At 36.5% G+C, this 66,572-nt stretch overlaps 9 protein-coding genes across 11 annotated transcripts in view; 5 read left to right on the top strand and 4 right to left on the bottom strand.

Annotated features, from left to right (window-relative positions):
• Positions 1-746: 746 nt before the first annotated feature.
• On the bottom strand, positions 747-3,144 carry LOC113752591 (TOM1-like protein 6). Its single transcript, XM_027296695.1, has 5 exons — positions 2,961-3,144; positions 2,686-2,767; positions 2,529-2,614; positions 2,112-2,381; positions 747-1,826 (listed from the first exon to the last, which is right to left on the bottom strand). Exons 1-5 carry the CDS (start codon positions 3,131-3,133, stop codon positions 947-949), a joined length of 1,491 nt encoding a protein of 496 aa, XP_027152496.1. The 5' UTR covers positions 3,134-3,144; the 3' UTR covers positions 747-946.
• A 5,104-nt stretch (positions 3,145-8,248) lies between these two features.
• On the top strand, positions 8,249-14,129 carry LOC113753026 (alpha-xylosidase 1-like). Its single transcript, XM_027297102.1, has 3 exons — positions 8,249-8,527; positions 8,891-9,585; positions 12,037-14,129. The coding sequence occupies exons 1-3, from the start codon at positions 8,295-8,297 to the stop codon at positions 13,917-13,919; spliced, it is 2,811 nt and encodes a 936-aa protein (XP_027152903.1). The 5' UTR covers positions 8,249-8,294; the 3' UTR covers positions 13,920-14,129.
• A 10,428-nt stretch (positions 14,130-24,557) lies between these two features.
• LOC113751336 (ethylene-responsive transcription factor ERF118-like) lies at positions 24,558-26,897 on the top strand. Its single transcript, XM_027295309.1, has 2 exons — positions 24,558-25,094; positions 25,309-26,897. Exon 2 carries the CDS (start codon positions 25,568-25,570, stop codon positions 26,714-26,716), a length of 1,149 nt encoding a protein of 382 aa, XP_027151110.1. The 5' UTR covers positions 24,558-25,094; positions 25,309-25,567; the 3' UTR covers positions 26,717-26,897.
• Positions 26,898-31,972: 5,075 nt separating this feature from the next.
• LOC113753836 (tetraketide alpha-pyrone reductase 2-like) lies at positions 31,973-35,129 on the bottom strand. 2 transcript variants are annotated; one of them, XM_027298099.1, is made up of 7 exons: positions 34,995-35,129; positions 34,542-34,827; positions 33,845-34,017; positions 33,105-33,293; positions 32,803-32,965; positions 32,468-32,657; positions 31,973-32,293 (listed from the first exon to the last, which is right to left on the bottom strand). In XM_027298099.1, the coding sequence occupies exons 2-7, from the start codon at positions 34,645-34,647 to the stop codon at positions 32,152-32,154; spliced, it is 963 nt and encodes a 320-aa protein (XP_027153900.1). In that variant the 5' UTR covers positions 34,648-34,827; positions 34,995-35,129; the 3' UTR covers positions 31,973-32,151. The 2 variants fall into 2 exon arrangements, with proteins under 2 accessions (XP_027153900.1, XP_027153899.1); XM_027298098.1 differs by lacking the exon at positions 34,995-35,129 and having other exon boundaries at positions 34,542-34,896.
• A 6,341-nt stretch (positions 35,130-41,470) lies between these two features.
• Positions 41,471-43,338, bottom strand: LOC113753262 (3-ketoacyl-CoA synthase 6-like). The gene has a single exon (XM_027297365.1). It carries the CDS (start codon positions 43,256-43,258, stop codon positions 41,780-41,782), a length of 1,479 nt encoding a protein of 492 aa, XP_027153166.1. The 5' UTR covers positions 43,259-43,338; the 3' UTR covers positions 41,471-41,779.
• Positions 43,339-46,276: 2,938 nt separating this feature from the next.
• LOC113753261 (3-ketoacyl-CoA synthase 6-like) lies at positions 46,277-47,935 on the top strand. The gene has a single exon (XM_027297364.1). It carries the CDS (start codon positions 46,330-46,332, stop codon positions 47,818-47,820), a length of 1,491 nt encoding a protein of 496 aa, XP_027153165.1. The 5' UTR covers positions 46,277-46,329; the 3' UTR covers positions 47,821-47,935.
• A 3,894-nt stretch (positions 47,936-51,829) lies between these two features.
• On the top strand, positions 51,830-54,892 carry LOC113753263 (homocysteine S-methyltransferase 1). The gene is made up of 7 exons (XM_027297366.1): positions 51,830-52,369; positions 52,721-52,777; positions 53,128-53,333; positions 53,459-53,588; positions 53,913-54,116; positions 54,223-54,294; positions 54,426-54,892. The coding sequence occupies exons 1-7, from the start codon at positions 52,199-52,201 to the stop codon at positions 54,567-54,569; spliced, it is 984 nt and encodes a 327-aa protein (XP_027153167.1). The 5' UTR covers positions 51,830-52,198; the 3' UTR covers positions 54,570-54,892.
• Positions 54,893-55,237: 345 nt separating this feature from the next.
• On the bottom strand, positions 55,238-59,664 carry LOC113753108 (protein FLX-like 3). 2 transcript variants are annotated; one of them, XM_027297203.1, is made up of 5 exons: positions 59,519-59,664; positions 59,281-59,412; positions 56,335-56,863; positions 55,967-56,112; positions 55,238-55,813 (listed from the first exon to the last, which is right to left on the bottom strand). In XM_027297203.1, exons 3-5 carry the CDS (start codon positions 56,859-56,861, stop codon positions 55,689-55,691), a joined length of 798 nt encoding a protein of 265 aa, XP_027153004.1. In that variant the 5' UTR covers positions 56,862-56,863; positions 59,281-59,412; positions 59,519-59,664; the 3' UTR covers positions 55,238-55,688. The 2 variants fall into 2 exon arrangements, with proteins under 2 accessions (XP_027153004.1, XP_027153003.1); XM_027297202.1 differs by having other exon boundaries at positions 59,281-59,408.
• A 4,570-nt stretch (positions 59,665-64,234) lies between these two features.
• LOC113753327 (zinc finger protein CONSTANS-LIKE 16-like) overlaps positions 64,235-66,572 on the top strand; it is a 2,402-nt gene continuing 64 nt past the window's right edge. The window contains exons 1-2 of the mRNA XM_027297452.1: positions 64,235-65,469; positions 66,042-66,572. The exon at positions 66,042-66,572 is cut by the window's right edge and continues 64 nt beyond it. Coding sequence (XP_027153253.1) covers positions 64,381-65,469; positions 66,042-66,293 — 1,341 coding nt within the window. The 5' untranslated portion in view covers positions 64,235-64,380 and the 3' untranslated portion in view covers positions 66,294-66,572. The remainder of the gene's footprint in view (positions 65,470-66,041) is intronic.

Raw genomic sequence — 66,572 nt, 5'->3', positions numbered from 1 at the left:
AGATGGTATTGAACTGGGTTCCCTTTATTTAAAATTGCCGATGAAGTTCTATGACACAGAGTATGCTTTTAGTTAGAGACTTGCTAGCGATCTCCAGATGTTTGTCCCGCAATAGTTTTTTATATCAATTTCATTACACGATGGATCTTATTTTTCTCGTAATATTTGAAGGTACACTAGTTCAGAAATTTTCTAAATATTTAGGCAATGATGCCATGATTCACTTGATTTTTTTTTTTTTTTTTGGTTCAATTTGGTAAACATCGTAGGGTATCGTGATGATATCATGGAGGGGCAATCCCAAATTGGCTCGTTAAGATTAAAAGGACGTTCGTCGGCCACACACATTTGAATTTTTTTTATTTTTTTTAATATGTAACAGGTGTGGAGTTTGAAATCGATCAAATCTATAAGCCTAAGAGAGCGACGTTATACAAAAATTTTACTCCGAGAGGCCATTTTAAATCTCTTTTAATGGTCAACTTACATATAATAAGTTAATTTTATGATTCACTTGAAAGAATATATTATTATTATTGAAATTTTCTGATACGGTAATTCTCCTAAATCTTATTTTGTCATGACCCCCTTCCCTCTCTTTTTTGCAAGCGTCTCTCCTCCCTGCGGGCCCGGGCCCCCAACTACTGAAGGACCACCAGAAAATGCCTTTCGTTTTCCCCTCGTCATCAGCCCGAACTCCATGCTGGACGCCATTGGAGATTCTGTTAGGATGGCGAATTAGAAAGTATCTACTGTGGAACCTGAAGTGTGAATATCCACAAAACTATGATTACAAACGTTATGGCCATAAAGTTAGAAATATCTACTCTGAAACATGACTTCCAAAAAGGGCATATAAATGAGAAAAATGTACACTATATAGACATTCTCAAATCCAGCAAACATGGCATAACGTAGTGACTAGGCATAAATCAACAAGCTGTATTCATTTTCCTCCCCTGGCCATGCCATGGCCGTTAGTTCCAGATAGAGGAGTTGAATTGCTTGTCATCTTAAATCTCCCGTCAGCGTTTCCAAGAACATTAAGATCTTCAAACAGTCTATATGATGGAATAAAGGGCTTGTGTCCCCCAGGACCAAGCCGTGCATCTCCATTTGTAGCTGACACATTGCTTCCACTTACAGGTGTCATGCTCGTATGCTGTGAAGTTCTGGTTCCTTGTGAAGAGATGGATGATGTGGCTTGAACTGTTGAATATGCATAAGGAGATCTAGACAAAGGATTCGGGTTGCTAAAGTAACCAGGTGTGGCGGCCCATGGTGGTGGAGGGTAGCCAGTAGAGTATTGGTCAAGCGTTGGTTGAGCTTGGGGCCTAAACTGTGATTGAGGATCACGTTGGCTATAAAATTGAGAATGATACTTAGGCTGCGGCATTTGAGACTCCTGTGCTAATTGTTGCTGTTGCGGCTGCGGTTCAAACTGTCGTTGAGGCTGAGCTTGAGGTTGAGCCCAAGGAGTAATGTAACTATTGACGGACTGGGATTGGTTATAAGCACGAGACACAGAAGAGTTGTCATCTCCGGAGCTCAGTGCAGTCCCCTCGTGTAGGTTTTGCTTTAAGGAAGTAGATGCCTGAGGCGGGGGGGGTGACATACTAGTTGACAGCGTAATGCTCAAGAGGTCTATCACATCTTGCTCTTTTGTAGTTCTAGCTGGTGCTGGTGGATCAGCAAGAACTAAAGCATCGCTCATGCCCAGGGTGGAAGATGCTTCCTGAGCTCTCATATCGCTGTTACTTAGAGTGCCACCATCACTGCCTCGCATGGTTGAAGCCGGAGTAGCAGATATGTTTATTTTTGAGTGCCTGCAAACACAAGCAAAATTTTAGAAGAAAACATGAATCAAAGTGGAGAGAGCCTTTTGGATGCAGACCAAACATCCAGAACCCCAAACAGCAAGGATACCATCATGTATCCACAAGTCCCAAGGTTTCTTCAAACATTTAGTAAATGAATCCAAGAACTTCAAAACCTAAACACATATTACTGGCATTACAAAAAAATCCAACGGAACAATGAGACTGCCAATCTGTCATGTGAAGTTGATGACAAGTATAGCACATGAAATACAAATATAAATGAAGAAATACCTTCGTGCCAGCTGTGCGAAGTCATCTTCCTCTTCATCATCTTCATCAATCTGAATCCTGGGAACTGGTGAAGGGTTACCATTAGTTGTTTCACTCCCTTTTACAGCATTATCTTGTTTGATGCTAGAATGATGTTTGTCATTCAATTGGAGGTTGTGATTTGTCAATTCAACTGGCAGAGGTAAACCAGATGCTATAGCATCATGTTTTGCTAGCACATTTTGGAGGTTATCATTTAACTCCAGGCCCTGAGCTAGAAGTTCTTCATCCCTAGCACAAACATAATACACAGATCCACCAGCAAACCACTTCAGCAAGAACACCCAGTGAAACAGCAATACATGCAGAGACCAAAATACACACGCGCACACACAGAGACACAGAGGGAGGGAGGGAGGGAGAGGGAGAGAGAGAGACCCTGTAGTAGTCAACATCTGCATCAATTTCTTCTGGTTGGAACGACATTGCTCAACAAGATCAAGTATCACTTCATCTTTTACAGCCTACAGAGAAGTAAATGTGAGAGAATTTTCTGAAAATTTCGGAACCATGAACAGAATAGAGAGTTTTCTACCGAGTGATCACTTGGATTGACAGCTTGAAGCATGTCAGCTAAGAGATCCAGAACATCGCGCATAGACCCTATGTTTGACAAACTATAACCACAAAAATAATCCAAAATCAAACTATAAGCTAACAAAAAATATAAAGTGAAACGTAACAGACATAGAACACAAGATTTAGGAAGAAAAAAGTCATAACAAAAAGAAATGGTAATGGGGCCTTTGTCCTATATGTGCAAATGAAAATCGGGTGATATTGTGTAAAAATTTCGAAGGTAATTTTAACCTTAAATTTTCCATTTCTGCAGCCATGGCTTCATCAAGCCTAGTAGAGGAATTGCTTGGCATTCCATAGCCAGGCTGTGGATGTCGTGGTGTTGGATGCGTCATAGGAGGTGTAAATATAGGAGCTGTATCTAATGATCGCTGGGGAAAGCCCACACCGGAACGCTGATACATGCAGAATCACAAATAACACATAATAATCAACGTGGCTGCAGGGTGGCTTATGCCAAGTTAGGCAATAAACAGCATTCATAGAACATTACGCAGGTAATGTGGTATTGCTGAAAAAAGGTCATTTGTCAGCTTCATTAGAGTGCCTTCAAGGCCTGCTATAGTCTACAATGTAACATCATGCTTACATTGTTCTCTCATTTTTATTTTTTTTTTATTGTTCTTTATACATGAACTATACAACTTACTCTCTCTTAATTTAATAAATTGTTATTCCATGAATCCAGTTTATCTTTAATAAATTCTATTACTTTTGAGTTGAGGGTGTATCAGAAAAAATTCTGAAGAAATATGAAAAAACTGAAGCAGCACAATTCACCATATAAAATAGCTATCACCAAAATAAAATTCAGATAATAAAATCATTCAAAGATTAATGGAATCAAGTAATAATAGCAGCTTTAAGCAAACAGTCAGCTGTAATCTGCTTGATTAAGTAAAAATCGTCAATTTCAGAATTTGTTGTAGCAAAAAGTCCATGAATTTCTATTTTAGACGTAGCATCGACTCTAAACAGCCCAATTTAAACCTACACAGGTGCAAAACTGCCCAAGTCCACTACACACTGTACGCATCTTTAACCATGATTACAATTGACCCAAATTTAACTAACGGGCTGCCTCCTACTTTTATCATCGAAACCAATTGTGACCACCCCATTTGCCAAATTTCAGGTAACGAAAATATTTCTCCCATCTAACGAAAGTATTTCTATCATTTGTAAAAGATGGAACGAGTTTGTCCATAAGACTCACTCAACTGATATGAATGCTAAGTAGTTCTGACTCTTGAAGCCTCTCTTTTTCCTTCCTGTTGTGAGGTTTGACATCTTCGTGAACTAAAAATTAAAAAGAAAAAGAAAAATCGATCTTATGGTTTCCACGGCCCCTTTCAATTGAAAATTATTTGTTCCCAACAAGAGGATGGATGCAAATTCTATATTCGAGATAGAGTAATAACTTTAACTTTTTTTTTTTTTTAAAATTTTTGTACATTGCTGGTACACACACACACACACACACACACACATTTTAGCCAGACAGTTTCCGAATCGCGCCTCAACCGACGTTGTAATAAGACATTTAAAGCTTTTCTTTGTGGAAGCACTTTTCTTGCACGTACGAAAAGATAATCAAATTTGACAACCCCTTCGCTGGCTATATGTCAACTTGGATTAGGGCTCTATATTACAAATGTCAGTCTACGACTGAGATCCATGTTGTAATCAAAAGCGTGTGTGTACATATAAAATTCAATAGTGTACGTAATTAATGACGCGCGAACTAGAAAAATAAAATAGTAGCGATGGCTGTGTTTGTTTTACTGCTTGAGGAGTCCAAATAACTAATAATAAAAAGAAAATCTAAACTGCTACATTTGTTTCCTGGTGATGAAATTGGGTTAGACTTTCAACATCTCATTGAAAGCCAAGATGCATATGACTAACCAACTCTGTCTAGGGCCACATTTCTTTCTTTCATTCTTTCTTGCTTCCTTTCCCAAACAATAATGGATAGTCCAGGACCGTTTCAATTACTACTTCTTTGGTGCTTTTCAATCGAAATAAATTCTCTTCTTTCTGGGACCATTTTGATGCACCCACCAGTTGCCTTGTTGAGCTCATCGTTCTTGCACTTCTCAAAATCACTCAAGTGACTGCCCAGTTGGAAAATGGAACATATTAAATCTGACTGATCGAACTAGGGAAAAAAAAAAAGAAGAAGAAAGAATTGCAACTGTAGTCAATAATATTATGCATCAAAGTTTTTTTTTTTTGCCTTGAAATTTTCTTATCAGGAATGAATAAATTTAAGTTGCGTAGCTCTTTGCTAAGGTTCTCTTTCACGTCTAAACTGGACCAACGTTTTTCTCTTGGTTTTGTCCTCTTCGCTAAGGTTCTCTTGCACGCCTAAGCAGGACCAACGTTTTCTCTTGGTTTTGCACGCCTAATTTAAACAGGACCAACGTTTTATCCCGGTCAAGATTAAGGACTTACAGCCGCAAAATGACAATGATGTGAACTGACCCTGAAACCATGAAAATGCGTTTGAATATTTGATGGCATGGAATTCAGGATTAGCATGAAAAAGTTGCAGAAAAACACAAAAAGAGGAAGAAAAAGTCGGGATCTTTGTTCTGGATGCTCATCTCAATGGGGTGTTTGTGAGGCTTGAGACAAAATTAATAATTGCAGTTGATGCTAGATATCGGAAGAGCCAAAAGTAAGTATTGTGAGACAGAAAGTACAAAAACTGTGGTTCAAGAAAATCTGGTGTGAATCAGAAATATGTCGGTGCTATGCTTTAGTGAAATACTTTTCATGGTATCGAAATTTGCCTGCTTATTCATAGCAAGCAGCAATATCTGATATGCGATTGTCGCATTTACTCCATGTTCACGTGATTATGTTTTTTTTTCCTTATTCTCGTACATTTTTAATTGGTGATTTTCTCTTCCTATTGCAGATTTGTCTGGTATAATCTATCTTTCTATTTTTTGGACTTCTATATCTCAAGTTTTCATGCGGTGAGTAATTAATTGGATCGAAGAAAATGTTGTACACACACATAAATATAATGTGTTAGAGCCCCTTCAATAACGTTCTTTATGTTAGGTTCACAAGTAAAGAATTTTGTTCCACATTGATTCGAAAGAGATGGAGAAAGTACACTTAATATATAAGTAAGGGTTCGAAACCTAATGATTTAACCTTTCGGATCAGAGTTGAATTCCTGACTTATATATTGGACTCTCTCGAGACGTTTCCCCCGTCACTTTATGATTTTCAATGAAATCATCATTCCCTTCTTTCAATTAGTAGAAGAAAGATTTCGAATATACAAACGAAATTATCCAAAATCTAGCAATACTAACACACGTATAACACTTTGGTTGGCTGCTTACAGAGTTCATAAGCCAGATGCTTCAAGAAACTCCAACAGTACAAAGTTCTTTATCCAAAAAGAAGAATAGTATTAATGTTTTTTCCTTTTTTTCCTTTTTGGGGTCACAAAGCTGAATAAGTAAGGCAAATATGTCTGGTATTCGTTCAAATATTTCTCCTTCCCCTTTGGAACAAAGAAACCAGAAAATGGCAAATAAGCAAACCTAAAATTGCTTTGTCGAAACTTCAGTCTGTAGCATTAGATTATTTATCATTTACCCTCTGAAAATTTCCAACGCCTGCTTCCTTACAGCCTAAAAAGATATCTCAAATTACCCTACAACAACTGACATTTGTGGCACAGCACTTTGCGCTTATAGATGTGGCTACAATATAATGGATCCAAAGGTCATCCAATCGGGGCATGGTCCATAACAGGCCCATTCATTTCATCATTGGTTTTTTTTTTTCTTAATCAACACAGGGTATCCGAATCATTCCTTATAGGGTCCGACTAATCCCCCTGCGGTCCGGGAGAGGAGGTCCCACTTCACACCGAACACGATAACAACGGGACTCGAATCCTGACCGAATCCAGGTAAGTTGCCATACCCTAACTAGGGAGAGTGAACCGTCCGAGCTGCCCCGCGGGGCATCATTGGTTTCTGGAAAGATGGAAAAATAGCAGTGAGCTTTTTAGTGAATCAATTACTTTTATTTAAAGTGAATATTGTTACGTACAATTTAAGCCTTACCACCTTATCATTTAAGCCAATCCTTCTCCCAATTATTTCAAATTCATGAGAAATAAAATGATCAAAATCTATGTTCATGATTTTCTTGAAACAAAAGGATTAATTAATATTATCAGCACTGTACACTTTTTTTTTTTTTGGGAAGCAAGCACCGTATACTTTTATTTCGAGATTTCACCAGTAGACAAGACTAGTTCCTTTTTTTTGTTTGAAGGAAGACAAGACTAGTTCCAATGTAATGGAAGTAGGAACAAAGATCCAAAATTTGAGGATGATCAATTTGGCATTTCTCACTTTTTCTTTAAGAAGTTTTTGTTTCGGCACACAAGGTAAGATAAAATAAGATACTGAAAAAGAAATAATGCACCATAAACGACAATTGGTCTTCGTCGAATTTATCACACAAAGGAATCATATTCCAGTCTCTCAATTCAAAGACTCAGAAAGAGCGATGAGACGTCGTTCTCCCTTTATTTTTTTTCTCTACCTTTATTGACTTAAATTAATCAGATGAAACCAAATTTATCACGCCTTCTCAGATTAATTTGATAATAACTAATGCTGACATGCTTAGTCAGACAGATTACATCGAACATTGCCTAGAATATTTGTTTTTTTTTTTATTTAACGAGAATATGTTATATCGGGTTGAGTTTAAAGAGAAAAAAAATTGCCTGGGGATAATTGAGATGCTGATGATGTCTGGAAGTTCATCTTCTAGGTTAGAAGCATTTTATTGATTAATAATAATCTGCAATTCCCACTCACTGGTAAGTCGGACCACTTGCAATAAAAAGGCCAAGCCATTGCGAAGAAAACAGGCCGGCCTCGGCCTTGTGGGGGTGCATCAGTAATCGATACTCGTTATCATTGCGTCGTTCGATGAAATATTAGTGAAGATTGTTAAGAGCATAAATTTTGATTTCTAGCAAAGCTATTATATCTGAAGCTAGTACCATACCATACATGCACAACTATCACACCAACTGAGAAAAAGAAAAGAAAGAAATTCAGTCTACAATTCCCAATGTTACCAAGTAGCCAAGAACTCTCCTTTAGAAAATCTACCCAACCCCAAGTTGATCGGAAAGAGCCTGAACGGCATTCGGCAGGGACATCAGAGTGACCATTCTTTGAGTATCGGTTCTAGGCACTGCCGCAACAGACAGCAACCAATTCCGTCAAAAACTTCTGCTAAGTGCTAATTCATTCAGTAGGATTAAGAAGCGGACCAAAAACTGAGAAAAAGGAGTACAAAAAAAGGAGTGGGACCTCTATAGAACATCATAGTCACATGCAATTGTGAAAAAGGTCTGATCATTGGATCACCATCAGCCTCATCCATCTCACACGAATCCTATGACTCCATGACCACATTTTTTTGGCCCTTATATAACCACAACCGCAACCAGTCTTCCATTACAGCAGTCATCAAGGCAAGTGTGCCTTTCTTCTTTGTAGAATCATGTTGTTCTCTCATTCTTCATTCTTTTGTTCCATTTTGCCTCTTTTTCTTGTGATCCTATTATCCATTGCTAGAGTTGATGTAGTCTCAACTGTTCCAACTAAAATCGGCCAAGGCTATAGTTTGATTTCTGTAGAAGAGTCCCCTGATGGAGGTATAGTAGGCCTGCTCCAAGTTAAGCAGAAAAACAATGTCTATGGACCTGATATTCCTTATCTGCAGCTCTATGTAAAGTAAGTTCTGTGCAATCGCAATTCCATAACTTTCCTTTCGTTAAAAACTTGACCTTTTTCTAAGTTCTTGCATTTCTTCATTCAGGACCTTAGCTTGTTAACGAGCTTTTTCTGGTCAAAAATTTATCTTTTCTCGCAATTCTGTTTCAAGCACCTTCTGAAAATGTCAAATAAATCTTCTTTGTCAAAATTTGATCTTTTTATTTCTTGCGGTACTTTCTCAGCACCTTATACATCATATAAAGTACATGTACTTCATCAAAATTCAACTTTTTTGTTGGTACAGTCGTCCTTCTTTTTGAGTCACACCTTAAAATTCTGGCAAAAAATTTGATCCTCTTCTGCTGTGCGATGGCTTTTCAGGCATGAAACAGATAACCGTTTGAGGGTTCACATAACTGATGCACAAAAAGAAAGATGGGAAGTTCCATACGATTTGATACCAAGAGAAAAGCCAGCAGCACTGAAGAAAGCCATAGCTTGGTCAAGAAAGAACCAGAATTCAGTCCTTATGGCATCATCAGAATATGAAAGCAATGAGCTCATATTCGCCTTTACTACTGACCCTTTTAGTTTTGCTGTCAAAAGAAAATCAGATGGTCAGACCCTTTTCAATTCTAGCTCTGATGAATCAGACCCTTATAGTCCATTGGTCTTTAAAGATCAGTATCTTGAGATTTCAACCAAACTGCCACTAGATGCTTCGTTGTATGGTTTGGGGGAGAATACGCAGCCCCGTGGAATCAAACTGTATCCTGGTGATCCTTACACCCTGTTCACCACTGATGTAGCAGCCATTAATCTCAACACTGATTTATATGGGTCCCACCCGGTGTACATGGACCTGAGGAATGTGAATAGGGAGGCTTTTGCCCATGCTGTTCTACTGTTGAATAGTAATGGGATGGATGTTTTCTACGCGGGGACTTCTCTGACATACAAGGTCATTGGGGGCGTTCTGGACTTTTACTTCTTCTCTGGTCCTACTCCTTTGGATGTTGTTGATCAGTACACTTCCTTCATTGGTCGCCCTGCTCCAATGCCCTACTGGGCTTTTGGTAAGTTTTTGACTTTTCATTTAGTAGCATTTAATGAGCTAAACATGTGAAGTTCATACAACTTATATAATGATTGAGAATTTCATCCAAATTTGATCCTAATTCTTGTTGCGTTTTTCTTTTCTCTGACAAAAGATATGTGTTTCCAAATGTTTACCACCCACTTTTACTATTATTATTGTTCAGAATTAAATGGTTTGCTTAGGTGCCTAATCATTGAACAGTTTGGTTTCACAAGTTGAAACTAGTTTTATCTCATCCTGCATTTTTTTGCCGGTGAGTGACTAATATTTTATCTTTTTACGAGATATTGTAGACTTTCTTTAGTTTTGCTACATTATACTTGATGAGTCCTTAATTCCATTAAAAAAAAAAGTAGTCAGGATGGGAAGAAGAAACGTTTTTATCCAAAGCAAATCTATAGTAACATTAGTTTTTGCAGACATGAATTAGACAGACTAAAGACATTTCACGAGGAACAGAGGAGTTACAAATATATTAGAGCCTAGTTTTTGGACAGAGATTATCAAATTTTGGAAAGTGTCGGGTACCTAAGCAGATATGGTCATTGGACTTGGGCATACTGAATTTGTTGTATATTAGGGTACGACAGTCTTTTCCTGGTGGAGATTCGGAACAACTAGAGTTCAATAACCAGAAACATGTTTGTTCAGACTTGATAATATTGATTAATTAAAGAATCACACGGGTTAATATAAGACAAGGTAGTCGACATTTTAATTACCGGTATACTAAAGTCTAAACTAATGTTTACAAAGGAAAAAGCGAACCAAGGAGAAGGTTTTCACTGAGACGTGTCTGAAAAGGATTGCCTGTCCTCAATGATTGAGATGATGATATGTAAATTGTGTCCTGTGGGGCAGTTTTTGCAATTATTTATGCATGTGCAAATTTGTTTTCCATTTTCTTTTTCTTTTTTTAACCACCTTTTTCACCAACCCTGCATTGAAGGAGCAGGTAATTCATAATTGTGCACCCTTCAATTTGCCTTCGATATCATGCCAAATCTAGGCTGAGGATGTTTGGTCCACTCCACTAGCTTGTTCTTGTACATCTTCTCCTTTGTCATTTTCATCCTCGGAAAACTTTTTTTGACTGTCTAAGGATTGCATTGATTTGCTTTCTCTGATCAGAAATTTACCCCTTGGAAAAAAAAAAGGAAGGAATCTTTAGGTACCCATCAAAGAAGAGTGCAGATTTGGGAAACTTTGCTTGTAACTCATCTTTCTAATTTTTCTCTTTCCTTGAGCTAATGGAGAGAAACAAGTGGACCATCTGAAAGCACTATTGTGAATCTGAAAGATGGTATCGTCCCTTTTGACTATTGTATTGTGTTTCCTAGATGAGGGGTTGCTAGAAACATGATTGAAATCACATTGCCAACATTAAGTTTCTTAGAGGTCCCATTTGATGATAATGCCAAGCAGAAAACCGTCGGCAATTGAATCAAGTTGAGACTTAATAGAGAATTGTATATTTGCTTGAGGTAGGATGCCATTCTATTTCAGTTACTGTAGTGTGTATGTTTCCTATGAATCTAAAGGACTTAGTTGGGGTTCATTAAGTAACCTGCTTTTTGTGTGGATCCTAAGTTTGACAGTGTTAATGTTGCAAACTACCATTTTACCTAACATCCAGTATGGCGATGTTGTTCCTCTTTTTGGCATTGATGAGATTGTGATAGGCCTCTCTATGGTCAAAACAATGTTGAAGGCATCTGAGGATCCCATTAATGTTTCTTTGACAAGTCAGCTACAATTCTCTGTTCACAACCGACTGGACTGGTTATTAACAACCAGTGTGATATGGGAAAATGTCCTTAGTTGAAGAATGGTTGACGAAATGGCAAAAAAAATTCTTAAAAACTTGCTGCTTGAAGTAAGCTTTTCTTAAATATCTTGTCGATGGCTCCAAGAATTATTAAATGCGTTGAGGGACCTCCTATTTTAGTTTCTTTTCTTTTCTTTTTTTGTTTGCTTTTTGTGTTGCAGTAAATGAATTTATTTTATTTATTTTCTTAAATATGTTGATTAATGCTTTCACCATGTTGCAAAATGTTATTTATCGTGTTGCCCAATGATGATATTAAAAACTCTACTCTAGGGATTTGCAGCCTAAACTTAAAATAGATTGTAAGGCTAGGAGGCTAAAAAGTGCCCGACAAAGTGGGAAAAAGCGTCTCCATCATGGAGAATAGAAATATGGTCACCCTCTTACCAAAGATTATTTTCTTTCTCTGTTGATTAAAGAGCACGTTGAGAATTCTAATGGGGATATGCTTGTTTGGAACTCTGCTGTTTGTGAACTTTCTATATGGTTTAGCCTCGGACGCTCTTTCTAAAAATTGGCCGTGCCTTAGTTGTCTATTACTCTTCCCTTGATTTTCAAAAGATGAAGGTTTGACGATTTGTTTAATGTCTGAAACCACAGGTTTCCATCAATGCAGATGGGGTTACCATAACCTATCAGTTGTTGAAGATGTTGTTGAGAACTACCAGAAGGCCAAAATTCCACTTGATGTGATCTGGAATGATGATGATCACATGGATGGACACAAGGATTTCACTCTCAACCCTGTAAATTATCCTCGTCCAAAGCTACTGGCGTTCTTGGAGAAAATTCATGCCAGGGGCATGAAGTACGTTGTGATCATAGATCCTGGAATTGGAGTAAACAACAGCTATGGTGTCTACCAAAGAGGTCTAGCTAAGGATGTCTTCATCAAGTACCAGGGGAAGCCTTTCCTAGGCCAAGTCTGGCCTGGAGCTGTTAACTTCCCTGACTACCTGAACCCCAAGACGGTTGATTGGTGGATTGATGAAATTCGTCGATTCCATGAACTTGTTCCCGTTGATGGCCTCTGGATTGACATGAATGAAGTTTCCAATTTCTGTAATGGTCTCTGTACAATTCCGAAGGACAAGCAATGTCCCTCTGGAACTGGACCAGGTTGGATATGCTGCCTAGACTGCAAGAACCTTACGCTGACAAATTGGGATGATCCACCTTACAAAATAAATGCTTCTGGAATAAAAGCATTACCAGGATACAAAACAATAGCCATGAGCGCAGTGCATTATAAAGGCATATTGGAGTATAATGCACACAGCTTGTATGGTTTTACAGAAACAATTGCAACTCACACTGGTCTGCAAGGGCTTGAGGGAAAGCGCCCATTTATCTTGTCCCGCTCCACATATGTCGGTTCAGGCCATTATGCTGCACATTGGACAGGGGATAACAAGGGAACTTGGGAAGATCTGAGATATTCAATTTCAACAGTGCTAAATTTCGGTTTATTTGGTGTTCCAATGGTAGGCTCAGATATATGTGGATTTTATCCAGCTCCGACAGAAGAGCTTTGCAATCGTTGGATCGAAGTAGGTGCTTTCTACCCCTTCTCAAGGGATCATGCAAACTTCGCTTCTCCTAGGCAGGAGCTTTATCAGTGGGATTCGGTAGCTAAATCAGCTAGAAATGCTCTTGGTATGAGATATAAGCTGCTTCCCCACCTTTATACACTGAGCTATGAAGCTCACATCAATGGAGCTCCAATTGCTCGACCACTGTTCTTCTCCTTTCCAACAATCACTGAACTTTATGGATTGAGCACACAATTCTTGGTAGGAAGCAGCATCATGGTTTCTCCAGTGCTAGAGCCTAATAAAACCGAGGTCAAAATTCTCTTTCCCCCGGGGACTTGGTACAGCTTGTTCGATATGACACAGGTCATTGTGTCCGAAAAACCTCACAACCGTACATTGGATGCTCCTTTGAATGTTATCAATGTGCATTTGTACCAGAATGCCATAATACCAATGCAGCAGGGTGGATTGATATCTAAAGAAGCAAGGATGACTCCTTTTTCCCTTGTCGTGGCATTTCCGGCAGGGGCAACCACAGGAGAAGCAAAAGGGAAACTGTTCCTTGATGATGATGAGCTGCCAGAGATGAAACTTGGCAATGGATACTCAACATACATTGAATTCTATGCAACAACCGGAAATGCAACAGTAAAGGTATGGTCAGATGTTCAAGAGGGCAAGTTTGCATTGGATAAAGGTTGGATCATTGAAAAAATTACACTGCTAGGAATGGATACAATTCAAGGCAAATCATTTGCAATTGAAGTGGATGGAAATCCCATTTCTGATCTCTCCAAAATTGAATTTAGTGAGACGATGCAAAATTATCCTATGAAGTTGGGAGAAGAGGGAGACAAGAGGACTAGTGTGGTGGTTGAGGTTAAAGGATTGGAATTGCCTCTTGGTAAGAAGTTCACTGTGTCCTGGCAAATGGGAATTATAAGCTGAGGAATATAATCTCCTCCATTCTTGTCATGCTGTCCACCATTTTTTTCCTTCCTTTTTAATTGTTGTGTTAGGCAAAAATTCGCTCAAATTCCTGAAGATTTTATAATTTATTTTAATAAGAAGTTGGTTGGAGAGGAGATGGCCTTTAAGTTGTGCTCATCCTTCTCCATTCAGATAAATTCAAGCGAATTAATTTGCGTGTAGATTGTCCTTCCTGTTTTTTTTTTTTTCAATCTACCTTTTTCCTCACCTTCATCTGTTTAATTTTGGATATCTTTTTTTTTTTTTGAATTAATTTTGGATATCTACTTCTTCAAATGTTTAAATTCATTAAAAGACGCAGAACAACCCCAGTAAAAACAATAAATTGGGAAGTTTCGAAGTTATGCTTGTTGCTTTCTAACCAACGGAATAAATTCTGGGAAGTTAATCATTTATCATGATGAAATTATTTCCTTTGAATTTAACACCAACCAACATTTTAATCCAACTTGCATTCTGGACTTGTGGACCTGGGCCCAAGGTGACCCATCGAACGATATTAAAGTTGGAGTAGCCCAAGTTGGCCCCAATCCATAGTTATCCTCCTTTGACCCATGGGTTCCTGGTGTCGGGTTAATTTTTGTTGAAATATGGCAGAAACTGATTATTGGGCTAGCCGGTCCTTTTTTTTTTTTTTTGCTATGTGAATTGTGATATATTTTTTGTGAATAATTATTTTAAAAGTTGGGAAATACATTTTTATACATTTAAACCTACTCATTATCTATACCACTATATATATACTATATATGAAAGGAGAACAACCGCTATGGTGTTAACTAAAGATGTGTCATATTGTGTATTTCTAAAAATACCCTTTATTCAAGTTATGTAGGTTTAAATTAACATTAAAAAAATATAATTTTGATATGTAGCATTACATGAACGAGCTTAGATCCATGCTATTTACAGTATTTTTTTTAAAAAAAAGAATCTCTAATGAGTCATTTTTGTAGTTGTTTAACACTGTCCTAGACCAGCTATTAATGAATATAAGCATGATGTGAATTAACATGAAATTCACAAATTATAAATTTTTGTTGTAAAACACAGATAAATTGTTCCAGTATCTTGTCAAACTTAATTAATACTACTGGTGGACATTTCTCCCGTCGGACAGTATATATTCTTAAAAATAATTATTTAAAACAACACTGTAATATTTATTCTGATGTGATGTATGCGAGATAAAATGACATTAAAATTGTGTATATGCTACAAATTACAAGGTGAATAATATTTGAAAATTCATTTTGTAAATTATGCTAATCGAACTAATTTGACCGTTGTAAAAAGTGAGCCCAAATATGCTCGTAGGAAATTGGTTTGTTTGGATAGCTATTTATTTGCTTGTATTATCAACATATTTTTCAATCACCTTTTTATTTCACATACATCACATAAAAAAAGTGTTACCGTAATTTTTTCAAAAAAATTATTCTAAATAATCTGACGGTTACAAGGACTAATAATAATAATGCATCAGAACAAGGAGTAATAATGCATCATTCCTAATTTTAGTAAACTTTTACTATAAATACTATACTCTTACCTGATATCTTCCCCACTCCACCTATAATAGATTCGGTCGGCAAATGTACTGTAGTGCGATGTAACACAGGGATTGTACTGAAGTGGGTTGGGCGACGGGTGAAAGACTTTACAGAGAACAGGAAACATACGACTAACAAAGTTAAAACTTAATATAAGAGGAGAGAAGGGGGGGGGGGGGGGGCCATTCACGGACCAAGAATGAAGCTAGCTAGGCCCATATTCCTGTGACAGCAAAATCCCGGAGCAGATCCCAGATTTTTCAAACGTATGTACTAATAAATGGATTCACGTTCATGAACCTCTTTTTTCTCTCCCTCTTTTTGTTTATTCTTCAGAACTGACAATTTCACATTTTCTTGCCCAAGTGCCAGCAGCCATTTGTTGGAATGCTACGTCAATGAATGAAGTAGTCATAAATTGGATGCAAGTCCAGCAGGGTATCTCCACAGTGGCAAGCGGTTGCCGGTGCCCATACGCAATTCCTATGCAAGAATATAAGTTGATGCTGAGTGAAACTCTTTTTTTTTTTTTGGAATGCTGACTGAAGTTAAGAAGAGCAAAATGGCGAAGTAAAATTATTATTGCAATATTGAAGTTTTTTTTTTTTTAAATATATAGAACTCGAGACATCTTATTCACGCTCTTTCTTTCCATGCAACTATTGCCACTGCAGAATTGCAGCTTTGTCCTGTCTAGGGAAAAGACATCTAGTTTCTGGACCTTCTGGTTCGAAAACGAAACTGCAGACTTGAAATTCGAAATCACTTGTTGAATTAAATCAGTAGAAGACGCCTTTGCCAGGCAGCTAGGGAGCTGTGCGTCAAGTCAAAAAAACCTTGTTCATTTTGATTTGATTTTAGGTGTTCTGTCCCTGAAATCTCGAAATTGATTTTTGACTAAAATAGAAAGGCATAACACATGCAACTTGATGGACTACACATTTTTCCAGGGAAAAGACATGGAATTTTTTAGATGTTCTGGAGCCCGGGCTTGACAGGATGATTTAGCTTACCTGTGATCTGGGAGTTGTACCTCGGTGCAGATTTCTGCTGAAAAATTGACCCTCACAAAGACTGCAGATATCTGCCCTTCCCTTACAAGTATTCCTCTTCCAAAGTAAATTCTTTTTCCTCCCTCAGGGCGTGTACGTGTACGTGTACGTGTACGTGTTTCTTCAACTATTCAGTTTAGAGCTATAATCGAGTCGAGCAACTCGATCAAAAACTTGATTCGGACTCTGGTTGATCGAATTCGAGTAATTCGATAAGGCGAGCAAGTCAAGTTTGAATATCCAGATGTAATGTTCGAAAATTCGTCGAGTCTTATCGAGTTTTTAAATTTTAATTCTTTAATATATTATTATTATGAAATTATCCTTATGTCCAAAAGAGTGGTTGAATTTACGAAATGTTTCAGGTCGTATGAAAATTTTTAAAAGACAATAATGTTTTTTCGCTCAAAAATTGTCAAAAAAAAAAGAAATTTTCTAACTCGACCTTGATAAAGGTCGCATTGACTCGAGCCAATGCGAGTCAAACTCGAGTTCCGTGAGCAATCATCGAACTCGAATTCGAGTTCCAAATTCCAATAATACTATTCGCACGTACTTCTTGCATGTCGAGTCGAGCTCGAGTACGGCGATACTTGAGTTCGATTCAACTCGATTACATCACTAATCCAATTTTGATGATCGAAGCTCCATATTTTACTTTTGGACTAATCTTTCTTTCTTACAAATTTTTTTTTTTGGTGGGTTCTTGAAGCTCAAGCATCTATAGTCATTTTTTGTGACAGTTTGTAAATCACCAAACCGTTTTTCTCCTAAAACAAACACACTATTTGGTCGCTAAATGACTTGAGGAGGGAAATAATAAATAGAGGAAACTATCTATAAAGCCACGGAGTTCTATAATTGTTTTGTATAGAAATCCTCTTCTCTCTCTTAGAATGAATATTCTAATTAGTAATTTAGCAGTATATATCTTGAAATGGATGAAGAATGTTATAAAAAGTTGTCTTGTTTGGATTAAATTTTCTTAAATTTTCTACTCATAAATTTTTACGTTTTTCGTGAATATATTTTTTTAATCACCTTTTATCATACATATATCAAATTACTGCATTACATTTTTTTTAATGAAAACTCTAAAATAAATAGCAATTCAAATGGATTCTTAAACGATATTTTTAAAAAATTTAACGGTCGGACTAACTTAGAATTGATACTTAAACTTGAGGGGAGGTTTTCAAGATTGTCCCCAAAAATTTTGCACAAAATGATTATCCAGGGTAAATTCAGCAGGAGAACCAAAACAAAAAAGGCTACTGCTAGTAGTGGTATTTTGCAGGAAATAAATAATAAGGGGAGGAAATTGACTGCTGGGGGTGGGTCGGAAACACATCGGCGCAGATCCAGTCTAAGGATCTTTTGACCCAAAAAACAGAAACAAGTCTTCCCGATATTTAAAGCCTTGCTGACCTCTAAGATGCCAACCGTTCACCGTTGAGAACGGTGCAACTGCGTCACTCATCTTCTTCACACTCTGCTTATATATAAATCTTGAAAATATCAACTCAGACAAAACCACAAAAAGTCACCCTCCCCTGAACTGGACTGCGTTACTAACTAGTACACTGCAGCCTGCAATTTTCCAGGCCAATGCTTGCCACCGGTTTCCCAGCAAAGCCTACCTACTCCACCAAATTTTCCCTGTCTCTTTCATCAACTTGGGACCGGCGGGAAAGGATGAAGCCCAATGGATGAATGCTTGGTGTCCAAATCACATCTTGGGAAAATAAAAATGTCCTTTAAATACGTAGTAATTCATCTATTTTTATCATTATTTAAGGAGCGAGAAGAGAACACGGGATTAATTATCGTCTCAAAAAAAAAAAAGAGAAGAGAATATGAGATTAGAATTCAAGATTTTTGATTCTTGAGATTTTAATCTTAGTCTTTAGATAAATTAACTATTTTTAGATACATTATTGTATATTAAAAGTTGTTGTTGCATTATTCTTGAAGCCCTTATTGGAAATATTTTATTTTAAAAAAGTAGTTGGCGTATTTGCAGAGGAACTTATTTGAAATAATTTATTTCGATTAGTTATCATAAAACTTTGTACAATGTAATACGTGTATGATAACGTTATAATTGAAAAAACGTGTTTACGTGACAATAAAAAAAATTAAAATAAATTTCTATTGAATACAGTACTAATTATTATGCCCGAAGTGATTCAATAGTAGGAGTCAAAGGTAGGCTAATAAAGAACATTAACTAACGTTATGACTTTCACTGCAAATAACAGTAGTAGTACTACGTTGCACATGCCACCCAATGACTTTTTTATGTGATGGGTAAAAAATACTAACCTATACAATTAAATGTGACTTGAACAAAACTAGAAAACTTTTCCATAACTCCCAATATAGACAATCCAATCATCATAAACACATATTAGTGCAAGATACAGCTAAGTTGCAATTTATCCCACATCTATTATTATCTTTTTTATTTTTTTTTCAAAAAGTATCTTAAAATTATTGAAGATTAGATCCCATATCAAGTCAATGATGATAATTAAAATATCAATAAATACTCTTGCTATTTTCTCCACATACCCCACGCCAAATAATCATTCACTTAACCAGATGATTAAACGTCAAAGCTAAACCAGACTTATTGTGTTGGATTGGGAGATCATAAATTCAGAATCTCTTACTTATAATTTTTTTTATTTTATTATTTAACTCAACTCTTCAAAAATAAAAAAAAATTATTTACTCGTATCACAAATATATTTTTCGATAATATTTTTATCTTTTTAACTATCTTTCTATTTTACATACGTTGTATTGTATTGGAAAAGAAATGTTGCAATCATTATTTCACTGTCCAAATACGCTCAATGGGCTTGTCCTCTAGCATTAAAAAAAAAATTGGCCTTCTTAGGTCATCAATATGCATCCAACAACTGGACGACACATGTTAGAAGGTCCATCCACGTGTCACAGTAGGCTTCGGGCTTTACCCTGCACTTTGGCGGGAAAAGGAGTGGCGGGTGGGATCCACGTCGGCGTCCAAGGCGGGAAATCGAAGCAACTCTTTACTCTTCTTTGGTCCACTCATCTACACTTGCGTAGCCCACTTTTCCTCCACTGCGGCCCCCAAAACTCCATTCTCGAGCATTATACATGCATAATCGTATGTATATGCAGGAGCTTTTGTATGTATATGTGACATGCATGGTGTTATATGATGATGGCAACAAGATGTCTGGGCATGTTATGTATACATGCCATGGTGGGCAGGAGCGCACGTGACCTGCAGGACAGCGACACGAGGGGTCTTCACGTGACTTGGTTATGGCAACTATCTAGTGAGAAGTTAGAAAAGAAGCTCTGCACTTTCTGATAATTTTTTAATGCTGCATGGAGAATATATATATATACATTATTTATTTTACATCTGAGCAAGAAATGGGGAAGTTTTTTGTAAGTGATATTCATTATGTGTTGTTTTTAAGTGAGTGATCAATGTCTACCTCTTTATATCTTAAAAAAAAAAGAAAAAAAGAGAGAATCTGGTTCCTGGCTCCTTTTCATTCACACTCTTGCCCCATACAGAAAGGGAATTCTAATGAAGATAGTTTTAAACTTAAACTAGTTATGGTATGTGTAGAATATACAAGGGCATTTCTTTTCTACATAAAAGGGCGTGATTTGTTATTGGGTTTAGAGTTAATTTCATAATTATAGATTTTTCATTTGCCTTTATTCTCATGTTGTCCTCCCCTTTTTCCTTGTTGCAAAAGATTTTTAAGGAGATATAGAAAAGTTTATACTCCATAGAGAAAAGGGATTAATTTTTATACACTATTAATGCAGAGATTTTTGTACGCAAGCAAGTTCAGATAAATGCCATATTATTACCGTTCAAATTTCAAATTCACTTTTTATCTATTTGTCATCTATTTATTAAATGCCACATTATTAACTTTCAAATTTTAAATTCACTTTTTTTTTTATCTATATGTCATTTACTTATACTTGATTGTGTAAAAAAATATTTACACTTACCGTGTACGTAACATTAATTCTAAAGAAAATGACGCCAAAACATGCTTCTATCGAGATTAGGTATGCTCCATATTCAAACGCTTTGAAATCTCTTTAAATTGGAACAATCTATAGCATTAACATTTAACGAAGTTAGTTCAAAATTTTCAATATAGATCCACATCACAGGTTTATTCAAAAATTTGTTTGTACAAGTTTACTTTATCTATATCAAAAAAGTTCAAATCTTGAATGATACTCTACTAGCATTAAAAGTTTTGCTGCATAAAAATAAACATATTTCTAAAAGCACGGAGTATGTGTGTGGGGCGTACCGATTGGTTGGGGTAACGGGACAGGGTTTAAGTGCCTGAGTCGGGGATGGATGGATGGATATGGACCGTGTGATGGGGAGAAAATGGGAGGTTTGTGAATATCGAAGCAAACAGCCAACAGGTCACGTGCTGCGGGGTTACTGACCGGTCAGTAGTTTTTTTTTTTCTTCTTTTTTTTTTTTTAATCAACTTTACAAAATATATCTGCAGAAAATAAAGATCTGGTCTGGTATGCAATGCAACATTAGTCAAAAAGAAAATGGTGGCAGGAGCCGCATGATGACGATGAGATGAGGCCGGCCCAACCCTGAAGGATCCAAAGTAAAAGACAAGGAGGATGCTTTAATTAAATTAGTAGTAGTCGTTTCCTTTTAGAAAGCTAGTAATTGCTGCTTGCACACTCAATAAATTTGTCAATTGCTATTTGGTTCATGAGTTAATGTGATGTTACAATTAGTGCCAGAGTTTCCCCAAAAATTCCCTTGAAATTGGTAGTTTAGACAATTTTCCATAGAGATTAGAATAAATGCATCTGTTAAGGCAAAATGTTTGTCCAATTTCACAAGCAAGTTAGTAAGGAAAAAAAATTTTTATGGTGACAAATAGATTTGCCATTTCTCAATATCAATATCTTTCATACATTAAGCTCAGAAAGAAAAACAAAAAGGGAAAAACCTACTTTAGGGGAAAAAAATGATTGTATCCTTTTACAATTGGAAAACTAGTGCGGCATTTTACAAAAGAATCAGTCTTAAACACATTTATACGGTATTAGTATATAATTGTTTTTTGGTTGACATTTCTTTTAATTTTCAATTTATTCAAAGTCACAAAACATGTCTCTTTTATGCATGGGCAAAAAAATAACAATAATAATTTGGAGACATTATGTGGAGGTAGCTAAAAACATTTTTCTCATTTAATTGTCACGTACAATCTCATTGTCCAACTCCAATTACAAATACAAAAAGCGTAAAACAGAGAAATGTGCTAGTCTCTGCATTCAATCTCCATGATTAATTTGAATGAAACATATATGTGAGATTTTCACCTCATACGGCTCCTCAAAGATTACAAATAAATCTTAGGGCATTTCACGATTATTTATCTTGGTATTTTGTAAGATAGTTATCTTATAAGTTCGTGAATTAGATCGATGGAATTCTGTTTGCTATATTTTATATTGAAAATAAAAAAGTGCTTCTGAATTCTATCTTATCTTTTTTTTTTTTGGTAGAAAAACACGTTGTAAAGATATACGAGATAGAAATATAAATTTCAAATATTGCATGCGAATATTTCGAAAATTTGTTAATGTAGATAAACGCAAACATGATAGGCATGTAATTTGGAGACCATGAATGTTCAATTCAATGATTTTCGGGATCTTAATGCCACACCATACAAGAAGATGCTTCAACACTAATTCAGGCAATCGAGACAGGATTCTACAACTACTATGCTAGGTTTTATTATTTTAATGAATTAAAATTATGAAAAAAATACCACTTAAGGTGCAAGGTTAGGTATGTGCATATTTTTTTCTTTTTTTTTTGGGTAAATAGTTAGGTACGTGCATGATGTACTAAGATGCTCGAAGTTTGACTTTGCAGGATGTTTTAGATTACTAAACTTAGAAATTTATTTACTAATATTCATATGCTACCATCTTCTTTGTCCCCTCCAAATCTTAATAGACTACTGCAAATAAATAAGTCCAGAAAACAAAAGGCATGGTCTAAGGATCAAGATCGTCCAAAAGCATCTATAGATTATGTTGGCGGGATAGAGCATGGATGGTTAGAATTGCTGCTATCAAAATTCTCATACCTTTTTGGGAGAATCTTGTTTACTTCTTTTTAGGATTCTTCTCACCTTTAATTACGTATATAAAGATACACTTTGATACTTTTGTGATTGGTAAAAAATTCAAATTTGGCAAAAGGGATAAACTCAATTCAAGATGATGCGTATTCTCATTAGAGTTTGCCATTTCATTTGTGGAATTTTTATTAATAATGAGATTACTTAAATGTATCATTACGATCTGAATTTGCACCTCTGAAGTATTCATCCCATAAAAAAAACTCTGATGTACAAGAAAATGGCCTCGAGCCTCCGAAATGGTTTGACGCTTTGAATGGTTCCATTCTTATTTGGATTGTTGTTTTATTAAAGAAAAAATTTTATATTTTTCATGAACGTATTTTTTAATCATATTTTCATCTCACATTCATCAATAGATACAAGGCAGGCACAATATATTTTTTTTATAAAAATTTCAAAGAATAGCAATTCAAATGAATTAAGAATTCAATTTAAAAAATGAAACTGTATTTCTAGCTGAAAACCTCGTATAAAATGAGACACAAGTCGGTTATATTCGCTGGTAATAAAATAAATTAAGTCATGTTATTGATACATTAAGTCGGTATATATATTTTTCTTTACGCTGAAAATAAACCCAAAGTCTTACCATGAATGGTGGTGGATTCATTGAACAAGTATTTGGTACTGGGTGGGCTGACCGGCACTTTTGGTAAATGTTATTAATGAATTTCAAAAGGATAGAAATAAAAAATAAAAAGGGAGTAAATCTAAGCCATAAAAGATAGCAATTGACGGAAAGAAAGTACCTAAGAATTTTATGTAAAGAAGAATTTCTTTTTCAAAAGAATTACTTCGACAAGGAAGCACTTCAACTTCAGTGGCATAAGCGTTATTATAATCAAACCTTAGCCCTAACATCGTCCTAGGAAAATTAGCTGTAAACCGCATTCCATGATATTACGTTGGCGGATGGCGGCATTACTCTCCTCCAGTACCAGAAAATGGTAGCAACGCCTCTCTGTACCCACACTCTCACTCGGTGCGTGTAATGCACCGTGAATCATCGACCGTTCTTCACAGGTGTAAAGGTTCTCCGATTGGTACGTGATTCCAAAACAATCAGCTCTTGGGCAAAGCTGCCGCCAGCTGAGGTAATTTTTTAACCAATAAAATTATACTCCTATGGTAACCATGACCACGAGGAGATGGACTCATGGCACATTCACGGGACCATGCCAGCTCAGCACACACTCACACAGTAAATCATCTTTAATTCACCCACCAAAAGTCCTACTACACACAATACAACGCACACTCATGACCCAACCAACACAACATTCCCCTTCACATTATGTATACCCATTCCTTTAATGCACCAATTTTGACCGCTTGGGCGGAGGAGGAGGAGGTGAAGAAGGCAAAAAAGAAAAAAAAAAAAAGAAGTAATCTACTGCTACTAGAATTAGAATACTAGTAATAAAGAGTAAAGAAGACAAAACAGTCAAACAAGGTATGCCTCTCCACCAGATACCTTTTTCTACCTTCAAAAAAAAAAAATATATGCACACACTACACATAGCAGTGAATTGTTTATGATTTTTTTGGTTAGATTTTCGATGTAAACGGAGGTTATTTATAGGAGCAAAATGTTTTTCACTTCTATTGAGATTTGCGTCTTGTCAGTTGTCAAGTCAATTGTTGCTGCTGGTCTTTTTTTTTTTTTTTGTTTCCCTCTTTTCCTTGGTAGCCAAACACACGCAGTACACACACAACATCTACCCACTTTTCGGGGAGTTTCTTCACTCCTCTATTACTCAGTAGTCTAGTAGTAGAAGGGGTCGTCTAAATCACTGTTACTATAGGAGAATTTCGATAAAACCCACTGAGCTGATCAACTTTTGCCATTATATTATAGAGGGAAGAGATAAAATAATACGAAAGAAAAGGAAACCTGGGCCATAGGTTTCTCATCCTCACTGTTTCCTTCTACACCGGGGTTTTAGTCTTTTTATTATTTCTATATATAGGGGTTTATTTCTGATCTGATTTTTCTCTCTTTTTTTGGGGCGATATTTTCTTGCTTTTTGCTTTCTCTCAAGAGCAAAGGAAGAGGAAGAGAAGAAGAGGGATTAGAGAGAAACAGAGAAGGGGTTGGGTGCTGAGATTTATGTCGGCAAGATTCCAATCGAGTTTTGAGAATATTGGGGCTTTATTGAAGAAGCTCTGCTGGATTTCAGTTTCCTCTGCTGTTCTGTTATTGGCTATCAACAATCAGAAATCCCTCTGCTCTGCGAACCGGCCGAGCTCTTCTCTTCTTTTCCCAACTGCTTCGATGCGTTTGAGGCCCAAAAGGTACTCCTTTTTCTTCTGCCTTAAACCCCAGAGGTTTTAGATATTTTATGTACATGCTTTTTTGATTTATGATTTTGGCTGTTTTAAGATTTGTGTTTGTGATATTTGTTGATTTTAGGGGCTGATCTGAAACGGGTTGGTGTTAGTTTTTGTGGTGCGTATTGATTTATTTGCGGATTTTGATTTTATTTGTTATATCTCTTCCTTCTTGCAGGACTTGTTCTGGAGTAGAGTGTTTTGGGGGATTTCACATAAAGCGATATTTATCACTTTTTTTGTTCTTCAGAGGGCCTCATACCTGATATACATCCCCTTTTCTTTTTATTTTTTTTTGGAAGAATTTAAATTATCTTGGGTAGCTGATTTTTGTTTAATATTCTGTTGCGGGGATAAAAGCACATTCTTGGGGGATTTTCTGGGTATTTGATTCAGGGATTTGGAGTTGAGTGATTGAAAGAAAAAGGAAAATAAAAATGCCAGAGCCTCGGAGACAAGTCATACTGAATCAAGAGCATCATAACAAGAGGCCAAAAATCATGGCTGAACCCACCAGACCTGTGAGGAAGATTCGGGTGTTTTGTGACGACCCGGATGCTACTGATACTGATTCATCAGATGATGAAAGGGTGATTGAGAAGAAGCCTAAGAGGTTCCTTAGGGAGATTATCCTCCCTATTGTGGAGTTGAAAAGTCAACCCGGTCAGCCTGTGGCTGTGGCTCTTGCCCCAGAAGCTGAAAATTCCTGTCAAGAGAGCAATAATGGGGAGAAAAACAACCCCAAGAAAAAGAAGGGTTTAGCTAAACCATTGAGTCAACCTCAATCAAAGCCTTCCTCTACCAAACGCAAAGGTGTCAGGCAGAGGAAATGGGGCAAATGGGCTGCAGAAATTCGCGACCCGTTCAAGGGAAAGAGGATCTGGTTGGGTACTTATAATTCTCCGGAGGAAGCTTCAAGAGCCTATGAAGCTAAACGACTTGAATTTGAAGCTAGGGCCATGGCTGATCAAAATGCGTCTGAGAAGTGTTCTAATGTCAATGACGATAATAATAATAATAACCAGTCTAGCTCAACGGCGGTTTCGCAGCCACATAATCAGAACGAAGCTCCTGCTTGTGTATCTGAGGACTCTGCTGAAAGCCTGGTATCGCATACATCTCCGGCGTCTGTCCTCGAGTTGGATTGTTTGACCTCATCTGCAACTCCGGCTATGGCTTCTGTGGATGGTGAGAAGCAAGATGAAGAAGAAAAGGTGAAAAATGTTGCTGAGGGAACCAAAGTTGTTGAGCAAAAGGTGCCTGATCTGGATTTAATGATGGACGATGAGTTGTCATTGGTTGAACTAGCTCAGGGAATGGAGCTGGATTTTGAGCTAAATTCTCTGTTCATGGGAGAGGAGGAGTTTGGACAGCCTCTTGGAGACTTTGTCATTGGTGACATTGAAGACATACCAATCTGTGGCTTTGAAGATGATCAGCCAAGTGCTTTGCCTGATTTCGACTTCGATTTCGACTTTGATGCTTGCAATGAAGCCTTTTCATGGATGGATGATGGGCCAGCCCTGATGAATGGAGCATCACCTCTCGAAAATCAACATAGCGTGCCCATAAGTTTTGCAGCATAAGTTTTGCAGTAGTAGGAATTAATTTATTAGCAGTATAGCATTTAGTTATTAGTGGAGTATTATCTATCGAAGGAGTTGATGAGGAAGTTTAATCCCAAGGGATGTGTATAAAGTTCTTTGGGAAAAAAATGGTTTTGTCCGAGCGAGTTTATTTATTTGTTTGTCTGGCCAAAAAAAAAAAGAGAGGTCTTGTTCGGGGATGAGCTTTTTTCTCAGGGTTTTGTATTTTGGGGGGGGGGGGGGGGACGAGTCCGTTGAGTTTTCCTGTGCTATTAGAGCCGTCCAAGGGGCTTTCAAGCTCTTTTTCTGCTCCGAGAGTTTTTGTAGCCGTGCGAGGAATTTGTTCAATCCCTCTCTTTCTCTGTTTAAGATGTGATTATGAACCTCTGCTTAGCAGTGAAATATTTATTAGTAGTTGGTTTGTGCTTCTTGATGGTTGGTTGGTTTTTGCATCTAACATTGGATTCGCAACATTTGCGATCAAAACTAGGTGTCTTGCCTCCCAGCGTGGAGTCTTTTCAGTAAAAATCGTTGGGGCGAGTTCATTATGGCTTTTGGGGACAGCATGGGGTCTGGTCTTTTGCCTGCTTTTTGCTGCCTGCTTATTCAGGGGAGATCTCTCCTCTTGCTGCTGGCTGAGTTTGGGATAATATTTGCTGCTACAACAACAGTAGTGCTAAAACAACTTCCAATCACAAAATTTTCAAGAAAGTGCCAATTTTAACATCTAGGGCCAATATCATCGTCCTGAAATCTCTCTAAAATCTGGTCACTATCTTTACACCATTGAGCTGAGCCAATTCATTCTACTACCTCATCAGCTCTAAAAAAAAAAAAAAAAAAAATACAGAGGAGTCTGATTTTAGGTAAAAACCTAAAAGCGTGGGCCAAATTTCTTTGATGATGAGAGGAGAGGCGTTGATGGTTGCTTCGCCAAGCAAAAGATATCTGCAACTTGCGGCCGTTAAAAGATGTTATCTGTTGGGAGAGTCGATTTTGGAGCTAGCTGTGTGCCACTTTCTACTGCCACGTACTATTTGCTCACGCTGACTCCACTCCGCTCCAGTCCAGTCCAGTCCTGCGTGCTTTTGCACTTCTGCTAGTGCTGGCTATACACTCTTTTATATATATATAAAACAAAAATCAATTTCTTTCTCTTTCCCAAACCCACTTCTAGAAATAGGTGATGATGAGAACGGGAACCGTTGTCAAAACTTAAAAACAAATCAGGCCTATCCAGGTATTTGTCAAGACTAAAGGGGTGTTTTGTTAAACAAAAAAAATGTAAATATATAAAAAACCATTTATTTCTTGTTTAGTTTGTAACCTGGATCACGCGGCCGTGTATCCTAAGCATGTTTCATGAGGTCTTGCCATTTTCTTTATCCAATCTTTTTAATTAAAAGAATAATATACGACAATTTATTTCGTGGAACTAAAAACTAATGGATTTGCAGCCATGTTATATTCCCCCAAAGATTTATCCCCGAGTTTTTTTGTCTAATCCACTAAGTCACTCACCTGCCCATATTTTTTATTCTTTTTTCTTCATCGACTCAGTCTCCCCTCTGCTTGTGGATCCAATTCTCAAATGCATATTTACAATCTTTTGTATTACGTTTTCTTTAGAAATATACAAAGTTTTTAAAAAATCCTAAATAATTTCGTCAACCACTTTCTAATTGCATAGATACATTTATCCAAAAAAAAAAAATGATGCAAGATAATTTTTTCCCCTTAAAATACCTAAAACCAGAGTCAGAAAAATGGTAAAAATTAGCATGTGCTGGTAATCATCAACAACCAATCAGAACACGACTCGTCGGTCCCCTCGAAGAACACTATCAATATGTTTAATCATGGGTTTTGGAAGATGTCTAAATCGGATGTACTGCAGGAGAAGAAATGCAACTCTTTGGCCGCCCCTTTTGATGTATATTGAGTGAGTGAGTGGTTTTTAAGTTAGTTTAATTCCGCAATCTAAGGCTGGCTGACTTTTGTCTTTATTGGTTGAGCATCATTGTCCATTCCGTTAACTTTGAAGCCCTTAAACACAGTTGTCTTAGGGTATGTTTGTTTGGACTGAAAATATTTTCCCGAAAAAGTTTTCCAGAATTTCTGGTGTTTGGAAGCAAAAGAGGTTGGAAAATGATTTCAGCTGGAAAATGTTTTCATGCCACCGGGTGGAAAATGACTTCCACAACAACTTTCCTGAAGTTAATTTCCGATAACCAGATAACCCGCCCCCAGTGCAAGAGAATCACCAGCAGCAGAATCATATTAGTCACAATATCAGTGGGTATTCCACTGGAATTCTTAACAACTTTGGTTGCACATAATTTGCCGAGCAATTTGAATTGATAAATAAAAAGTATCTGCACTCAACCTGCAAACTAAAGTATTGCTGTAGAAGTACTGAATTATGACATCAAACCCTCGTGCTATAACACATAACGACCTATCTGCTCTTCTCCCTTGAACCCATGAAAGATCAGACAACAAGAATAAAATCAACAGCTCTAGTCGGATTTGCATTCATCTCAAAAATATCCCAGACATTTTCCTTTCTCCTTTCTACTAATTAGAAGTAACTTAAGGCAAGTAAACAACGTTGCAAGAATATCAAACTGTCCTACACTATTCTAATTCAATTGCTAATATGTTTTATGTGATAATCAAGTCTAATGTGAAAGATTGCATTTGTGTCAGGTGGTGGTGGTGGGATTTGACAATTTAGTTCTTTTAGGATTACAAGTGTCTTTTTTTTCTATGAATGATCGAAAGAACCACTTTAATTTAAGTAATGAATATTAATTAAATTTTGAGACGAAAGAATTCAGTTTCTTTCAAATATCAAAATATCCAATATTTTTAGTTTGATCTAGATCTATCCTAATTCCACCCTGTATTCGAGTTGGGAAATTTAAGAATTCATGGTGTAATATGAATAAATATTTTATAAAAATGATAATATGATTATAATGGATAGAAACTAAAATTAACTTGTAATGAAATGAATGTTTTGAGAGTAGAAAAATATTTGCAATATATCAACAAACATATCAGAAAATATTTTCATTGACAAACCAAACACCGGAAAATTATGAAAAAAGGAATTCGGAAAATATTTTCACTTAATAACCAAACACTGGAAAATTATGGGGAAGGAAGTGATTTTCCAAGAAAATGATTTCGATGGAAAATATTTTCCTAGGGAAAATATTTTCAGTCCAACCAAACGACCCTTAGTGTTTGTCATTTTAGCGTCTTCAAGGCTCAAGAGAAGTACTTTTACAAGTATGGCCAAAAGATACGTCTCTTTTTTTTTTTTTTTTTGGGTTAATAGTTATCATCTACATCTACATCTACATTTACACCCACACCCACTCCTACTTCTACTTCTACTCTTACTAGAAAATTATGTTAGTAGACGCTGTGTAAATGATTTATGATTATGTAGGCATATTTTTTATATGTAATGGTGATTAAAGTTGAATTTATATAAAAATTTTGGACTAACACAAAACAATAATGTAGGTACTAAAACATCAATGTGCCAAAAAAGAATCTGCATTAAAAGTTAACTTCATTGCTGTATTGATATCTACATTTATGGTATGTTACAATTAACAATAACAATTGTGAAAGTCCTGGGTAACATTTTTGTCGGGTCTCTTCAAAGAAAGAAGGAAGTTCTTGAAGGGAAGAAAAATTAAAAGAAGAAAATGTAGATATATTTCTAAATTGTTGCAGTTAGAATTAGAATGCTAATAATGATCACTTTCAAATCCAAACTCCATACCTTTGTTTGTTTGTTTGTTTGATAATTATGGCGGATAATTGGATTTTATGGACAAAGGGCTCTGAGAAGTTTCTACCTATATGTGCTGTCACGTTTGTGAGTCCAATCCATAATATTGACGAGATTGTCTTGTTTGAAGGTAGATGAAATGTCCTTATCATAGTATAAATTAGTGACAAAATTAAAGAAGGTTCAGAAGGGTAGCAGTATAACTCTTGAATTCTCTCAGTTTTGAGTTTCACTTAATTGAGTGGCTAATGTGATAAGATGCGTTCCATCTGCGTCTAGTTGTTAGCCAGTGATGGAGAAGGTCAAAAGCCGAAACACCCTACCCTGGCTTCCTCGAACTCAAAGAGAAAATTGTAAATCCCTACTCATTTTTTTTTTATAGTTTAAGTGAAAGGTCTTAAATTATAATTCCTCCCTCCATATCATCTAAGTCATCCCCTTCCTCCTAACAAAACAATAACTTAGAAAAAAAAAAAAACAGTATCATGTCCTAAATATTAGCATATAAAAAGCTATACGAGGAAGTCTACTACCGTTAAGTCTGAGAGATTTATACTTTAGGAGTAATTAAACTTGTATTTTAATAAAATCACTAGGGTTATTTTAGTGGTCAGGAGAGAGTTCTTAAAGTTCTTCCCGTTGTTAGGTTTAGAGGTCCAATCTTGGGTCTAGCAGTTGAGGATGGGAAAGGGTGAATAATATATCTTGTTTTTGGGTATTAGTACACTAATTAATTAGCACTAATTTTCATCAATTGAGATTCTTCAACGGGCCCCCCTTGATAAGTCGGGCCGCTTAACGGCCTCACACCATTTGGACCTGCTAGCATAACCTGCAATCGATCCTCTCCAAGTAGCAATTTACAAATGTTGAACTCATTTTGCTCTTGTATGAAGATTGAAATGCCTGTTTTGAGGTTTGCATTCCATGAGCTTCAATACTGCAAAAGCCCCATTTTGGTCAAGAAAGTAATGAAGGATTGCTTATGTACCACCCTCCACGCTGCAATAATTCATTCAAGGCCATGCAAATAGTATGAAAATCTGCAGAATCTTAAAATGTGACAAGTATTAAGGATTGCTCAGTCCTCTGGAAGTTTTTTTTATCCTACTTTAATATTCAGATTGTCTTTTTTTTTCCCTACCAATTGTTGATAATCGTGGTTTCTTATTAGGCTAATTCAGCAAAAGTTGGAGGACATTTGGATATTGCAAGAATCGAAGGCCTATGCTGTTTCTTACGTCTGTACTGTTCGTGTATGGCACTCGCCTCTTTAAATTGGTTTAATAGCAGAGCATTTATTACTACCGAATTGAATTTTGCGCAAGTCTTGGAATGTCTGGTGATTTTATTTCAATCAAGATATTATTTGTTTGAATGAAGATTACTTTAGCATGGGAATTTAACAAGCAATGCCGTGATTGAAGTTTGAGTCGTGCACAATATTTTGATCAAGAGCCTGGCTTCGCAGGCCAGCATTATTTGGCATACTGATATATTTGCATGGTTAAAATATGTTTTAGCAGGACAATATGATTCAAGAACAGTCGGTAAATCAGTATATGTACTCCTAGCGGAGTAGGATCTTTGAATTGAGAGGGCGTTTCAGAAGATTTGGTTGATCTTAGAGGAAGCCCTTCTCTTGGAAGCTTCTGATGCAGTCCTCAAACATTTGATCAAGGGATTTCAGCGGTGGGAGCCCAAGCTGTATGATTTTATTGCTGTCCATGCTGTGTGGATTATCATCTCCTTTTGTGTTGCTACACCTAAACATGGAAAACAAAACACTCAAGACTATATAAGAAGAAGGTGAAGTTCAGAGACACTACGGCACCAATAGAAAAAATCTGGTTGATTCAGAGAGTAAAGTCAAAACAAATAACAAATGCCAGTTCCATAGAGGAAAAACAGGACAGAAAAGTGTAAAATGTTTCTCTTGCCTGTTTATGTAGTTGTAGGCTGGATACTTGTTCCTTAGCGTCTCAATGATCTCGGACCAGTGAGCTACTGAGCTTGAACATACCAGTCTGCCTGATGCTTTGCCTTCCTCCATTGCTAATATATGTGCTGCAATGACATCATCTATATGCACAAACCCTACTGTTGTATTCGGGTATTCTTTAATCAGACCTAATCAATGGTATCAATAATTGAACTCAGTCATTTATAGATTAGCGAACATAGCTGATAATGTAAGCCACCATTTAACTCAAAATCAGATAGAACACAGCATTCTCATGTCATTATATAACAGATTAGCTACTCAAGTGTTGACCTTTTACAATGGCCAATATCATTTGCAGCGTACTGGTTGGTTGGGGTGCGAGCAAAGGACCTACTACGAAAGAGGGGCTGACCACCACTAGATCAATTCCACTTTCTTCTGCAAACTTCCAAGCCTCTTGCTCTGCTATAGTCTTTGCATAGGCATACCACAGCTGAAAGAAGATTCCACCAATACAGTTAGTATTTAAGAACCAAAAAAAATTTTGGGTGCAAAATATATGTCAACTGCTTAGGCTTTAAGATTGTGATTCAGCATGAAAAGTTATAAGTTGCACTTAGAAACATTGATACATTGTAGCGTTTGCAGTATTCTGTATCGCTCCAGTGAGATTCATTAAGTGGAGAAATTTGCTGAGCATCATCTCGATATCTTATTGCAGAACACGAAGATGTTAGGACCACCCTTCTACAGCTCCTTGCTTTCTTGCAAGAGCTTAACACATTCAAGGTGCCCTTTATACATGGATCAATTAAATTTGCCTGCAACAGAGAAGAAGAGGTCAATTCTACTGTTTTAAACAACTCAGCCATACACAATTCTCATGGTTGGTGACCAGGTCGTAGAATTTAGTCTGCTTATTACATATTTTTACTTAGTCTGCTTATTACATATTTTCTTCTTCTTTCAACTGATTTTAATCAACCAAAATGCTAAATTTCACCTGATTGATTTCTTCATCTTTTGCTGAGAAAGAAAATTTCTGTCAAATCTTAACTTCATTTCCAGGGATGAAAAATGAGCTTTCTAATATTCCAAATCCAAAGTGAATTTTCTTTTTGCACCAAAGTGCGCCTATTTTAATGTCCAAAGAGTGTTCATCATTCAGTGGAATCAAGAATTGCACCTTCACTATTCCAAGTAAAGGAATTGCAGATGGTTCTAGACAAGATTACTTTTCGTAACAGAAAGAAATGTTGTTGATAGAGGAAAGCATGGAACTAATCAACACCAATGGTCAAGTATAACTTGCAATTGCTGGGACTTGCCATGATGCCATCATCCAGAGTTACTGGTTTCTCTAATCCCTTACCTTAACATTTTCATCATATGGCACAAGCACTGGAGACGCTGTGTGGAAGACTCCATCAACCCCCTCAATTCCCTCGTCAAAGCTTCCTTCCACGAGCAAGTCAGCTTTGAGAACCTTGAGCCTCTCCTTAGCTCCATTTAGCTCCCAAAGGTATGCTACCTTCTCCACATTTTCTGTCAAAGAAAATTAGCCTTGTTACTGTCCAGAAATTTCTTGAACCGCACCTAGAAATTATGCCAATAATTTCTATAAAGCCTACTCCCAGCCAGCCCTTTCTTCTCCCCTCTTATTGACTCTATCTGATTGCTTCCACGCCGCACCCCCTCCTCCCCAAAAAACAAAAAATAAGGAAACTCTGATGATCACTCGAGAGAAAGTTAAAAACTTTCTTGCTCTCGACTATGCCAATGAACAGATTTACTAACTTTTGTTTGTTTGATGAGCATGGAATGAACCAAAATATTCAAGTAACTTGTGTATGTGGAGATTGCAGCTACATTCCTCAGGATTTTATCTGCTAATATTGTCACCCGATAGTTTCTTCTTCAAGAGAGCAGATTTGTGGAATGGAAATCAGAAAGTTCACAATTCAATCTGATAAAAATCTGACCAAGACATGGAATGATCAAGAATAATTAAGCTTGATTACTGTTTCATAAATTAAGCAGCAACTTTGGCTGCAGAACAAGAAAAGTACCTGGATCTCTTACAGTGGTCCTCACAGTATAACCCTTCTCCAAGAGAGACTTTATAAGATAAGCAGCTATGAACCCTGTGCCCCCTGTCACACAGTATTCTGGCATCTTTCCTAGTCTTTCCTCTTATGCTGCAGGAACTCTATCTCTATCTTCCCATAAGATTCAATAACCCCAAGGCTCGGTAGATATATATTGAGCTGCCAGGGATCTTGGGGTGATTAATTTCAGAATTGGTCGACAAGAAAAGCCCACGGCTACTATTTCATTCAATTTCCCATGAATAATCTGTTATTGCAGCAGAAACAGGCAGGGAAGGTCATTCTGAACAATTAACGGTCAAGATTGGCCCCAAAAAAAAAAGCTGTAAGGCTCAGATTCATGTGAAGTTCTTAAAAATTTGTTTTAATATTACTTTTCATTGAAAGCAAACTACATCGTGAAGAGTATATCACCTGACAACCATTTGTGCCCCAAATTCGAAAGTTAGTGACAATCTTGATCTGTATTAGGTGATCTGCATGGCTCGTATGAAGAGTATATCACGTCCAAGGCGTTTTGGTATTGATTGTTGTTTTGGTGACTAGATTTTAAGCAGACCAGAACACCCAACTGCTGATTTTTTCATACTTCTAGTACTTCTTCCACTAAGCATACGAGTATAGGATGCTCCCAACAACAGTGCCATGCATAAAAAAAGAAAATAAAATGTACACTAACATAACAAAATTATTATACAACAAATTAACAATAAATATTATTTTATTTTATCACAAGAAAATATTAAATTATTCATGTCATAATGCACGCGCACGCAAGCGCACGTGCATGCACCCGCACACAAATATATATAATTATAAATGAGAGACAGGCGATGCTAGAGATGAGCAGAATATCCTCCTTCACCCCATTTAAAGTGGGGATAGTTTTCTTTGTCTGACCCATCCCCTAACTTCGATTTTCTCGTCCCGTTAAGCTCCCACGGGACAAGTGCTCGTCCCTTTTTTTTTTTCTTTCTGATATTTTCTTACGAAAATAAGAATTTTTTGGCAAATAAACCTAACTCCCCACAGTAACTCCAAAAGCCCTACCAATTGGACTGGGTCTTGGGGATTGGAAAATTAAAAATGGTTTGGTCTTTACTAATTTAATTTATTAGATTAAACATTTATTGTGTTTTAGAATTACATTCAACGTGGGTTTCATGGTCCGACAACTAGCCCAAGAACGGACAAAACTGAAGAAGACATTTTGGTTTATATGGTAATGAGACAGCAGGCCATTGTAGCCCAAAAATTTGTCACAAAAATTCAAGCGTCATGTCATATTCATGAATTTTATATGGATCGGGCTTCGGAGTTCTATTTAATGATTGCAGATGTGGTACTACTAAAATTGGACCAGCCCTTTACAAGGATGACCTGGTCAAAAGCTATATAGTAATTACCATGTCGAAGAAAATTAGGGAGTTGTTAACAATTTTTGCATAATTTACATAGACATATATTTCTTGAAGCTTACTGAAACTTGATATGGATAAATATACATGCTTATGAGTTTTCATTTCCAATAGTATCTAGTCTTAATATGGTAAACTGGTTTCAAGAATGTTGCAATCTCAAACCAAATAAAAAACAGTAGTACTAATTTTTCTTAACTAACTGCATCATATTCAATCCCTAAAGGCCTAAACTGCTTAAAGTTACAAAATTATATGATACTACTGTATTTTGATAACACCTATCCTAAAGCTGCAATTGAATTGAGAAATTTGACGAAATAATTACAATTCTCTCAATTTTCTCTAATTATTTAAATTACTCACGAGGTATTTAGATTTGTGAGTTACCAATTATTTTAGTTTTTAAAATATATTTAAATAATTAATAAACTACAAACTCAAATATCTCTTAGGCAATCCAAACAATTAGGGTAATTTGGATGGATTTTAAATCTTTTATCAAATCCTTCAATCCAAGCAAAGCATAAGATAGTCATCCAACTTGTTTCCCAGACAACTTGTTTGCGCTGGAATGCTACGTCCCTAAAGGATTACCATTTCTATCAACTTAATCTTAGACTAGTTTTATGCAAGGTTGAGCTGCGAGAAAAATAAAATAAAAAGGTTGAGTTGTGAAAATTCCTTAAGATAGAATTATCCAATGAATGAGAAGTCGCATGAAACCGTTGACTCTTTTTGGAAAGACATTTTATTAGTCAAGAAAGTGGCAATCAATCCTTATCTAAGTCTGCTTTAGACTTAATGACACCTCATGCCAAAGTAGCTAGGGAGCAGAGAATTACTACGTCAAATTGATGGTGCTGAATACCAGCTACCAGTTCTCATTAATGACACTAACGAAGGTTTCATTTGGTCGGGTTGAGAGTATAACCAAATGATTTGTAGTTCAGATTATATGCATTGATATAATAGGTTTGGTGTGAAATAAATGTGCTAATAAGTGTGCACATTAGACACCAGTTAGAAAAATAGGATTGTCATGGAATAGGACTACTAGTATAGCTTCTTGCCCATTGATGGAACAGGACTAGTAGAGGAATGTTCCTCCGGCCCCCACGTCAACAAACTAAAGGAAAACAAAATATATGAACCAAATGCAATCTTAAAGAAAATTTGTAACTGGGGCTCTGATAGCTTGAAGATCTGCGAGCTTGAAGATTTGCCTTTTGTGCTTATGAGCAAAACCGTGATTACTAGTATTTGTCCACTTATACTTTGTTTTTTTTTTTTTCCTTTAAAAAAGATCAATTTTATCTCTTTCAATGAGATTAAAAAAAAATAAATCTGTTACCCTGTTGGTTCAAAACAAAAAAAAGAGAGATTAAAAGTTTGACGTATGATCAACTTATTACGTATTTACTTATTTGCACACTTGATTTGGACCCGGAGAGAACCAGCCAAACATGTCTATTTGGTTTGTTTCCTTGTCAGATTTAAAAACTTAGGGACACAAATACGTACGGATGGAAAGGCCACTAAAGACTCAGAACCGTGTTGAATTGTCAATTATGCGGAAGATTCAAGCAGCAGACATGAAGTGACAATTTAAATTAAGTACCCCGCTTGGAGTTCCACCGACGACTACGGACGATGGTTATATTATATGTCATTGATTTTAAGCAAAGCTACAGATAGTTAAAGACATGGCCACGGCAGTTTTTCTTGGAGAACACAAAAACAGCCGTAGAAATAACTCCACTTAATTTTGTGGAATCGTCAAAATTGCCGTCTGTATTCCACAGTCTCAATTTTGAATCTTAATTTTGAGGACTATCTCCAACTTGCACCTTTAAACTTGTATTACATTTTCACTTTACACTTTAAACTTCAATTTTGAATATGTTGCACTCTAAACTTTTAATTTTGCATACTTTACACCCTAAACTCTCAAGTTTATTGTATTTAAGTCCAATTAATGACAATATTAACAAAATTAAGGGCATACAAGACCCTACAAATTAATAATAATTTATTGAAAGAGGTCAACAAGAGTCAAAGTATCAAAGTTAGAACAAAACAATACAAGTACATTTTTATAAATTTGCATCATCTATTATCTTGTTAATCTTGCTAATAATATTAGTGATTCAAACTGTACAAATCAATAACAATGTACTGAAAACGGTTAAGAGATCCTAGGTAGAATAAAACAATACATTATTATTAATTTGCACCATCATTTATCTCATCAATTTTGGTAATGTTGTCCTTAATTAGATTTAAGTGAGATAAACTTGAAAGTTTGGGGTGTAAGGTGTCCAAAATTGGGAATGTAAAGGTGCAAAATGAGAGTTTAGAGTGCAAAATGCAAAAATTATATAAATATGGAGGTGCAATGTAAGATTAGTCCTAATTTTTAGATTGAACATAGTTGTTCTCTTGAATAGCCCTGATTGTGCCTTAGATTTACTGCTTTTATCATAGTGAATAGAGTATGTTTTTTTTTTTTTTATAAAATCATTGTGATTAGAATGTGTACATTTTTTTAAAAAAAAATTATCGCTTTTTATCTTTAGAGTTAGTGTACTAAACATGACGAATTAAAGGCTGCAGGTAAGTTTTGCAGTTCTTGGTCAAGTGCTCCAAATTATGGTACAGCTGAGCGGGCATGTAACACAAAGACACAGAATAAGACCAGGCCTTCAGTTCATAGTAACACGAACCGAAATTTTGGACTGACAAAAATGGGAATAGGGCTATAATTACACGTAACGCATAATTCGACAAGGGCACCAGCTTTTTTTTATTTTTATTTTTATATTTTTATTGTTTTTTATTATTAAATGCAACCCTTGTTCGTGGGGTCAAAACAACAAGCTACAAAATTAGGAGTGAGCATGGGTCGGGTACCCGCTCCATGCCCGACTCATGCTCCATTTGGCTGATCCATTTGACCTGCATCTTACAGATCAATCATTTTCTGACTCTTATCTGTCCCACGTATCAACGAGCACTCGATAACCGAATAACCGTTGAGATAGGGTCAGGTGAATAGGTACCCGCCCCCTCCCATATATCATTTAATTTTTTTAAAAAAATGATTTATACTAATCTAATATTGTATATTATATATTCATCTAAGATTTAATAAATATTTTTTCTAAAAAAAATCGCCCACCAAGAAACAAACATGTGAAGAGAATACAAGAAAATGAGAAAAAAAAAAGAATTTGAAATCAATGAAATTTTGAAATAAGTAGTATATTTTTAAAATATATATTCCATATTAATTAATTTTTTTTCTAAAAAACATAAGATCATGACTTTTACAAATGAAACTTATAAACAAACTGTAGTCTCCCATATTTATAATGCAATTTGTTCAATGAAATTGTTTATTTAGCTATCAAAATATTATTTTGTAATATGTGTATAAAAATGAAAAATAAAAAAAATACATATGCAGGGCGGATCGGGAACTCGCGAATTTTTAGTTATGTGATCCTAATCCGTTCCATATTTAATCGGGTACCTGACACTTTTTTGATTCAATCAAATAATACGTTTCGGATATGGCAAATTTTCGGGGTAACGAATATTTTTGCCCACCCTTACCTGGGGGTGGCAATCGGGTCACTGACGGGTTGGCAAGTTGGCTTGAATCCCGGGTACAACAGATCCTGATAGGTCAGGATACCTGACCTGAACCCAAAATTTTTGGGAATGACCTGATATGACTCGAAACATAACTTACGAATTTACCATTGTAATTTCTAACAGACTAATTCCGCACAAGACTAATTACATGTTTAAACAACAAAAATTTCGATAAAATAATTCCAAACCAGATCTGAAATAAAAATTCAGTAAAAGTGTTTTATCCCAAATTAGATTTGAAATAAATTAATACACTATAAAATTAAAAAAATAATGTAATACATCATTTGTCCAGACATAACAATTTCAACTTCATACTAGTTAAACAAATTCATTTAGGATTAAGTGGTTAATACCTTTGAGGAAAAGAATAACTTAGTTTAGTTAAATAATATTTTTTATCTTATTAAATTATTTTTAATATCAACAGACACTCGATAATCAGATACCTGCTGAGATAGGGTCGAATCAATGGGTACCCGTCCTACCCCTTTTATCATTTAATTTTTTTAAGAAATGATTTATATTAATCTAATTTTGTATATTACATATTCATCTAAGATTTAATAAACATTTTTTCTAAAAAAATTGTCCATCAAGAAACAAACATGCGAAGAGAATACAAGAAAATGAGAAAAGAATAAAATGAATTCAAAATCAATGAAAATTTGAAATAAGTAGTACATTTTTGAAGTATATATTCCACATTAATTAAATTTTTTTCTAGAAAACATAAGATCATGACCTTTACAAATGAAACTTATAAACAAACTATAGTCTCCCATATTTGTAATGCAATTTGTTCAATGAAATTGTTTATATAGTTATAAAAATATTATTTTGTAGTACATGTATAAAAATAAAAAATAAAAAAAATATGTGGGTCGAGTCGGGAATTCATAAGTTTTTAATTATGTGATCCTAATCCGTTCCGCATTTAATTGGGTACTCGACACTCTTTTGATTTAATCAAATAATACGGATTGAATATCCTAATTTTCGGATATGGTGAATTTTCAGGGTAGCGGATATTTTTACCTACCTCTATGTAAGGGTGGCAATCGGGTAGATGTCGAGTTGGCGAGTTGGTTTGAAACCCAGGTTCAACAGAAACTTGCTAACCTGAACCTGACACGCCAACTGGTGACGGGTCAGGATACTCTATCTAAATTCAAAATTTTCGGGTTTACGGGTCACACGAATGACCTAATATGACTCGAAACATAACTCTAATTTACGAATTTACCATTGTAATTTCTAACAGACTAATTTCGCACAAGAATAATTACATAATTAAACAATAAGAATCTCGATAAAATAATTCTAAACCAGATTTGAAATAAAAAAATATGGTAAAAATGTTTTATCCCAAACTAGATTTGAAATAAATTAAAACACTATAAAAGTAGAAAATAATGTAATACATCATTTGTTCAAACATAACAATTTCAACTTCATACTAGTTAAACAAATTAATTTAGGGTTAAGTGGTTAATGCCTTTGGGAAAAAAGAATAACTTAGGGTCAACTCATGGGCGATCTGAATTTGACCTGTTTTCTTTTCGAGTTCATCGAGTTCGACTCGATTTTGATCAAAATCCGTGAAATTTCAACCCAAACTCATTTATTTTGTATTAACTTTATATCGTGTTTTCAAGTCATATCAGAAATTGCCACCCCTACCCCTACCTACAATTTGAACAAACTCATAATTTGTGAAATTTTGACGGGCAACCATCACCGCCGCATGCAATGAATGAGCACAACTGTGTCGTTTTCTTTGTGTACTGCCTTTAAATCAATGAAAGCGTATAATTCAACCACTCCACGGTCATGCAATAATTCCCATTAACAACGCCCTCACTTACAGACGAAATCATACAAGACTTGTACGTGCATGACAGGGCAACATATAAAGAGGCATGTTCGCGTCAACAAAGACATTATTATTCTTAAGAACGTGCCAATCTATCGATAAACTATGATCTAAAATACTTGCACCTTTACTAAAATATACAAATTCCAATGCATATGATACAAGCATGTGAATGACTAAGAGTCTAAGACCATAGTCTATGCAAACATGATCTATAGAAGAAACTTCCAAGAAAGCAATCATACTTAAAGCTTAACCACTTCAGGAATGTAAAAGGGATATCTGTCGATGCAGTCTTCCCATGGTCCTTTTGTTGGAGCTTTTATGGCCCTGTTACACTTCCAAACTGCACTATTGCACTTGAATCCACTCCCAAATGCAATCTGCCAAACTCTGTCACCCTTCTTCATCCTCCCTTTAGCTTCAATGTAGCTCATTTCATACCATAATGATGATGAGGAAGTATTCCCGAACCTATGCAGGGCCATCCTGGATGCCTCAACATGCTCAGCTGAAAGCTGCAGGCTCTTCTGCAGCTCATCTATCACAGCCCTTCCTCCGGCATGGATGCAGAAGTGCTCGAATGCTTGTTTGAAGTCGGGAATGTAAGGCTTCAGCTTTAGCTTAAAGATTTTTCTGCCAATTAAGGTGAGCAAAAACAGGAGTTGCTCTGATGCTGGAAGAACAAGAGGGCCGATTGTTGTGATGTTAGACTTTAAAGCTTCGCCCGCGATTGCCATGAGATCAATGGACAACGAGATTCCTAGATTGCCTTCAGAATCTACTTTTTGTTCTACACATCTGTAAGATTTATCATCGGCTCCTTTGTGAGTTCTTACAACGTGGACTAAACGATACTTTGCTCGCCATCTGTCTGTCCATCGATTGGACAGAAGAATTGCAGCGCCTCCCATTCTAAACAAACAATTAGGCAGAAGCATTGATCTATCATTTCCCATATAGCAATTTGGGGTGATAATCTCTGTACTTACAATCACAGCATTTGAATTTGGATGAACTTGAAGCAGATCACGGGCTAAATCGACAGAAATCAGCCCTGCGCTGCACCCCATTCCTGATAAATTGAAGCTCTTGATGTTACTCCTGAGCTTGTACTTATTGATGATCATAGCTGACAAAGACGGGGTTGGTGAATAAACGCTGCAATTTACGATGAGTATATCAATATCTCGTGGCTTAAGCCCAGTTTGATTCAGGATTAAATCCATAGCTGAGAAAATTACAAGTTCAGCTTCTTCTCCAGCAAGTTCCCTAGTGGGCGTTGGAGGGATGTAGTGTATGGCGGGGGGTAAACATGTCTCTTCACCTAGACCGGATCTTGCTAGCATTTTCGTTTGGAAACTTACACTTTTGGGGTGATCAGGCAAGACAAGTCTGGCATGTTCCACAAAAGATGCATAAGGTGCTCGGAAATGGCATGGAGGTTTGAAACATGCAAAATCTACTAGGTATACCGTACGAGGTTTGGACATGAAGTAAAAGGAAGTTATGAAAATGATGGCAAATGAGGAACAAACGGCGTGAACAAGTGTGAAGTTGAGAACGTTCCAAAGACTTAGGAGTTCTTCAGGGCTTCTTTGGAGGATTTGAATGAATACAAACATCATCATGGGAATGAGGAAGAAAGTTATGATGTGGTTTACTAGGTATTGGTATCCTAATTTGGCTAACTTGAGCTTGAATGAACCAGAGACCTCAGGCATTTTGGTTTTGGGGTATACTGATATGGGATTTGGGAGGTTGATTCAAGTTGGAGGAGTGTTACAAGCTACCATATATTGGGAATGCCCCAATATATAGGCCGCTGGAGGGGGGTCTCAATGAATAGTGGCAGATGAGTGGATCAATCAGGAAACCTGAAGGGAAAGGGACTATTCATTGGTAAAATTATGGTTTAATTATGTATGATTTGTTAGATTAGTATTAAACGTTTCGTCCAAGAAGGTGAAAATTATTTAATGTGAGCATATTGATATTTTTGCGACGTATTCAAAGCATTTACGCCAAGAATAGTTTTTTTTTTTTTGTTTCTGATTATATAAACTAGCGCAAAGTAATCCCTAGTAGTTGTCAGTTTGTTGCAATTATTTTCGTAGTTATCATTTACATCTATATATAAAAGCTTGACAATTGAACCACCAGAGTCGATTCAATAGAGTAGATTCAATGGTTAGGGAAAGGTTTTTAGAGTATTTTTCGCTGTCAAAGTTAGAATCCAAATAATTTTGTGCTTGACAATTGGGTAATAGAAGGGTAAAATAAAAAAAGGAAATAAAAGCTTGAAAAGAAAATTCGGTGACTAGGAAAAGTTAAAATCTGCTCTACTTTTTTTTTTTTTTTTTTCAAATGCTGGGAGTCCAGGGCCTGCAAACGAATCGAGCCATTCGCGAGCGATTCAAGTCAAGCTCGACTCGAACTCGAGTCGGCTCGTAAGCTAACGAGTATATATATATATATTTATTTATTTTAAGTATATATATATTTTTATTTTAATAGTAAAATTACATATATATTCTTAATATTTTATTATTTATTAAGAAAAAATATTATTTTATTTATTTTTTAAAAAATAAAATTTTTATTTTTTATTTTTTTGGAGCTCGAACTCGACTTGATTGCTCAAGCTTTAAATTGTCAGCTCGTCGAGCTCGAGTTCAATAAAATTAAATCAAATCTCGGGTCGATTAGGTCAAAACTCGACTCGGCTTGGCTCGTTTGCAGCCCAGTCCAGCCCGTGGTCTATTTCCTGAATTCCGTGGAGCAAGATGATCCGAGTTATTTGTTTCCTTGCGACACGTCCACAATAAGTGATTTTTGTGTAAATGGTTGTAAAAGATGGGCTTCATTTAATTCCTTGCGGTCCTAAGGAAGCCCATTATAGCGGATTAAACTAGGCCTGGCCAGAAGAGTTTGAGTGTTTGGAGGCTTTTGTCAGTAGGACAGTCATTTTTGTCATGCATTTTTAACCACATATTTCTTGCAAAAAAATCCAGCCCAAAGGGGGCAAGAAAGAGCATTTCTTAACTTTTTATATTTTGTCTTCATCTGTATTAGATTTTCATAAGCAAGGAAAGAAAACTTTTTAGCTATGTAGATGAAAAGATTTAAAATAAAATGAATTTTATTCCGTAGATACTCAATTTAGACTTTTGAATATGCTTAAATAATTTTTAGTTTTTCAAGTAAGATATAGATTTTAGTTTCGTGAACTTCAAAAATCCTTCAATGAGTGACGCTTACTATTATTCAATAATTTTGAAGTAGTTTCTACATCAAATCCTCTTGTAAATCCTTTGTTTAAAGACCTAACTTTCAAATTCATCATTCTTAAAATCCCACCATGGATTGAGGTGATATCAGAGGCCTTATAAATTGCAAGGAATCAGGAATGACGGAATTTAAAAATTCACCAACCATCCAAGTAAAAATGAAGATAAAGGAGGCAGCCACCAAATTGCAACTACCTTGGTTGAGGTGACACTGTAGACAATACAATTTTCGAATTTCTTGTACGTTATAAATTTTTTTTTTTTTTTTGGGTACGAATGATCACAACTTTTAATTACTTGAGGCCAGTGGCACCAGCGTACCAAAACATGTTCCGCCTTAAGTTAAATTAGTATCAACAGCCTAAAGAAAAAAAAAAAAAAAAGAGAATAGTATCAACTGTCGCAACTGCAAAAACAAGAAATAAGAAAGCCCCTTTTGCTATTCAGTCTTCTTGCCTTGTTTTTCTTCAGATTGTTCTTATAGTAATCAAGAATGTCTTTATTTTTTTCCCTTTAAATTCATGCCCTCAGGAACTCGCCTTTGTTTTGAATGCAGACCTGAGGGGAATAGGTTTTCCCCTTATTTTGGTCTGTAATAATTAATAGGTTTAACTCTTGTTTCTATCCCAAAAAATTTAATTTTTTTTACCAGTAATCTATTTCTATTTTTTTTTTTCTGAGCGAACATTACATGAGGTTAATAGATAAATGGAAGACATGATATAGGGGATGTAGTGACTGAAATGGCGAAAAGAAAAAAGGGGTATCACACAAAGTCCAGTCCATATCGTGATACGTTTTGGCAATTTCAAAGCAAAGAAAACTCACACAAGCTTTGTCCCTCAGAGGAAGCATGTCCTAGGATCATCGGTCATTGAGGTTAGTTTGGTTCGTGTATGAGCCCTTTCCTCTCTAAAGTCAAAACAAATCCAGTTCTATTTGTAGGGGTATAAATAATCCCAATAATAAGAAAGAATATCGTAATGTTCAAACTTAATTGATTATTTTAACGAATTTGAAATTTTGTTCAAAATTAACTTATTTAATTGTTGAATCAAGTTTGAATAAATTTGACAGTTATCGAATTTATAGAACGTTGTTTAAATTTGGCTTAACTAATTGACGAAGCAAGTTCGAATGATTTCTTAGCAAACCAAACTTGATTTGATATCGAATAAATTAATTCATCTTTAAACCCTATCTATTACTATTAGATTGAGTTACCTATAAATTCTTGCATGAACATTATCAACTTAATAATCTAACGTGAATTTCCGAATATGGTAAGTATACGACAAGACTATTGTATAAGAGTGATCGTTGGGAGAGGTACGACCTACATTTAATCTGCTCATCTGCCCCCCATTCATTTCCACGGACCCCCAGCATTTACATTCACCCTATATATGCTCCAGAGCCTGATTACTCACTCCACAACTCAAAAAATTTCTCTTCTGAAATCCAATTTTTGGATCACCCTCCTCACTTCCTCTCCCTCTTTCAAAATGCCTCAGCGATCGCCCGAGTTTTCTGGCTCAGTCAAACTCAAATATGTGAAGTTAGGCTACCAATATCTAGTGAACCATTTTCTCACTTTCTTGCTTGTACCAGTAATTGCTGGCATCCTATTAGAACTGATTAGATTAGGCCCTGATGAAATCGCCACGCTGTGGAAATCTCTCCAATTCGATTTTATCCAAATTTTGTGCTCGTCATATCTGATCATCTTCATCTCCACTTTATACTTCGTGTCAAGGCCTAGACCAGTTTATCTAGTCGATTATGCTTGTTACAAACCCCCCGTAACATGTCGTGTACCATTTTCTTGTTTTATGGAACATTCTAGACTGATCCTTAGCACAGAGCCAAAAAGTGTCGAATTCCAAATGAGGATTCTTGAACGCTCAGGCCTTGGTGAAGAGACTTGTTTGCCTCCTGCAATTCACTATATCCCACCAGCACCATCCATGGAAGCTGCAAGAAAAGAAGCTGAAATGGTTATATTCTCAGCAGTTGATACACTTTTCAAGAAAACAGGACTCGAGGCTAAGGATGTCGATATTCTGATAGTAAATTGCAGTCTTTTCTCCCCAACTCCATCCCTCACGGCAATGGTGATCAACAAGTACAAGATGAGGGGGGATATTAAGAGCTTTAATCTCTCGGGAATGGGCTGCAGTGCAGGGATGATTTCAATTAATTTAGCTCGTGATCTTCTTCAAAGTTATCCTAATTCAATTGCTGTAGTTGTCAGCACTGAGATTATCACGCCGAACTACTATCAAGGCAAGGAAAGGTCAATGCTGCTTCCAAATTGCCTGTTTCGAATGGGGGGTGCCGCTATTTTTCTCTCGAACCGAAGGTCTGATTCAATAAGAGCGAAATATAGGCTTCTTCACGTTGTTCGGACTCATAAAGGAGCTGATGACAAGGCTTACAGATGTGTTTTTGAAGAAGAAGATCCTGAAGGAAAATCAGGGATTTCTTTGTCTAAAGATCTCATGGCAATTGCAGGGGAAGCTCTGAAGTCCAATATCACCACAATAGGCCCTTTGGTCCTCCCTGCGTCAGAGCAGCTTCTGTTTTTAATGTCGCTGATGGGGAGAAAATTCTTTAATCCCAAGTGGAAGCCTTACATTCCTGACTTCAAACAAGCGTTTGATCATTTTTGCATTCATGCAGGGGGCAGAGCTGTAATTGATGAGCTGCAGAAGAATCTGCAGTTATCAGCTGAACATGTCGAGGCATCAAGAATGACTTTGCACAGGTTCGGAAATACTTCTTCATCATCACTGTGGTATGAGCTAAGCTATATTGAAGCAAAAGGGAGAATGCGGAAAGGGAATAGAGTTTGGCAGATTGCATTTGGAAGTGGATTCAAGTGTAACAGTGCTGTTTGGAAATGTATCAAAAGTATTGAGATACCAACAGATGGACCTTGGTCTGACTGTATTGATAGGTACCCTGTCCACATTCCTGAAGTGGTGAAGCTCTGAAGGGGAACATCCCATCTGGTGTTGACGCTGAATATGAAAAGTTGATCTCTCTCATTGGTGTTTTATTTATTCTCTTTTAAAATTTTCTTTTTTTGAAGATTTCTAAGTTTTGGAACTTCAACCTTAGTCACTAATCTGTTTACTTACTTTTTTTTTTTTTTTTTTTTTTACTTGTTGGTTGCATTTACATGAGATGTTCACCACTTATCTATGTCAATACAGTTCATTGTTATACTCTTTTCGCTCCCTCAGATTGTCATGCACAAAAAATTGATAAGAGCATGACAAGATTAGCTTGAAAATCAATTACATAAACTAGAATACTTTCGGCTCAGCAAAGCAGGAACAGGCTCTGTTCTCCATCAATTAGATTAGGATTGATTTTTGTAGTTCTCCTACGTACGCAATTGACTAGCGAGAAGGATAGGTTTCCTAGAGGAGGAACAAATGGTTATTCCTGGCGTTGCCAAATAATTCTTTCCCAATTGGAAGAAGTTTCTTTCCCAATTGGAATCGTAGATTAGCTCATTACCATACTTTTCTCACGTAGAGACAGACACCTTGCAACCTGTGTCACCTACCCACTTTCAATGTAGTATGACCCGTGTAATTTAAGAAAGGATACGGCTGCGTCAGCAAGTATTACTTCTCTTGGATGTGTCAAATTCTACTCAACCTTGATGGAATTGAAAGCAACTGCAGATTTTGACGAAAATATTGAATTGGTTATATTGCACTGTTAAATAAACTTAAGGAAATGGGTGGAGGGTGGAGCTCCGCATATGTTGGAATTGGGTGTTTTATGCCGGACACAAGTCTGGTTTCGACATGGACGATGATTGAGATTGAGTGGTGAAATCAACCAATATATTTATCCAAGGAATGTTATTTAAAGGTTAAAAATTCTATGGTCGTGCAGCTCTATGCTACGAGAAATAGTTGGACGATTCAGAGTGACTTAAAAGTACAAATACACTTGTAGCCATGGAAGCGTACAAATCTAAACACTTTCGAGTATAGTTATTAAATCCGGTTCGGAGCTCAATTCGAAGAGGTTATTAATTCAACCGTGGGTTGTACAATAGTTATATTTTATAATATAATAAGATTTTTTAAATTATAAAAATAGTAAAATTTTTAAGTTGGTGGTTCCACTGACGATATTTTTTCAGTTCACCGGTTGAATTGTCGAATCATTGATTGGTCAACAGATTTGTTACTTAACTGGTTTAATTTGCAACCTAACCCGATTTTATGGCCGATTCATGGGGTTGACCGCCAAATCAGGCCGAATTTTATTACTATGCTTTCGAGGGCATTTATGGAGATTTAGAATGGTGTAGACACAACATTAATATGATATACTTTGTATTGTCCAAATCTCAAAATTTTGCGGATGACTAAGTTGTCTGTGATTACCTTATATGCTGCATCTGTCATGCCAAACATTTGTTTTCTATTGGAAAAATCCATTGAAACGTTAGTTTAATTGATCGTGTGGAAAAATTTTACAGAGTTGGATTGATATTAGTGGATCATTAAGGCTTTCCTATGCATTGTATGGGCGAATAAAAAGGAAATTCGTGAAATCACTATTAATAAGGATGTTTGGTTTGAAAGGTTTACTTACTTTGATTTTGCTCCGTTTTTTTTTGGGTGGGTTCTTCGGCTGGGTTTGTTGGGTACCAAATGCCAAATAATAGGATAGGACAGCGCTAGGTCTGAATTCTTTAGGCTTCCCGCTGATTTCCACCATCATCTGTTTCAATTCATGATGAATTCTTAGCCCCAACATGTAAATCGGCCCAATGGTTGTGGCATAGCTTCTCTATTTACAGATGACAGAGAAGCCCAATGAAGAATTTTTTTTTTTAATTATCTAATTCCTATGCTTCTTTAATTCTTCTCTCATTCTTGCATCCAACAAATTGTTCGTTTATTATTCTTTTAGAAATTAAATTTTTTTTTTGAAAGAACAAATCTAGCATTTTTTTTGTTAACCTTACCACTGCCAAGTACAGAATTCAAACCCTAAATTTGATTGTGAAAAAAACTTTAATGGTCTTCCTTTGATCACTACACCAACCCAGCGTTTTTATGTTGAGGATCACACTTGGTCGTCCTTCACCAAATGGTCTTCAACATTGTGGTGGGTAAAGTCAAGGCCAAGTGGCCAACTATACAATTGTCAATTTTTTACCAACTCCCCTAGCTAGACACGTTTTCAAACCTTTTTTTTTTTTTTTTTGGGTTGGATTTCCCTGTTTTTGAACTTTAATAAAAGTTTTTTGATCTTCGAACGTTTCCAACAGGGATACTTATTGTGAGGTTTACTTGTTGAACTTGAAATTTGGTAAACCAAGCCACCGTATTAAATTTTTATACAGAAATTTTATTCATTGTTCATCAATGAACAGTAATGTAGAAGATTGACACACCAACCGTTTGCCGCCTCTACTCGAATAAAATCGTGGCACGTTGATTTCATAGAAATTGGGACTTATTTTACGTTTCTCCAGTTCAAGAAATTGTGAAGTGTAAATTCTTATCACCCATCTTCCAAAGTCCAAACATGTAAAAAGGAAAAAAAAATAATTGCATGTTCTTCAATGATGTTGGGTGGCAATTAGATATGTTCTCCAATCTTGTGGGAAAGCCAAGAATTACGTCAAACTCTCCATCTTTTCAATTAACCTTTTGACTTAATCAACAACTAATTGAATACATTGCATTCACTTCGTCAACCTACGAGGCAAAACTCATTAAATAAATATTGTTTTATGGAGTTATAATTTTGTATTTAACTTACATTTGGTAAGCCACCTACCACCTCTTGGAAGACGGAAGATGAAGGACCCCCAGATCTATCTTCCAAGTTTCAGCTAGAATGGGGGGGGGGGGGGGGGGTTTCTCCGTGCAATTTTGTAATTTTTGTGCATCAATTTTGTCTATTTCTCTTTTTCGTTTTCTTTTTTGGTATATCGTTTTGTTGCAATTCACGATCTTGTATAGTATTTTAGTTAAAAAAAAAAAAGATGCTGAAAATAAAGGAGATGCTTAGCATTCTTTGCAAGGTAAGCATATGCCCATTCTCTAACTTTACTCTTCAACCAATTCACTTTTTCCAGAAAAAATGGATGTGAATGGAGGTGCTTGAGAGATGAAAAAGTAATTATTTGACTTTTCTTTGGGCTGTTATCTTTTCAATACTAAATCTGTAGTGTCAATTGAAGAAAATTGAGAATTAAAAATGAATTAATAGATTTATAAAGGTCCTGTTTGATAATCCAATTCATTACTTAAATTCAATAGATTTAGATCTTAACCTGCTCAGATGCGTTTGATAACTAAAAATTGAACATTTAAATTAATTAAGTAATACTAAATTTTTAGACAAATTTGTTTCCAAAAATAAGTGGTAAAATATTCTAAAAATAAACACGTGGGATTTCTTTAAACCATCAAATCAGTGATGCTTATATATTTTCATAGAGGTTTACCACATTCATAAAGATCTCCACTGAATTTTTTTTATTTGAAATTACAGACAGTACTGTTTAGATAGAGTTTGTTTGGATAGAGTATTATACAGAATTTGTTTGGATAGACCATTATACAGAGTATTGCTTACAGACAGTACTGTTCGTAGTAATTCACTGGGTAATAAATATTCTTTAGTATTACTTTTAAAGTTAAAACTTGTGATTTTCACTGGAGGCATATTTAGTATGCACGTAAACTCAGAATTACGTATTTCTTATTATGCCAAAAAAAAAAAAAAGAATTACGTGTTTCTTGAAATTTAAGTCTAGGGACAACAGGCAATAATAAAAAGGGTAAACTATAACTTCCAAAAAACTAATTGCATCAGCCAGTATAATTACTACGAACCTCAGGGGTCTTGAATGTAAATCCCAAGTCGAAAGGAAGCACAAAAACAAAGGGAAAAACAAAAGTGCAAAAACAGGAGACAAAGTCCTCGTCATGAGTCTAATGCAAGAACCTGTTTTATGAAACCGACCCAATGGAAGACAAATAAGAACCTGAAAGCATAAACCGTCCGCGTTCATTAGCTGTTATCTATTCATACATTCCAATCCATCCATATCCTATAAATTACTCCCAAGATTTAGCAAGAACAGCCTATACATCTGTAAACCTTAATTGGCTTTATCCAGCAAAACACTTAAATCTCTTCCTCTGTCACCGGCGCCTTTAAAGCCACAACGTGGTGACATATTATATCCTCCCTCTTGCCTCTACCTCGTTGTCCCCATCATCCCACGCTATTATTGTTGTACTAGTTGCATTTTTTGGTTCAAAACGAGAAGGACAAGAGGAAGAAGAAGATAGAAAGTGAAAAAGAAAATTGAGAAATATGGGGATAGGGAAAGAAAGTGCTACATTGGAAGATTTTCTTGAAAAGGCAGGTGGTTGTGCGGTCCTGGATGGTGGTTTTGCTACTCAACTGGAGAGGCATGGTGCCACCATTAATGACCCTCTTTGGAGTGCTCTTTGCCTGATCAAAGACCCTCATCTTATCAAAAAGGTAGAACTTCTTGTTCATAGTTCATACATACGTCTTCTCCAGAAAAACATATGCAATCAATTGGTTACATGTAAATATGTAATTAATTAACTTGCATCCATACATGTGATTAAGTTTCAATATGTCGTCTGGCAATAAATTGAATACGTGATACACTAGTGGAACTTGAATCCTGAAATTATGACGATTGTTCTTTCACTAGATCAAGGTGGTTACTAGTACGTGCAATACCTGAAAAGAAATGGTAGAAGGAAAAACTCAGGGTTTGTGATTTTGTAACAAGTGAATAGGTGTAACATAGCCAAGAAATGGACTAAATTTGGAGAATTGGATGTCTTTGGATGAGTGCAGGTACACCAGGAGTATTTGGAAGCAGGTGCAGATATATTGGTCACTTCATCTTATCAGGTTCGTCGTGGCACTTTCAACAGTTAAGAAATGAGGCTTTATTGCTTACGATATGTACCTAACTATACTAGGTTTAGGTTGATGTGTAGTTCTTTAAATTGGGAATCTTGAATTGCATCCTAGGATAGGAAACACATTGCAGAGGACAGGAAAAAATGTTATCTGCTTGATTAGTTCAAGGCCAGAATACAAGGATTTTTGAGAGATTTGGATTTTTTTGTGAGGTTATTAACATCAAAGATTAAAAAAAAAAAAACAACGTGCTCAATGAGATTTGGTCAAATCCCAATTTGTGATGATGTTTAGTAATTCTTTACAAAAGTTAATATGCTATTATTATGTGAATGCAGGCTACTATTCCGGGATTCCTGTCAAGGGGACTATCCATTGAAGAAGCAGAGACTCTGTTAAGAAGAAGTGTGAAATTGGCTGTTGAAGCCCGGGATAAGTTTTGGGACGCCATTAAAACGAATCCCTACCAAAACCGTACTAAAGCTTTAGTTGCAGCCTCCATTGGAAGTTATGGCGCTTATCTTGCGGATGGGTCAGAGTACAGGTAACATTTTTAACATGCATTGTTTTGATTTGCAAAAACAAAAGCTTTTAACGTTTTCTTTTGGGCAATTTTCATTGGATATATATCTTATTTATGTGATTTCATTCTTGTGTTTTGTCTGGCAGTGGGAATTATGGGCCGGATGTGAATCTGGATAAGCTCAAGGATTTTCATAGGCGAAGACTGCAAGTTCTTGTGGAAGCAGGAGCTGATTTACTTGCCTTTGAAACCATTCCTAACAAGTTAGAAGCTCAGGTATGCTCTCCCAGTAATTCCTTGGGTTGTCCTCCCCCTGAAGTTTGATAACTGTTTAAAACATGCATCTAAATCAGTATGAGAGACGAGTTTCTCACATGAAAATACCAATACGCATTGTGCAGAACAATGAATCAACACATCTTGACCATTTCATTGGCAGGTGTTAGCGTCCCCTTTGGTTTAATTATTAGGCCAGAAATGAGAATACAGCACATGGGACATTCTTGCAACACTTAGTTATTCAAACATGAGATGTTCCATGACGCATGTGGATGTCATTTATAATTGATAAGCACACGACTTACTCAAATTATCTGGCAGGCGTGCGCAGAACTTCTTGAAGAGGAGAATGTACAGATTCCATCTTGGATCTGTTTTAGCTCTGTAGATGGCAAGAATGCTCCATCAGGAGAGAGCTTCAATGAATGTCTAGATGTATTAAACAAAAGTAACAAAGTTACTGCAGTAGGGATTAATTGTGCTCCGCCTCATTTTGTCCTAGCCCTGATTCAGAAATTCAGAGAGGTAATTGCAAAGATCCCTTCCAGTGAAGTGTATGAAAAAGTATTTTCTTATTATTATATTTGTTAATCTTACATTCAGTGTTCTAATCTAATTTTGTTTTTGGCAGTTAACTGGGAAGGCCATAGTAGTGTATCCCAACAGTGGGGAGATATGGGATGGTGTAGCTAAAAGGTGGCTGGTGAGTAATTTGTACCTTGATTTACATGTAATTCCTTTTGAGTGTGTGTAGGGTAGAGCTTTTTCATGACTAAATCTTGTGTGCATTGTCCAGAAACTGGCTCCCTAATTTAGTTAGTGTTTGTTTAACAGCCATCAAAATGCTTTGACGATGAAAAATTTGAGTTGTTTGCTACAAGATGGCGCGACGCAGGAGCTAAACTCATCGGTGGCTGTTGTCGGACCACGCCTGATACTGTTCGTGCCATCTCAAAGGCCCTCAAAGAAAGGTCCTGATGCCTCCTCAGTTCAAAGGGTCACCGTCAAAGACATTGCTCCACCAATACTCTTCCCTTATGATTCATGAAATGATAGCTTTGTTCCACTTATTCTTTTTAATTTATATAGCTGTTAGTCTAGCTGCATAATTCCGGGCAAGGGATAGGAGGGGATGATGAGCAGTGGGCAATCTTTAGGAACTTCTGTAACCTCATAGTCTTAGTCCAAAAGGGGTGCAAAGAAGTACAGTTATCCTTTAGGATTACGTGTTCATTTATTCAACTTAGAAATACTGCATGACTTCTTGTAGTTGAAAATGAAATCATGGACAGCTTCAATCAGAAGAGCAGGAAGAAGGAAACCTCGACGAAAAGGTTTTAATAGATCTAGAACTTCGACAAACGCAATGTTGTGAGGGCTTTTTTAATTGGAATCCTAGCATCTTCGTCGAATAGTAATGCTGCGAAAGTACATGTTTGGTACCGCAGCAACTTCGTGGCTTCATCTTGGACGTGCTCACAGAAAAATTGGTCAAGAGGAGTTGGTAGCTTAACCAGATCAAAATGGGGATAATCAACATCCAAGATAACAAGAAAAGAATGAAAATTTGGGCGACGGTTATTATCCATAGACAATGATTAGAACAACAACACTATACAACCCTATACTTCAGCACTGACCCTTCATTTCCAGCCTCAGTATCAAGGGAGACAATAACAATGCATATAAACCAGCAATACGTTGTGCAGTCCAATTTTACATTCCAAAAGCATAAGAAAATGGTAGATCTCTCGAACGGTCGCGAATGCACGGGCGGCACAAAGGTCATATGACAACATTAGTTGTTGGTGACATAAAGTCGTACAAATTTCACCAGCACTTTTTGCAAGAAAGAAATAAGAAAAAGTGCATATCAAAACCAGCTTATTACATGGATGAACAAAGTTAGTACATCAACCTGTATCAGCTATAGCAACCGGAAAAAGTCCGCCAATGTATTTTAGTTCCAGAAAGATCAGGCATAAACTTGCTTGATGGAGACTCTGTACACATTAGCAAAGATGAACAGTAGTGAATGAGAAGCTTTCTTCTGAAATTTCCTCAGATCAAAAGCAAACTCATCATCTCTGTACATGATCAGCGTCTAGGAAGCCCTCTCTTATCATAGGATCCCCAAGCTCCACTGCCATAGGGATCACCATAGGAATTACCTCGATATCTCATTTCAGGACTTCCATTCATCATTCCATAGGTCCCAATACCTGATAAAATACGAAAGTTTTGACATGCTAAATAGTTGTTCAAACTTGAGATAGCAAGACATGTTACACATGACTAAAGCAGAAGCAACACCATCCAGTGCCCTCGGTGGGGTGGTGGTGTGGTGTGAGGGGAAGAGAGTGAGAGAGCAATACCAGGACCACGTGCTCTCCTCTCTGAACTAGCTTGCTCTGCTCGGAGCTTTTCTATTTCACGAGCCATGGAGACTAGGTTTTTCTCCATTGCTTGGTTTTGTTCCACCAGTTGCTCATTTGCTTTCTTCTCAAACTCAAATATGCTCCTGGAATATCCATCAAAAAATGCCAAAAAGTCATACTTGATCAGAACCTGACAGATTCCATAATTCATCTCTCAAACAGATGATTTTGCTCTCTTTAGACATGACTTTCCTCTTAACTGTTAACTGGTCAACCATGGAGGACAGGAGCAGGAAGGCTCGATTGGATGAGCCAGCAAGAACATAATCAATATACTTGTAATAAAAAAATTTATATGTCCATACCTTGCTTCGATCAGTTCTTTGTGCATCCCCTCAATATCAGCCTTCATGGCAGCTACTTGCTGATTATCAGCTTTACATCTATTAATATCCTTATTGAAAGCTTGAACTTGGGCAGCTAATTCCTGTCGTAATGCATTTAATTTCTGAGATTCTGACCTTAATTGGACTACCTCTGCCCTGAGTGGTTCAGCAGAGCGAAGCTCAGCCTCAAGCTTCATTCCTCTCTCGATCAACTCCCTTGTGTGTGCCTCTTTATCAGCTCTTATTTGAGGAAGGACCTGACTCAGTCTGTGAATTTCGTCCTTAACAGCAGTCAGTTCACTCTGAAGAAACACATTCTCATCAACCAAGAGGCCATTTTCGGCAACAATCTTTTGCATATCTCTATGTTGAATTTCAAGTTCCTCCTCAAGGACTGCAGGATGCGGAGGTAGAGGTCCACCTCCTCGGTGCATTATAGCCCGTGGGTCATTGCGGAAGCCCCTGATATTATCTGTTTGACGGAACATCCGATTTCTCCCTGCCATAGCTGTTGTCCAACACAACTAATATTAGATCACTATAGGTAAATTCATGGATTAAAATATATTTTGCCTTAAAAACAATTTTATAGATGCCCAGATACTTTTAAGTGAAATTGACAGAATGCATAGAGATGAAACAGTAAAGGTTTCCTTTTACATTTTGGCAGAGATCAAAACATAAAGATCTGAGGTGACAAATAAACACTTTAAAGTTCAAACTACAATAAAGCTCATTAAACATCCTCCTGACTGCAAGAAAAGAAAGAAACCACCAAACATTATCCACAGGTAAGTTAACTAAGCCCGTCAAAGAACAAGTCAAAGGCATCTTTGTTAAGGAAAGATTTCAACATCCTTCCAAACTATTTCTCATGGCATATAAATTGGAAATAAATGACAATATCTGGCTTTATTGACATTTCTGAGTAAGTACTGAATGTGGATGGCCCATGTAACCTGATGCAAATGCCACCTAAGTCATTTGTCCACATGTAAAAGTATACATATGCCTTGCTACCCAAGTTTTCCAAAATAACGTATATGAAGGCTCATTCGATGTGGAATTGAAGTGAAAGAAACAGTATTGATAAACTCCATACTCATGACATTTACAAATGAAGGTAAAATTGTGAAGGCAAATTACATGTTTAAGCACATTTGAAGTCCATAACCATCAAACTGAATGCATTTGTTACCTCTGTTCTAACTCGAGTCTACTTCATTGCAATCATATTACTGAAACTTTCGAGCTTCACTAATGTCCTCAAGGTTAAAATGCAATGAAATTGGAAAATGCACATAATGCAAGCCACCTTCTCCTTAAGGAATTCCAAAAACCCAGCTATCTAGTTGATCCTTAAGGAATTCCAAAAACCCAGCTATCTAGTTGATCTTTCACAAGATAGATTCACTATGTGGAGCAATACAAGCTCTCGAGACCGAACTTCTAGCATCAATAATGTCACATTCATATTAGGTTAACCTTCTAAAAGCCTTTATTACTTGAGTATCATTCACAGTTTTGAGCAACATTAATTGCTTTCCGATCCTTGAGGCCCCATGCTTTCTATTCCTAGAATGAAAATAGAAGTGATAGACAAGCACTAGCAACCCCATGATGAACTATTGGCCATAATTGATAGAAGATAATAAGACTTGAACACAACATCTTATAGCTAGTACAAAAAATCATGAAATGCTTATTCTAGAGGATAATGAAATACTTATTCTGCAACATATCCACCTCAAATACCCTTCAACTTCTCTAGAGGAGAAATTCAAATGAAAACCACCTAATGCTATGATCTCATAGAACCAATCTTTCAATGCCCGTTACTATCATGATTAAACATTTGGGCCCCTTTAAGGAACTATTAGACTGTGCAACATTCATCACATGAGAGGCTCTTCCATGATTGTCACAACAAATACAATTATAACATTTTAGATGCACATTACTTCATTCTGTTCAAGAGGAAGGCAATGAGCAGCATCCATGTCTCACAATACGATCACAGAAGGATTGTCATACTAAACATTTTCCATTTTCTTACTTTTCATAATCCCCCCATGCTTTGCTTGCCCTAATTAGTTACAAAGTCATTATTCTGCAGTCAGCATCCAGATTTTCTAGATTTCTGCAGTTACAGGTTTCAACCAAAAGAATACAACTAAAATGATGAAAATAGAAAAAGAAGCCAAGACATAGAACCTTGCAAAGTAGCCAACTCTATGTGTTAGCAGATCAGCAAGTGGATATACAAACAGGGGCTAAATTTCTGAAATCTTATCTGATGTCTTGTAAACTCAAGCTGAAATTCCACACTATTTCTTGAGGAAAAAGCTTATCCATAAGACCAAGATACAAAAGAAAAAGCCTAAAGGGCAGTAAGTTCTAATGCCAAAACTGCACTATCTATGCCCTATATCTGTGACACAGCTATTTTCTTCATGTTTAGGTTGACCCAAGATTCGCGACACTGACATGAAAGAGAAAAATAAAATTGCAGATATGTAATGATGCAATTTGCATCGACAAACTCATCCTGAGCAAGAAGCCATCATTAACCAAATTCCATTTAAACCTTGGGATTAGAAATCACAGCAAGTCTAGCAGCAGGGCAGCTACTGGACTGATGATAACTATTTCCAATTCCTCAATTTTTCTTTGTCCCCACAAATGTGCAATCTCAGTCATTCACTTTTTTAATTTTTATCACTCATATTCAAATCAAATGCTCCCACCAATTCATAGACTTTACAGTTAAAAACCCAAAATAAATGACTAACTTACATTCTGAAAGAACAACAATAGCCTAATAAACTTGTGTTCTATCTATAGCTTAAGTATCAAGATTCAATTTTCCATCAAAATACCAACACCAAGTGAAAGATATAATTAAATTCAGAACATTTTCCTTACCAGATTAATTACAGAACAGTCCGTAACCTAATGTTTTGCTTTCTGCTGGACCATCAAAGGAAGAAAAAATCTATTTTTTGCATAGATTTCAATTCTTGAGGGTAAATTGTATCATCAAGAATTCCACCCTGCCTTACGAAAAACAACATAAACTCGAGCCTCAGAAAGAAGTAAAGGTATTATCCTAAACAAAGTAACCGAAACTTGAACAAATAAAGGTAAAGGGAAGAGAGATTACCTTGCAAGAACAGCGGATTTGGAGATAATTCTGATCTTAGGACGAAAATTTTTACGTTTGTGAAGTTACAAGGTTCCCTGCTGTCCCGCTGAGCTCAGGAGAGGTGCTGTTATAAGCCATAAGAGAGAGAACCATTCGGGCTGTGACACTCCTGCAACAATTTTTTGGCCCATTAAAAGCCATCTTTTTCTCTTTTAAGTAAAAATGAAAAGTCCCGAATTCATATCTTTTAATTATATATCTTTCTCATGTCACTTTAAGTCATCCTTTTTTCAATTCATTTCTTTTTCAAATTATCTTATGCACAATTTTATTTTTGGTTCTTTTTTTCGTTCTATGTATTGAGATCGATTTTATTTGAAAAGTTAAAAAATTGCGTTGAATTAAATCTTTTTTTGGGATGTCTCTCTACCATTACATCTACAATATAGTTTGGTAGGTCATGTTGTGCATCTTTTTGCAGCCATTAAATTGTTTTTTTAGAGGGTTGATGTCTTCTCTAAAATGCAATAAGAGTTATTTTTAGTCAACAATGATATAAAACTCCGTGCATATATTGACATTTCATTTATTAGGGGTGATAAAGATTGAGTAAACTTGAAAATGTGTAGGTATTAGACTTTTAATCACTCAAAAACCAAATGTGAAGAGAATTTGGGTTAAATAGTATTTGGAAATTGGAAAAACTTGGTGCTTACCGTTCCTTTATGTATTTTTTGGAAATTTTCTTTTGATTGCAAGTATTGGGAAAACTCAGCGCTTTATTATCTTTGAAGATTCATTTCTTTTTTTTTTATTGCAAAAAAGTTTGTACTGCAGAATCTAGCAATTTTTCCTTAAGAAAATAAAAAAAATTTTCAAAAAGTGTTGGTTCAATTAGGATGACCCATTTGGTAATTAGTGGCCTTGTGCAGCACTAGCCCGTTATCCTTCCACTGCAAGGAGCGGGAAGTTCTCGTTGCTCTGTCAAGCCAGCCTCACGCAGTATCCTCCACTTTAGGAGCCAAGCTGTCCAGGCCTCCGCCCAAACCACATGGCTCAGCTCTCCGCTTGGAATGGGCAGGCCGGCGAATAGCTCCACAAGCCCTACCATCAGGGCCAATCCAATGTTCCAACACATTAATGCCCCCGCTTGAGTCATAAGCTTGCGCTACGAAGCTCGGCGGCAAGGGGCTCCTGGGCATCTGCTTATTAAGTGACGAAAACTTAGAATTTCTTCGATGTGGGAAGCATTTGTTTTCTTTTTCATTCACCAGTTCTCGTGTGTTTCGATACGTCTTTACAGCCCCGCAAAATATTCTGTTTCTGTTTCGGCACGTCTTGTGTGTTTCTGGGAAACGCTTCAATGGAACACTAAGGGCACCTTATCTTTGTCAGAATTACTCTACAAAACCTTCGAAATGGTGGATGAAAGATTAGTTAACTAAAGTAATGGTCTCACCTTTTTATTGATATGAGCTCAAACCTCTTCAAAAGCATACAAAAAGAGAAAAAGAATGACCACATTCGAGCAAAACACCAGCTGATTACACCAGATTATGTTTACTGAAGCGCACCAAAATTGCATGTAGTGATGCTTGAGAATGAGCATTCTGCAATAAAACTTCGTCATAGATAACAAAATGTTAATAATGGCTGAAATACTAAATCATCCCGGATACTTGATCATATGAACAAATTTTGTGAAAATTGGCACTTCAACTATTGTACTAAGACCAACACCAAACACCAGATTGACAACTAGTTCCCGTTCCACGGTTCTATTCCTTAAATATACTTCACAACACGCATGCAGGGGAAAAAAGAAGAAGCAACAAGCAAAAAGCTTTTCCGTTGGTATGATTTCATTAATTTATTTTGACGCACCATTCCTGTTTAAAGCCCTTGGCAAGTTTTTCTTTATTGTAAACTACATATCGCTCCAAGACATAAAAAGGTAAACCAATGCTATTTCTTTCCGTTTATCATTCAATCCAATGAACTGGGAAGATGGCCGCCTCCAACCTTAAGATTTAAAATTGGCTACACATCTTTTCCCTCTTTTCAGGTGAAGTTTCTATTTATCTTTAGATATTCTTCCTCGGTATATAAGAGCAAGTATCTAGAACTGAACCCCTATGCATATATCTCTTAAATATTCCTGGCTTCGATCGGCGGTACATTTGCTATTAACAATTTAGCTACTTCATATACAGCCATGAGTAATTATTCATTTTTCACTTCCAAGATGGGTACGAGCCCGCACTGGAGTACAAAAAACCTGGCGGAATTGGACTTTTCCATGATGCCACAGACATCCCATGTTTACCCATCACTCGTCCATGCCTTCTGCAGTCTCAAGAGATCTTTTCAACTATCTTCTCCCTCTGCACGCATTCTGCAGTTCTTCTGGGAGTCTCGCTTGGACCATTGCCCATCAGAGTTTTAAAAAAATCTACTTAAACTTTTTATTTTCTTTTGTTCAATAATCCATTATTCAGACCGGGCAATGTACAATACACAGAAATAAAAAGCTGATGATTAAATTGCAATGATGCCATATCATCTGACTGGCCTACAACCCAATATAACTCCATTTGTGATGAATCATGTGCCAAAGGTTTCTTCATTTTAAATCAAATATCTGGAGTACTCTAGATATGTATCAAAAGTTCCTATTATTTTTGAACAATTTAGAAAGAAATTTTCAATGTCATTTCTCTGACAATTTTCAGTTGACGAATATGCACTGTGACCTATGGACTCTGCCATTTGTATGCATAAAAACATTTACGTGTCAAAGATAGAAAGCGGAGGTAACAACAAAGTGGCTCATTTTCATGTCCATGATCCTATCATACTTTCTCAGGGAACATCCAAGACAATAGAGAAGATTTTACTCTGCTGCTGTTGCTGCTTCTGGTTAGATCTACCAGCATGGATGAGGTTTCCACATCAGAGTTATCCTGTGATATTTTCTCCCCTTCCGTTTCCAATTTGTCAAGTGTTCTTAGCCAATTAGTCTCGTTATCTTTACTAATTAAATCAAAACCTTAGACAGACAGATATCTTCTTCATTGTCAAAGGCTTAATTCCTCATACTTGAATGAATACAATCCCCATGCCGGTCATAAACAATTTCTATGAAAGAGAAAGCTCTTCAATTTTGCCTTTTATGGGATATATGTATGATCCAAATCCAAGGAAGGAGGATTATATGGCTTATGACTAGGCTTCATGGACAGGTAAAGTGATAGCCCAGGGGTAAACATGGGGCAATGTGTTTTCCACGTACCCTTCAGTCCTAGCTCATATAAGCTTATTGATTATGACTCACAAAGGAGCAAAAGGAAAACATCAGAAATAAGAAGTTATAGAACATTCTCTTGTTTTCTCACCTTTCGGCCAAAATCAAGAATTGTCAGAATCATTAGATAATACAAAATTTGCAACCCACAGAAAATTTGAATGTACGAAATAAAGATCATTTTGTGAGAATAAATAAAATATCAAGAGATGAGGTGCATATCACTTTGGAGAAACTCCATTGATAAGGATCTCTCACCTGATGAACAATTGATTTAGTTCACTCGAGTACTTTCATTTGGTTGAGGTGAAAGTTTTAATTTACCCGCATAGTTTCATTTGGTTGACATCAAATTAATCAAAGTTTTAACTTAGCAATCAGTTGATACTCGAGTTTTATTTATTCATTTATTTTTTTTAACTCAATCAAGTTGATAGTATATAAGAACAACAAAAATGATGACAAAGAGTAATTAGAAAAAATATTCATGGTTGCATTACTTCACCAACTTTCTTTTATCTTTGCTTTTTTTTTTTTTTTTTTAGTGTAAGCAGAAGAACTCGAATTCGAGACTTTTTGCTTACACTCCCTCCCCCCATACCACCCAACCCATCCCTCCCCCCTTTCTTTTATCGTTGCTTGTATGGCATACCCTGCGATTACTACAATTTTCATTTCATTATCATACTAAAATGCAGTAAGCTAACAATTGTATGATAAAAGATGCGACACTGGTAACGTTTTGGTATTACTTTGAAAGCACTTGTAAATTAGCTTTTACGCCTTTGATTATCAAAATCTCTTTAGGGCTCCATGATTCCATCACCATAACAAGCATTGAAACACATTGGGTTCACTTGGTAATAAGTACAAGTCAATGCTTTTCTTCGCATTTCTTGCTCTATGATACGTTACCAACTTACCACTGGTAATATGATTTTTATGGCACTATGAATTATTATGTAGTGAAACAAGGTAATTTGGTGTGGGGTTTTGATGCTTTTCGGTGGGGAGGGAAAAGCGAATGAAAAGGGGACCGCTGGCAAAGAGTCCTGAACTTTAAACAGGTGTAATTGAAAAGAGACAATCCAACAAAAGGGTCTTCTTCAAATTTAGTGAGCGCTGAAGAAATTGACACTGGAAAGATTGAGACTGTGAGGGAGAACCCATGGATCGGATCAAGGACTAATGCTCATCTTTCAGCTACTGGTCCCCTCTAGAAATCCCATTGATTGGATATTTAGCCAATGAAAAAACAGAAAATAGGATGATTTTTCTAGTGCAGCCAATGGAGCAACAGATAAGGCCTCATTGGGGGTCCCAAAAGTGCAACTCTCCCTCCCAAAAAGGTGCACCCTAACATGGCCTTCAAGTCCTCATATAAACTGAAAAAGTGCACAGTGGGTCACACTCTCCTCTATACAATAATTGCACCAAATGTTATTTTTCTGTAAAAATCACCAAAATTCTCCCACACCCTTTTGGATCCTCCATTAATAATATGCATTGGATTTTTGCAAATTCAACCTGAATCGAAGATTGAGTATATAGTAAATAGTTGTATTAAACGCTGATTATGGTTTCAGACAGAAAATTAGCCAACGCTATGGGTGGCAAAACTGCAAGAGCTTGTGACAATTGCATAAGAAAAAGGGCACGATGGTATTGCGCAGCTGATGATGCTTTCCTTTGCCAGAATTGTGATGCTTCAGTCCATTCAGCCAACCCTTTGGCTCGCAGACATGAAAGGGTTCGTCTCAAAACTTCATCTCTCAAACCCTCCAAAGAACTTTCTTTAGAAATTTCCGTGCCGTCTTGGCACCATGGTTTCACAAAAAAGGCACGTACACCAAGGTCAGGAAAGCATGCAAAATCAAAATCTGATCAAGAGCCAGCAAGAAACCCTCTTCATCTTGTCCCTGAAATTTGTTCTGATGAAATCGAAACATCCCATGAAGAAAACGAGGAGCAACTTCTTTATAGGGTTCCTATATTCGATCCATTTGTTGCTGAATTACGCACGAGTGAAAATTCTAATGAAGCTGCAACAAATATGGGAAACGATGGGGAGGCTGCTGATGCTGTAGGTGTTGATGAATCTAAGGGTACAGTTTATGACTGTGGAAATGATATCAATCAGTTCCATGGACCTCTTCCATCTGAAATGGAGCTTGCTGAGTTCGCGGCGGATGTTGAGAGCTTATTAGGCAAAGGGCTCGATGACGAATCATTTGCTATTGAAGGGTTGGGACTTTCTGATTGTAAAGAGGCAGATTTAGTGGATAATAGCTCTCTGGGGAGTGGAAGAGTGAAGGTTGAAGATGAAGGAGAAGCGGAGGTTGCCATGGGAAATAATCAGATTGATGGAGAGATTGATATGAGTAGAGGAGATCATGAACCCTTTGAGCTGAGCTTTGATTATGATTCTCCCATGACCTGTGAAGAAGAGGACAACAAAGCAGGAGTAGAAAGGGCAATAGCACTCAAGGATCATTTGAAGAGTGAAGATTGCAAAGTAGAGGATGCAGGTATCAACACAAATAAGAAGATTTTGTTGAGTCTTGATTATGAAGGAGTCATTTCTGCCTGGGCTGATCAAAGGTCCCCCTGGACAACTGGTGAACGGCCTGAGTTGGACTCCAATGACTGCTGGCCTGACTGCCTGGTACGATTTCCACATATTTATCAACTGCCAGTTTCTTTCTTCAATTCCTCTCTAACTTGCACATACTTTCTCAATATTTACATGGCCTAGAACAAGATTATCAAGTAGATGATACCACTAATCTAACATGTTATACATGCTACATAATTGGCGGCACCCGATCCTCTTAATCATCATCAGTTCAACTTTAGTGCAATATGAAAAGCAGTAGCAATTAATTAATTTAGGGATGGTGGTATCTAGTAAAAATTACCCAAATTCACGTATCTCATGTTTAAAGGATTAGAACCATCATAAGTTCCTCATCAGGTGGGTTTTTTTTTTTTTTTTTAAAGTTCCTCAAGTGATGGAGCAGAATGCTTTGACAAAAGTAGAATGATGGTTGCATTCTCTTCTAGGTTTTGCAAGCCTTTTCACTTTTGTCCCTTCAGTTATTTATTCATTTTTGCGAGATGTGAAGCTTGTTTTAAAATATATGCCTGTTGGTTGGTTATAAGTTGAAAAGTTGGGGTCTTTTACTACAAGAATAAATGGTGTTACAGAACTAAAAGATTATTGTGAAATTTTTTCAGGGCACTTGTGGAACAATTCATAATCTATATGGGGAAGTGGGAATGTTTGGACATCCCGCAATGATGGATGGAGGAAGAGAAGCAAGAGTCTCTAGGTACAGAGAAAAAAGGCGAACAAGGTTGTTTTCCAAGAAAATCAGGTACGAGGTACGAAAATTGAATGCTGAAAAGAGGCCCAGAATGAAAGGGAGGTTCGTTAAGAGGGCAACCTTCTCAGCAGCTGCAGCAGCATTTCCCCTGCACACCAAATAACTGTTAAATTTCTACTCTAATCTTCTTTTTCCTTAGTACGGCTAGGAATGTGCAGTAGTCCTAGCAATTAGCTTAATCACCTAGGATGTGAATTTCTCTACAAAATAAATTAATATATAGCGATATTGCTATAAAATTTTTTTTTTTTTTGCTTTTAACAAAAGAGACAGCGGGCAGCGGCATTTCTTTCTCCCTTTTTCTTTTATGTGCTCTTTGTTGTTGTTGTTGTTGTTTTTTTTTTTGAGGTGGCTAGAATGTTCTCCAATGATTGTACATGAT

This window comes from Coffea eugenioides, chromosome 11 (assembly GCF_003713205.1).
Source record: "Coffea eugenioides isolate CCC68of chromosome 11, Ceug_1.0, whole genome shotgun sequence".
NCBI classification, from domain to species: domain Eukaryota; kingdom Viridiplantae; phylum Streptophyta; class Magnoliopsida; order Gentianales; family Rubiaceae; genus Coffea; species Coffea eugenioides.
The sequence above is the reverse complement of the archived record's forward strand: the minus strand, read 5'-3'. Positions and strand labels throughout refer to the sequence as shown.

What these genes read in the sequence shown, in the direction of transcription:
- LOC113753262 (XM_027297365.1), bottom strand. Translation starts at nt 43,258, where the DNA reads ATGCCTGAGGTCTCTGGTTCATTCAAGCTCAAGTTAGCCAAATTAGGA.
- LOC113753108 (XM_027297203.1), bottom strand. Translation starts at nt 56,861, where the DNA reads ATGGCAGGGAGAAATCGGATGTTCCGTCAAACAGATAATATCAGGGGC. An exon ending in AAAGAACTGATCGAAGCAAG is followed by an intron (nt 56,113 to 56,334) that starts GTATGGACATAT and finishes TGGATATTCCAG; the next exon opens with GAGCATATTTGAGTTTGAGA. An exon ending in GAGGAGAGCACGTGGTCCTG is followed by an intron (nt 55,814 to 55,966) that starts GTATTGCTCTCT and finishes GTATTTTATCAG; the next exon opens with GTATTGGGACCTATGGAATG.
- LOC113753836 (XM_027298099.1), bottom strand. Translation starts at nt 34,647, where the DNA reads ATGCCAGAATACTGTGTGACAGGGGGCACAGGGTTCATAGCTGCTTAT. An exon ending in CATATGATGAAAATGTTAAG is followed by an intron (nt 33,294 to 33,844) that starts GTAAGGGATTAG and finishes TCTCTGTTGCAG; the next exon opens with GCAAATTTAATTGATCCATG. An exon ending in AATACTGCAAACGCTACAAT is followed by an intron (nt 32,966 to 33,104) that starts GTATCAATGTTT and finishes ATCTTCTTTCAG; the next exon opens with CTGTGGTATGCCTATGCAAA.
- LOC113752591 (XM_027296695.1), bottom strand. Translation starts at nt 3,133, where the DNA reads ATGTATCAGCGTTCCGGTGTGGGCTTTCCCCAGCGATCATTAGATACA. An exon ending in TCAATCCAAGTGATCACTCG is followed by an intron (nt 2,615 to 2,685) that starts GTAGAAAACTCT and finishes ACTTCTCTGTAG; the next exon opens with GCTGTAAAAGATGAAGTGAT. An exon ending in TTCGCACAGCTGGCACGAAG is followed by an intron (nt 1,827 to 2,111) that starts GTATTTCTTCAT and finishes TTGTGTTTGCAG; the next exon opens with GCACTCAAAAATAAACATAT.
- LOC113753026 (XM_027297102.1), top strand. Translation starts at nt 8,295, where the DNA reads ATGTTGTTCTCTCATTCTTCATTCTTTTGTTCCATTTTGCCTCTTTTT. An exon ending in TATCTGCAGCTCTATGTAAA is followed by an intron (nt 8,528 to 8,890) that starts GTAAGTTCTGTG and finishes ATGGCTTTTCAG; the next exon opens with GCATGAAACAGATAACCGTT. An exon ending in AATGCCCTACTGGGCTTTTG is followed by an intron (nt 9,586 to 12,036) that starts GTAAGTTTTTGA and finishes CTGAAACCACAG; the next exon opens with GTTTCCATCAATGCAGATGG.
- LOC113753261 (XM_027297364.1), top strand. Translation starts at nt 46,330, where the DNA reads ATGCCTCAGCGATCGCCCGAGTTTTCTGGCTCAGTCAAACTCAAATAT.
- LOC113751336 (XM_027295309.1), top strand. Translation starts at nt 25,568, where the DNA reads ATGCCAGAGCCTCGGAGACAAGTCATACTGAATCAAGAGCATCATAAC.
- LOC113753263 (XM_027297366.1), top strand. Translation starts at nt 52,199, where the DNA reads ATGGGGATAGGGAAAGAAAGTGCTACATTGGAAGATTTTCTTGAAAAG. An exon ending in TGGTCACTTCATCTTATCAG is followed by an intron (nt 52,778 to 53,127) that starts GTTCGTCGTGGC and finishes ATGTGAATGCAG; the next exon opens with GCTACTATTCCGGGATTCCT. An exon ending in GCGGATGGGTCAGAGTACAG is followed by an intron (nt 53,334 to 53,458) that starts GTAACATTTTTA and finishes TTTGTCTGGCAG; the next exon opens with TGGGAATTATGGGCCGGATG.